This window comes from Lissotriton helveticus, chromosome 9 (genome assembly GCF_964261635.1).
Source record: "Lissotriton helveticus chromosome 9, aLisHel1.1, whole genome shotgun sequence".
In the NCBI taxonomy this organism is placed as follows: domain Eukaryota; kingdom Metazoa; phylum Chordata; class Amphibia; order Caudata; family Salamandridae; genus Lissotriton; species Lissotriton helveticus.
Window position 1 is genome coordinate 413,143,366 of NC_136070.1, and position 72,089 is coordinate 413,215,454.

Genomic DNA, 72,089 nt, shown 5'->3' on the forward strand with positions numbered 1-72,089 from the left:
GTGTTCAGTACCTCTATGTATTTTTTGGACGTATTCATTGCCCCATGCCACACAATGAATAGGTTGTCTATGTACCTATACCAGCACACCACTTCACCTCTGTCCTGCCCCACTGTGCAGCTCCTGGGCACCTGCTCCTCCCACCGGCCAATGAACAAGTTTGCATAGCTGAGGGCAAAGCAGGTACCCATCGCCGTCCCAGGCTTCTGTTTGTACAACTGCTCTTCGAACAGAAAAATGTTATTCTTGAGGCAGAATTCTATGAACTCAAGAATCATTTCATTATGTTTGGAAAAGCGCATTTGTCTTTGGTCCAAAAAGTGCCGGACCGCCTCCAGGCCGTGTCCGTGTTCAATACATGTATACAAACTGGTGATGTCCAGCACCATCAGCAGGTAGTCGGGATCCCATATTAATTCCTGGATCTTATTCAGAAAGTCCTTTGTATATATATATATATATATATATATATATATATATATATATGTTACCTACTGGACCTATTTTCCATAGGAAATCCGCAACATTCTATTTGGAATAACTTTGGCACCGGTTGACGAATCTTTGTGAAATTCTCAAAACGTATGGCCCGCTCCGGTCCGCTCCTAGTCTGTTAGAGAACATGAGCAGGTACATTGATTTTTTCTTACAGGATTTTGTGAGAGGCTTACCGTCTTTTATCTTGGATACCAGTGATCTGTTGAGAAAACTACAAGACTTTGTATGGAGCCCTAACTATGTTCTGGTATCCATGGATGTGACTTCATTGTATACCAGTATTATCCACACTGATGGTTTGAAGGCCACACAACATTTTCTTGACAAAAGAGACATTGGATTTCAAGAACATTCAAAAATGCTATTTGATATGATCACGATCTGCCTTGAGAACAATATATTTCTGTTCGCTAACCAACTTTTCTTGCAGACTCGGGGAGTGGCAATGGGGGCCTGCTTTTCTCCCAGTTACGCCTGTCTCCATATGGGGTACTGGGAGGAGCAGGTCCTGATGAAACAACACGCTGCTACCATGAATGCTAAGGTTACATTTTGGTTAAGATATATAGACGACCTATTATTTGTATGGGATTTATTTAAAGATTTCTAAAGCGCGTAGTCACCCAGGGGGTATCCCAGCGCTGAACCTATTACCACCAGTGGAAGATAGTCGGGAGTGGGAGGGATGGCTCAGGGAAAAAGTAGGGTTTTGAGGGCCTTCCTAAACCTTAGAAGGTTTGGTTCTGATCTGAGGCTCAGGGGGAGTGTGTTCCATTTTTTTCCCGTATTGACCGAAAAGCGACGGCCACCGAACCGGGCCTTCCTCACCTTGGGGATCGTGATGAAGTTCCCATGTTCGGAACGGAGCGCTCTTGTGGGTCTGTAAGGTGTGATCCAGTTCCCAAGGATAGGAGGGCCAGCATTGTGCAGTACCTTGTGGGCCAGACAGAGGGCCTTGAAGGTTACTCTTTCCCTAATAGGGAGCCAATGCAGCGTCCTCAGTGCGGGCTTGGCAGATGTTCTTGCCGGGGTGTTTGTCAGGAGTCGGGCTGCGGCATTTTGGGCTTTTTGAAGAGTTTGGAGCGTGGCTTCTGGAGATCCTAGGTATATGGCGTTACAGTAATCCAGCCTCGATAAAATTAGGCCTTGGATCAGCAGGAGACGCGATTGGAAAGGCAGTAGGGGAAGTACCTTCCTGCACGATTTCAATAGTCCGTAGCAGGTGCCGGCAGTCTTTCTTGCCTGTGTCCTAAAGGTGAGATCCGTCTCTAGCCATACTCCGAGACTCTTGACCTCAGTCTTGGGGGTGGGGGGTTCACCCATGCAGGCGGGCCAGATGTTCGGGGGGAGGCTCGTGGTGTTATGCCCTAGGAGCAGGATCTCTGTTTTGGAGCCGTTTAGTTTCAAGGCAGAGTCACCCATCCACTGATGTACACTGGTTAGACAGTCGTGGAGATTGGAGGGCTCTAGCTTGGGGTGGGAGAGCGTTACCACCAGCTGAGTGTCGTCAGCATAGCTAACTATAGATATTCCAAAGGGTGACACCAGTTCCTCCAGTGGGGCCATATACACGTTGAACAGCGTGGGGCTCAGGGATGAGCCCTGAGGCACGCCACACTGGAGGGGAATGGAGGGGGAGCGGCTTTCACCTTCCCATACTTGATGGCACTGAGGATGAGGTTGTTGAGTTCATAGAGACATTAAATGCCAACAATTCTAATATCCATTTTACTAGCACCCTTAGTAGATCGTCTATTGTTTTCTTAGATGTGGAGGTTTTTGTTCATGCAGGAAAGCTTCAGACCAAACTACATCGTAAACCTACAGCAGGGAACACACTGCTGCATGCAGACAGTCAGCATCCCGCGCATCTGATTCGTAGCATCCCCTATGGGGAGATGCGTCGAATTCGGAGAATATGCAGCAATGAGTATGATTGCCGGATGGCACAATCCCTCTGCAAGGCACGATTCATGGAACGTGGCTATAGACTAGAAACTATAGATAATGCTATTGTGAGGGCCAATAAGATCGATAGAACTACACTCCTGGGCTCAGGAAGTGTTCGACCCAAGATTCCAACAGATAGGGTGGGCGAGGAGACTAGACTAATTATGACATACAATAGCCAACATAAAAGTATTCATAAAATAGTCAAGGACAATTGGTTCCTAGTCTCCAGCGATCCAATTATTGGTTCCCAGATGCGCAAACAACCTTGCATTACTTATCGTAAAGCCCGGGCCATGCAGGATAGTCTTGTGTCTAGTAGCCCCGAGGTAGCTCCAGCTTCATGGCTCAGTGGAAGCAAAGGATTTTTGAGATGCTCTATTTGTAAAGCATGTAAACACGGTATCAGCAAAACAGAGGTTACTACTCCTCTTTCTCCCTTTCCTATTAAAATCAAACAGAAATTAAACTGCAAATCTGAGTTTGTAGTTTACGTCCTGGAATGCCCATGCGGGTTGAGGTATGTGGGAAGTACTCGACCGCAAGTGCACAAGCGAATACTACAGCATTTGCGAGCTATCACCCACGCAGATGTGACATACCCTGTAGCCAGGCATTTTGAAAGTAAACATGGAAAGGATGCATCCCTATTAAAGTACTTTGCGATAGATTGTGTTCCTCCCCAAAGGAGAGGTGGTGATAGGGAGTCTCTTTTGCGTAAATTGGAGACTCGCTACATAATATTATTAGATACCAAGGCACCGCAAGGTCTCAACACTGGGGAGGACTGCCACACTTATCTCTAAGTACTAGTTTTTACCTCATGCTATCCAGACTGTGTACAGCATCTCTTCCTTTGTCCACACTATGTATTCTTGTATGCAGTTTGAACCTTTTCTATTGTAATGTGACTCATGAAATTCTATTTGATTGTTAAACATGTCCCTGAAACTCTCCATGACCATTTTAAATTCACTAATTATTTATTATTTTATCACAATTTTGGGAGCACTTTTTTGCCATCACTATGTTTGCACTAGTAGCGATTTTTTGCACATGTATAGTACCTACAACTGGCCTTCAAAGTAATCAGCCCACTTGGGCATTATTGCATAAAATTAGGAGTTCATGACAACGGAACCTTAATTTACAATATGTTTTGTACAGAGTTTGGTGTTTTTAATGGTTATATTTTTATCTGTATATAACTATTTAACTGGCTTTTAACTTTTATATTATTTTAGAAGTTGGATATAGCCGTTGCCATGTTGACTCTTGTAACTATATGCCTAATTTTTGTAGATGGTACGTTCTGGTTAATGATATCTGTATATACCAACCAGTATTTATTATTATTGCTTTGGAAACGTGTGCAATTCGGACATTTATGTCGAAATGTAAAAGTTTTAACAACATGGAAACACAAATAGTATTTTTTCTATTTCCATTGCATGTGATGGCACTTTGCACTTTAAAAAGGGTAATCAGCCCTCTTGATGCTTGTCATGTGATCAAGGCTATCTCTAGCCGAAACGCGTCATGGCGGACTGGTGCTGGGCTAATATACAATAAAAACATTTGCACCTTCTTTGGGTCTCGCTGTTCCTGTTTGCTGTTTGGCAGTGATTGCTGTTGCTGTTTATTTCATCGCGAGAACACCACGTACCTCATATATATATATATATATATATATATGTTACCTACTGGACCTATTTTCCATAGGAAATCCGCAACATTCTATTTGGAATAACTTTGGCACCGGTTGACGAATCTTCGTGAAATTCTCAAAACGTATGGCCCGCTCCGGTCTGCTCCTATCCCGAAAGTCTCGGGGTGATTCGTCAAGAGGGGGCCGAGAAAAAAGGGGGGTACCAAAATGTATTTTCCCCGTGCAATTTCCCATAGGAACCTTTAATCGCAGCTACTGCCCAAACTGCTCAATGGGATTATACCAAATTTGGCAAAAAGGTAGTCCTTGGTTCAGAGTTGTGCCTTTTGGTTAAAATGTGTAAATCCGTTCGGCAGTACCTGAGAAAATCAAAAGTAAAATCATAAATATATCTATGGCCACGCAGGATCCACGCACCCTGCCGAGCATGAGCTGTATGCTAATTGGCTGTCAACACTCCAAATCAAGAAGTGTTGGCAGCCATCTTGTGCCTCGGTAGAACCTAGGTAGAACCGAGGCACAAGAAACCTTTTTTTTTAAATCGGCACGGATCCTGCTGATAAAAGAAAAAACAAAGCCTGGTTTCCAGCACTAATTAACCCCAGGGGGGCCAAGTCCCGGGGGCATGTGGAAAATAAAGTATAGGGGGGCATATTCCCCCACACTGCCCCAGGGACTGCCACCCCCTGGGCAAATTATGAATATTTGCGGGAGGGACAAGGCCTCCCGCAGCCCCCGGGACCAACACCCCCTGGGGCTTAATAGTTTAATATTGGGGGGGCTTCTACGTCCCCCCAAGCCCTGGGGACCACCACCCCCCGGGCTCGACTTTATTGATATTGCGTGGGGCACACAGCCCCCTTGCAGCCCCGGGGACTGACACCCCCGGGGCTTCTTTCATTAATAAATACCCTGTGTGGGGGGGCTCAATCACCCCCACTCACCTTGGGGACCGCCACCTCCCTGGTGCACTAAAGATTCAAATTGGGGGTCCATGACGGACCCCCCCAGCCCCGGGGACCACCACCCTCGGGGCATTGTAAAATATGGGAGGGGGTCACGCGGCCCCCCTTCTGGTGCCTTGTCATGGCCCTGGGGACCACCACCCTCCAGGGCTGGCTCCTGCAGTGTACCGGGGTGCCCACCCCCGGGACACTATAGTTTGCAATGACAGGGTGGGAGCCTAATGGCTCCCACTCTGTCATTGCAAACTGCATTGCTTCATTGAAGCGAGAGCAAGGAAACCTGTTCTTGCTTCATTGAAGCAAAGCAGATTGCTTTTCCAAATGGGGAGCAGCATGTTAGCTGCTCCCCATGAGGAAAAGCAATGCGGCTCACGCAGGATGTGGGGAGCCAGCTGGGATCATGGGGGGATTGGGGATCCCCCAATGGTCCCCAACAGAGAGGGCCAGGGCATTGGGTCCCCGGGGCTACCAGTGGACCGGGAGGGGGGCCACACGGCCCCCTCCCCAAAAGTGAACAAAAAACATAGAGAGGCTGTACCCGGGGCTATAAGTGGCCTGGGAGGGGGGCTACGCGGTCCTCCTCCCTAACAGTTTAGGAAATTAAAAAAAAGGAAAAGGCCATGCCCCGGGGGATGGGGTCCCCGGGGTCGATTAAGGCCTCAGGAGGGGAGCCAGGTGGCCCCCTTCCACATTTATTAAATACAAATAAAAAAATTAGGGGGAAGGCCCTGGGGTCCCCAGGACCAAAAAAATTGAAAAAGAAGGGGGGCTACTCAGTCCCCCTTCTTAAAAAAAAAAGAAAAGACCGGAATTGCCTGAGAGACCACGCCCCCTCCTTTCATCATTCTGAAAACGCACCCCCTGGCGCGTTTGCAGAGGGGGGGCGAATTCCCCTTGAATACTGGGGGTCCCTGGGGGCCAACTAGCCCACCAGTAACCTCCACGATGTGCCAGGGGGCTGCGTTGCAGAGAGGTGTTCTGAGGCCACGCCCCTTTTTACACCTCTCTGCAACGCAGCTCTGTGGTGCTTACTGGAGGTGGCTGGTGGGCTAGTTGCACCCCAGGGACCATCAGTTTTTAAGGGGAGTTAATCGCCCAACTTAAACCGCTCCATGGGGCGCATTTCCACAGTGGTGAAGGGAGGGGGCAGGGCCTGAGTTCACATGCGTGCAAACACACCCTGTGGCGCAGTTTAAGTTGGGGAGTTAATTCCTTGTCAATCCTGAGGGTCCCTGCGGGCCAACTAGCCAACCAGGTACCTCTAGTAAGCGCCACGGAGCTGCGTAAAAAGGGGCATGCCCTCTGAACACTTCTCTGCAAAGCAGCCCCCTGGCACATACTGGTGGTACCTGGTGGGCTAGTTGACCCCCAGGGACCCACAGTATTAAGGAGGAATTAATTCTCTGACTTTAAACGCGCCACAGGGTGTGTTTGCAGACATGTCACCTCAGGCCACTCCCTTTTCCTTCACCACTGTGCAAACGCTCCTGTTGGGTGTTTTAAGTTGAGGAATTAATTCTCTTTCAATACTGAGGTTCTCTGGGGGCAAATAGCCCAACAGGTATCTCCAGTGTGTGCCAGGGAGCTGCGTTGCAGACAAGTTTTCAGAGGCCACATCCCTCTCTACATCTCTCTGCAACGCAGCTCTGCGGCGCTTATTGGAGGGAGCTAGTGGGCTAGTGTGCAATTCGGACATTTATGTCGAAATGTAAAAGTTTTAACAACATGGAAACACAAATAGTATTTTTTCTATTTCCATTGCATGTGATGGCACTTTGCACTTTAAAAAGGGTGATCAGCCCTCTTGATGCTTGTCATGTGATCAAGGCTATCTCTAGCCGAAACGCGTCATGGCGGACTGGTGCTGGGCTAATATACAATAAAAACATTTGCACCTTCTTTGGGTCTCGCTGTTCCTGTTTGCTGTTTGGCAGTGATTGCTGTTGCTGTTTATTTCATCGCGAGAACACCACGTACCTCATATATATATATATATATATATATATATGTTACCTACTGGACCTATTTTCCATAGGAAATCCGCAACATTCTATTTGGAATAACTTTGGCACCGGTTGACGAATCTTCGTGAAATTCTCAAAACGTATGGCCTGCTCCGGTCCGCTCCTATCCCGAAAGTCTCGGGGTGATTCGTCAAGAGGGGGCCGAGAAAAAAGGGGAGTACCAAAATGTATTTTCCCCGTGCAATTTCCCATAGGAACCTTTAATCGCAGCTACTGCCCAAACTGCTCAATGGGATTATACCAAATTTGGCAAAAAGGTAGTCCTTGGTTCAGAGTTGTGCCTTTTGGTTAAAAGGTGTAAATCCGTTCGGCAGTACCTGAGAAAATCAAAAGTAAAATCATAGATATATCTATGGCCACGCAGGATCCACGCACCCTGCCGAGCATGAGCTGTATGCTAATTGGCTGTCAACACTCCAAATCAAGAAGTGTTGGCAGCCATCTTGTGCCTCGGTAGAACCTAGGTAGAACCGAGGCACAAGAAACCTTTTTTTTTAAATCGGCACGGATCCTGCTGATAAAAGAAAAAACAAAGCCTGGTTTCCAGCACTAATTAACCCCAGGGGGGCCAAGTCCCGGGGGCATGTGGAAAATAAAGTATAGGGGGGCATATTCCCCCACACTGCCCCAGGGACTGCCACCCCCTGGGCAAATTATGAATATTTGCGGGAGGGACAAGGCCTCCCGCAGCCCCCGGGACCAACACCCCCTGGGGCTTAATAGTTTAATATTGGGGGGGCCTCTACGTCCCCCCAAGCCCTGGGGACCACCACCCCCCGGGCTCGACTTTATTGATATTGCCTGGGGCACACAGCCCCCTTGCAGCCCCGGCGACTGACACCCCCGGGGCTTCTTTCATTAATAAATACCCTGTGTGGGGGGGCTCAATCACCCCCACTCACCTTGGGGACCGCCACCTCCCTGGTGCACTAAAGATTCAAATTGGGGGTCCATGACGGACCCCCCCAGCCCCGGGGACCACCACCCTCGGGGCATTGTAAAATATGGGAGGGGGTCACGCGGCCCCCCTTCTGGTGCCTTGTCATGGCCCTGGGGACCACCACCCTCCAGGGCTGGCTCCTGCAGTGTACCGGGGTGCCCACCCCCGGGACACTATAGTTTGCAATGACAGGGTGGGAGCCTAATGGCTCCCACTCTGTCATTGCAAACTGCATTGCTTCATTGAAGCGAGAGCAAGGAAACCTGTTCTTGCTTCATTGAAGCAAAGCAGATTGCTTTTCCAAATGGGGAGCAGCATGTTAGCTGCTCCCCATGAGGAAAAGCAATGCGGCTCACGCAGGATGTGGGGAGCCAGCTGGGATCATGGGGGGATTGGGGATCCCCCAATGGTCCCCAACAGAGAGGGCCAGGGCATTGGGTCCCCGGGGCTACCAGTGGACCGGGAGGGGGGCCACACGGCCCCCTCCCCAAAAGTGAACAAAAAACATAGAGAGGCTGTACCCGGGGCTATAAGTGGCCTGGGAGGGGGGCTACGCGGTCCTCCTCCCTAACAGTTTAGGAAATTAAAAAAAAGGAAAAGGCCATGCCCCGGGGGATGGGGTCCCCGGGGTCGATTAAGGCCTCAGGAGGGGAGCCAGGTGGCCCCCTTCCACATTTATTAAATACAAATAAAAAAATTAGGGGGAAGGCCCTGGGGTCCCCAGGGCCAAAAAAATTGAAAAAGAAGGGGGGCTACTCAGTCCCCCTTCTTAAAAAAAAAAGAAAAGACCGGAATTGCCTGAGAGACCACGCCCCCTCCTTTCATCATTCTGAAAACGCACCCCCTGGCGCGTTTGCAGAGGGGGGGCGAATTCCCCTTGAATACTGGGGGTCCCTGGGGGCCAACTAGCCCACCAGTAACCTCCACGATGTGCCAGGGGGCTGCGTTGCAGAGAGGTGTTCTGAGGCCACGCCCCTTTTTACACCTCTCTGCAACGCAGCTCTGTGGTGCTTACTGGAGGTGGCTGGTGGGCTAGTTGCACCCCAGGGACCATCAGTTTTTAAGGGGAGTTAATCCCCCAACTTAAACCGCTCCATGGGGCGCATTTCCACAGTGGTGAAGGGAGGGGGCAGGGCCTTAGTTCACATGCGTGCAAACACACCCTGTGGCGCAGTTTAAGTTGGGGAGTTAATTCCTTGTCAATCCTGAGGGTCCCTGCGGGCCAACTAGCCAACCAGGTACCTCTAGTAAGCGCCACGGAGCTGCGTAAAAAGGGGCATGCCCTCTGAACACTTCTCTGCAAAGCAGCCCCCTGGCACATACTGGTGGTACCTGGTGGGCTAGTTGACCCCCAGGGACCCACAGTATTAAGGAGGAATTAATTCTCTGACTTTAAACGCGCCACAGGGTGTGTTTGCAGACATGTCACCTCAGGCCACTCCCTTTTCCTTCACCACTGTGCAAACGCTCCTGTTGGGTGTTTTAAGTTGAGGAATTAATTCTCTTTCAATACTGAGGTTCTCTGGGGGCAAATAGCCCAACAGGTATCTCCAGTATGTGCCAGGGAGCTGCGTTGCAGACAAGTTTTCAGAGGCCACATCCCTCTCTACATCTCTCTGCAACGCAGCTCTGCGGCGCTTATTGGAGGGAGCTAGTGGGCTAGTTTGACCCTAGGGACCATTAGGTTTCAAGGGGACTTAATCTCTCAATTTAGAATGGCCACAGGGTGCGTTTAGATATTGGTGAAGGGAGGGGACAGGGCCTGAGGTGATGTGTGCAAACACGCCCTGTGGCTCGTTTTAAGTTGGGAAAAATTCCCCTTCAATCCTGAGGGACCATGGAAGGCCACGTAGCCCACCAGGTGCTTCCAGGAATTGCCACAGCGCTGCGTTGCAGACAGGTGGTGCAGGCCATGCCCCTTTTTACATCTCTCTGCTACGCAGCTCTGTGGCTCTTACTAGATGTACCTGGTGGGCTAGTTGGACTCTAGAGACCCTCAGGATTGAAGGGGAATTACTTCCCCAACTTAAAACACGCCACAGGGTGTGTTTGCACAGAGGGGAAGGGAGGGGATGGTGAAGGAAAGTGGCTCTATATATACTGGACCAAAGTAAAATCCGCCGAACTATGAATTCCGATTTACTCACCTGTTATCAGGAGAGACCTCAGTGCTACCTCTTTGAGCCCAGTACTGATCTTGAAAAGTAATTCTAACTGTACTTACCAGTAACTTGAATTTCCTTCCAAAGGATATCATTGCCTGCTATATAAAATAAATATAAATATATTTTAACTCCATCGCTGCTTGAGAGATTCCTCTCCTGTGCTGAGAATTATTGATTCCCATGGTTCATGACGAGCTCAGCTCGTCATGAGCACACAAGCAGTGTACTGCATGACGATCTGAGCTCGTCATGGGCATGGAAGGGGTTAAAAAAATCAAATAAAAAAAACAATGACAGAATTTCAATATTTTTCCAAACCTTTTTTTTCAATTAATATTAAAACTAGTTAATGTAATTTAAAAAAATATCTAAAAATAAATAGTTTTAAAAAAATTAGTAAATCAGTATAACAAAAATAAATATAACAATTAATATATTTAAAAATTGTCATTTACAAAACCTTTGAAATTCACCGAAAAAAACATAGGTTCCAGGCATGTTATAGTTAGGAATTAGCATTTAAAAAGCCTTTGAAATTCACTGAAGAAACCATAGGTTTCAGACATGTAATAGTTAGGAATTAGCATTTGAAAAACCTTAGAAAGTCACTGAAAAAACCATAGGTTTTAGGGGTGTTATAGTTAGCTGGACATGTCACTCGTACAAAACCATTGAAATTTCTCCGTTATAGTTAGTTGTACTTACTATAACTTGCGCGCCCGCAATCCACTTCTGATGATGTCATATATTGCATCATTCATGACATGGTCAGTGACATCACGATGACATCTCAAATGACATCACTGATGACATCATCCACGTGACACTCTGATACTACTCATCATACACTAGTATAACCTTTCAGCACTCATTATAAAATATGGAGTACCATATTTGGAACAATTGACACACCAATACAAGTATCTAAAAACCCACTCAGTGATTCCTACATCTACACACATCTAAACACTTACCTATAGATTCACTGACACATGCTAACAAAGATCAATAGAACACTATTAAAAATACTTACATCGACATTACACACCAGCACACATCCTATTCACTTATGCAGTCATCCTACTCACTTATGCAAACAATTGATCATACTTACATTTAGTAAGCTACACACTTATACAAACACCACTTTATTTAATTATATAGATAGTAACTCATACTTAGTGTGTTATAAAATCACTATTACACTATACAGTTTTCGATACAGTCACTTATAAAATCACTGAGTCTTATATATACTTATTTATATACAACAACTGTCACATACACTGCCTTTTATATTTCTACTTTGTTGGACATGTATCATTGAGAAATATATTTACTTATCACCACACCCATAAAGAGATTCACTCACCCAAACAACTGTTTCCACATACAGACTTAACCTCATATACCTAGTAAATCAACTATTTACCCATCTTTGGACAGTCACACACATCCCGCCCAACCACACACACATTCACTATCCCATACAAATACTCACTTAACTAATTAATAACTAATATAGACTTTCATATAGGTAGTAACCAACTTATGTAGTAGTTTACACAAAAAGAGATAGAGTGATACAGATATTCACACAGTTTAATCACTATCCCAATATTTAGTGAGACACTTTAAATTAGACACTTAGGCAGTCAATCATTCATTATCATCTTTATTTCGACAATATTGTCATAAAAGAAATCACATTACATTCAACAATAACATTTAGGGCACTTTAAATCAATTCATTGGCTTAAAACCCACCGTCCAATCTTATACATTGAGGTAAGACATCACAATGAAATAAAAAATCGATAAAAAAGTATTAAAACATAAACATCAAAGAGCCCTACCCTTGTGTAATTAGTAGTCAAGCTCCCCAAGACTATAAGCATGTGTCTACACACTCGCACTGAGTTGAACATTCAGATATTTCTGTCTCATAAACCACATTGCTGATAGAAATTTGGTTACAGCAAAAACAATTGGAGGGGAAAGATCAGTTTTTAGTATTCAAAATGATTCATAACACTGTCGAATCCCCAGGTTTTTACAGATTGGAACTATCCATTTTTTCCTTGGGATCTGATATCCTGGGCAACAAAATACAACATGCAATTCATTTTCTGACTCCGCAGAGCAGCCTGGACAGTTTTTTGGGGTAGGAGGGCACCATCTTCTCGTGAGGGTTCTAATTGGCAAGGAGCCATGTCTCCATTGGAGATAGAGTTTCCTGGAGCCAGGAGGGCTGATGTCATTCAGGGCAGACTCTAATTTATAATAATCTATGATCGTTAAGAATGCGTTGGTCAGAGTTCCTGATTGGGCGTTTGGTAGTCGTGCAGTTAGTTTGTTTTCAAAGTACAGATTAGCCAGCTGCTTACGTGATATATTAATGCATGCTTGCTCCGGGTTACTGCACATAAGAGGGAGGCTGAGCCTCTCAAATTCCTGTCTTATGTATTTCAACCAGGAGAGTTTCCATGCATTGGGCAGTCTTAGGACCTCCACAAGCTCTTGCCTGTAGAAATTAAGCTCTGGGGTAACCCAGAGTCGCCTCCAAAAGGTCAGAGGTTTAAGGCCCAGTTCCTCATTAAGAGGTCTTAGGCCCAGGCCAAGCCTTACAGGCAACAGTGGCGTGCTAGATGGAAGTGAAACCAACTGCCTGAGGAACTTATTCTCGGTGGCGACTATCGCGGGGGCACAATTGTGGCCCCACAATTTGCCACCGTGAACTACCGCCCCTCGAGCCTGCAATTTGTAGGTTTCTAGCGATGGTCCAATTGGCTTAACTGTAGCTTTGCTTAAAAGTTTAAGAATGCCCCCTGCCTTCTGAGTGAGCTTTCGTTGCGATTTTATTTGGTGTTGAGCCCAGGTCATGCTCTCATTGAGAGTAAGACCCAGGTACTCAAATGTCTGCACTCTTTCAAGCCGAACTCCTCCAATCACAGGACTTGGGCGCGTTTTTTTCGGGGGATTGAAAATCATGAATTTTGTTTTGGAAGTATTTATTTCCAAGCCCCGTTCGTGGCAGAAATCTACAAAGGCGTCCAAGACTCGCAGGATGCGCATAGGGGTCTTTGAAAGTAATAGGGTGTCATCTGCGAACATAATCGCGGAGACCCCAACTCCAGCTAGCTTTGGAGCGTCTCTGTTGGAGACCGCATTCAGGTGGGCGATTACCCCGTTGACAAAGAGGCAAAACAGGGGGGGCACCAAGACGCACCCCTGCCTCACCCCTCTGCCAACGGGGAAGCTAGATGACAAGTTGCCTTCTCTCCCACACCTGACCTGCGCAAAGTTCTCTGTGTGGAGTCGGATTATAATGTTCAGCAAAGGGGCAGGAATGCTCATATCTGAGAGCACACTCCACAATTTCCTACGTGGGACCAGGTCGAAAGCCGCACGTAGATTCACGAACACCGTGTAAAGTGAGCCGCCCTTGATTTTGACAGTTTTCCAAAAAAGCAAAGTTAGTCGGAAAATCTGGTCCGTGGTCGAGACATTCTTTTGAAAGCCTGCCTGATATGGGCTTAAGACATCAAACTCCACCATCCAGCCCTCAAGGCGGTCTAGAATCAGCCTCGCAAAAAGTTTCTGTGAGACATCTATTAGGCTGATCGGCCTGTAGTTGGCTGGGAGCAGAGGTGATCCCTTCTTGAAGATCGGGACTATCTCTGCTCCCAGCCAAGTACTAGGTACCGCCATGCCCCCTAAAATTCCATTAAAAATCAACGTTAAATATGGGGCCCATATCCCGGTTCATGTTTAAAAATATCTCCGGGGACCATATCCAGCCCCGGGGCTTTCCCAACAGGGAGTCTGGTAATAGCGTCCATAACCTCCCCTTCAGCAAACTCAAGGGCAGAAATAACTGGAACAGAGATAGACTCTGTGCCACATGTGGGCAGATTCCTCATAGAGCTATCCCCCTGGTATAGAGTGTGGAAGTGGTCTTCCCAGACCTCTGCAGCAATGTTGGGTGCTACTGCCAGCTCAGGTTCAGCCGAACCTGTAGTTGTAATTTGCCAGAACTTGCGGGCATCCTTCACTGCAAGGACTAATACTAGATTTGCCCAGTTCTCATTCCCCCGCTCAATCTTAGCGTGGTGAATTAATTGGCGGTATGCTGTCCTCCTGAGCTTTATGAGTGCCCTATCATCATTTTGTTTTAGTGCCTCAAGGAGTTCTCTTTTCGCCAGTCTGCAGGCACTATTAACCAGGTAGGCTTACTACCTGCCCTACTCCTTCTGAGATCTGGAGGGTTTAGGATTTCAGCCAGGCTAGTAAATAATGCCTTATTAAGTTCTGCAAGCCTGTGATAACTTTCATGTGCCGGATGTTGTTCTTTTAATACGCCTGCAACTTCTAGTACTGGGATAAGCCGAGCATAAAGCTCAGCCACCTGATCTGGGTGGGTAACCAGTTTGTCCCATCTTACCCTGTGTCTGTTGTTTGCGAGAAGGGCCCTATTAGCTGACCCAGGCTCAATTGTGGAACTGCCCTCAGTATCACTGGGAAGGGAAAAGTCAAGGATCGGTGGATTATGATCGCTCTCACCCCTGGGTGCGACTCTAAAATCTAGTACCCTGTCCAGGGCACTACATTCTACTAAAATATAATCAAGGCGTGCCTCCCTCCCTGGATTGTTGAAGGTGTTCATTGGAGGGATATCCGATTTCACCCTATCATTGCAGGCCTTGATTGAGTGGTTGAGAGTAAGTGTGGTTATTTGAACTACCAGGGGGGCCCATGACCTTACCGAGGGCCCAGCCACTTGGGGGATTTTCCAAACATCATCCTCCTCCTGGTTTACACCATCCAACAGACCCGCAAGTGGCTCAAAGTGTGAGTTAAAATCTCCCCCTATCACAAGGGTCACTCTCTCAGGAATGTCACCTAAAAAGGAGGCAAGCTCCTCGATGGCTCTGGACTCAGATATAACACTCACACTTAACCAGGGCGAGTCTGGTACCATTCCGCCACTCCAGAATCACACACTGAACATCATCTGATGCCGTGTTCATGACCTTAGCAGTGCAGCCTAAGTCGGCTCTTATCCAAATCGTTAACCCTCCCGACGCTCTGCCCTTTCCCCCCCACCGCGCGGGGATTGAGTATGAAGCATACCCTATTCGAAATTGCTCTTCTCGAGCCCACGTTTCCTGAAAGAGGCAAACGTCGGTCATGTCTATAAAAGAACCCCAGTCCACACAGGCCAGTTTATTGCCGAGGCCTGCCACGTTCCAGGATACTATTTTTATTGTTGTCGGACCACGGGCGCTGCCTTGAACTGGGGTGGAGATATCATTTACAGTAAAACCTGTCGGGTCGTGATTAGTACATGCTTGCTGCCTGCCCCGAGTATCTGTAGTGTCCACCCCTGCCCCCTGCCGGAGTACACTATCTAAATCTGTTTCCCAAGTGTTAGCCCGAATTGTGAGTTCAGACCGCTCATCTCTGCCCTGAGGATGTCCATCCCAATGTAGTCAGTCTACCTGGTTGAGGCTGCTATATCTGTTCGTATGGAAATAGTCAATAGGCCTAGAAATTTCATAAAAATTTGGCCTGAAGCCTCTGTTATGTCCTCTAGGGCCCACCCTGGTCCACCCATCATCAGACCCAGACTCCCAAGGTGGGTTTGCGGATGGGTAGAAAGAAGACAAGGAGAGTGGTTGAATTACTGTATCTCCCATACTACCCAGCCAGTTGTAAATGTGTGAAACAATAGCCGGGTTCCTGAAATTTACCAGGATGCAATCCCCCTTAATATTCTTTGGGGTGTATCCCACCCTTGGAACTCTTCGAACCATCAGGATTTCGGTGTTAATATTTGGGGGAAGGGGTCTGTGAGTATTCAACCAACTCGTCACCCTATTTTTCAGGCAGGCAAAATTTTCTATTGCAGAGTCTTTTAGCTCAGGGGCTCCAGTTAAGACCACTACATAATCAGCAGCCTCAGGGGGTAAGTTGACTATATTTTTCGAATTCGCTCTGCGTACATCTTGCACAGAGCGAGCACCCGGCCCCGTTGATGTCCTGATCAACCCATTAGAGTTCGCAGCAACTGCGGCCTCAGATAACTGTACTGGACTGGGAGGAGGGGTTTGCACCCGAACAGTTGCTGGTGTAGGGGCGGTAGGTAGAAGGGCATTAGTTACAACAGGGGGATTAGGGGGACAGATAATTCCTAGGTTAGGGAGGATGAGAGGAGGAGCAATAAGATGATTCTGCCGTTGGGAAGTTGCTACAGTAGGGGGGATAGGTGAAGAAACAACCCCCCATTTGCTTCAAACATTCTTTGATTGGCCCCATACTTTTCATAATGTCCACAATACCCCCAGTAGCCGTTTCCAGTGCTTGTAACCTACTCTCAATACAATCTAGTCGAGCCACCATGGGGTCCAGCAGAGATTTCAAGGTATTACTTAGAGTGCGGGTGAAATTGTCCTTCCCTCGGGTGTGCCCCTCCCCAAACCTGAAAGCAGTAGGCTGTACAACGGTTAGAGTTTGCGGGGGCAGACTGCAGGTGTCAATGTCTAATGGGGGGGAGGCCCGGTCCTCTAAGGGACCTGTAGTCACAATGGCATTAGGGCGAGAATCTAATTTAGGTTTTTTCCCACCCTTGTTCTGCCACCCACGTTTCCTTTTTGGAACAGCCCCTTCCCTCACCCTCGCAACTGAGGGGAGCTGGAGTCCTGGGCCCTTTCAGATAGCGAACCATTACCAGTCTGGGGCAGCACTATCCTCACGAATAGCCGGCAAAGAGTCACTAGGCAAAGGCGGACTAGACCTTAAGTCTTGCAGGACAGAAGATGTTGTTTGATCAATACTGTCTAAAAGGGCGTTATGTTGGTCCACGCCCTGGTCAGAGGTTTTCGCGTTCGTTATTAAACCCAAAGCGGATCTCCTGACACTTTCAATGCCCTGCGAGAGTCTTCTTTCTAGGACCGTTAGTTCATGTGACACCAATGAGTTAGCTCTAATAGGAAAGTTGTCCAAAGTACCTGCAACCATGGCAGAGGGGGCAGTGGCTTTACTTCTCGTTTCCCTTGTCGCCATTATCGTTGATTTGGGTGGATCTAAAGTTCCAGTTATAATCAGGCTACGAGGGAATCAAGGGGAGTCAACCGCGGACCAAGAGAATAGACCCGGTCTGGTCTTGCACGGTCTGTAACGGGCTAGAACTGGCCCACCCTTGGCCCGGCCCTTGGCCCGGGCTTCGCCCGGCGTACGCCCGCGTACGCCCGCGCGCTTCCCGCGTCGCGGTATGCCGGGCCAATGATATAGAAGAAGAGCGGTGGGGGCGGAAAGAGGACGGAGCGCTGCCAGTCCTCGCAGTCCCGCCGGTGCTCCAGTAAATGCCCCAACAAAGATTCACCAAGTCACTGCCTCCGAGCGGCTCCCGCGAAGCGGGGGCCGCGAGGCGCTATTTTAAGCCTTCAGGTGCGGTGGGGGCGGGAAGAGGACGGAGCGCTGCCGCACGGGCTGCCGGACCTCGCAGTCCCGCCGGTGCTCCAGTAAATGCCCCAACAAAGATTCACCAAGTCACTGCCTCCGAGCGGCTCCCACAAAGCGGGGGCCGCGAGTCGCTGTTTGGAGCCTTCAGGTGCGGTGGGGGCAGGAAGAGGACGGAGCGCTGCCGTATTATACATCCTCTCAGTCTTCAATGCAGATTGCTATATATATATATATATATAATACTTAATACTTACTTAAATATTACTTAAATACTTAAATATTGAACCAAACCACTTTCACTGGATGATGTCATCAGTGATGTTATCAGTGCTGTCATTTGAGATGTCATCAGTGATGTCATCAGTGATGTCACTGACCATGCAATAAATGATGTAATGTGTGACATCATCAGTGGTGGATTGCGGGTGCACGAGTTATAGTTAGTACAACTAACTATAACAGAGGAATTTCAATGGTTTTGTACGAGTGAAATGTCCAGCTAACTATAACACCCCTAAAACCTATGGTTTTTCAGTGAATTTCTAAGGTTTCTTAAATGCTAATTCCTAACTATAACATATCTGTAACCTCTGGTTTTTTCAGTGAATATGTATATATATTACCTACTGGCGGTCGCCAGTAGGTAGTTATAGTTAGGACCTAGCTATCATAGGAAATCCGCAACATTCTATTGGGAATAACTCTGGCGCCGGTTGAGGAATTTGCGTGTAATTTTCCAAAACTTTGGCCAGCTCCACTCCGCTCCTTCCCTGAAAGTTTCAGGGGGATTCGTGATGTGAGGGCTGAGAAAAAAGGGGGGTCCCAAAATGTGTTTTCCCCATATTAATTTCCATAGGATGTTCTGACACGTCTACAGCCCGAACCGCTAAACGGAATTACGCGAATCTTTGCAAAATTGTAGGGACTGGTACGCAGATGTGCCTTTGCTATATTTGGTGAACATTGCTCCAGTGGTTTTTTTGAAAATTAACTTCAAAAACACATATATATCTATAGGCGCGCTCCGAGCGCTTACCGGTACGCGTACCAGGGAGCGCACCCGGCGCGCTACGGGAGTGCGCAAGCGGAAAGCTGATTGGCTGTCGGATGTCTGTCAACATTCTAAACAGTCCGTAGAGTCCGCCATCTTGTGTCTCGGTAGAATTGAGACACAAGAGGTTAAAAAAAAGGGGGAAATGATTAAAAGGGGGCAGGGTAGACACCCCTTGACCCCCTAGGTTTTTTGAGGGGGGCCTAGAAGGACTCTGAAGGGCAAAACAACTTTTTTGTTTTTTTTTAAATTTTCGCGGGGTGAGCGCTGGGTGCGTTCCCAGGTGCGCTCTCCGGTAGGCGCACCCTGAGCGCACCACAGGGAAAAACAGTGCAAGAAAGTAGAGTAAAAAAAATATTTAGAGTGCTTAGAGGTAGGGTAGCTCCGAAAAGAGCTGTTGTGTTATGTGGGTGTTTTTGTACCTACAAGTAGGTACCAATGCAGAGTCTCAAATTCAAGAGGAAGACTCTATTCCCCTCATCTGTAAAATGTACACCATCTCTCCTATAGATGCCTTGCATGTTGTAACGCAAGTTGTTGTGGTAAATGGAACCCATACCATAGTCTCTGAGGAAAGCAGAAACAGATTTATTTACATGTTTCCTTGCTTTCTCAATCTGTGGACAAAATTGGTTGGACCAGTTCCATTTTTGCCTTTGGCATATATTAGAAAATACCAAGGCAGTTTTTGGAAAAAGTGACATCAATTGCCCAAAGATGTCCTTTAAAAGCATTTCCAGACCTACCCCAGTCAAAGTGCCTAGGTCATTTCCACCACAGTGCACAATTATAAGGTCAGGGTGTGGAAGATGCATAAAGGATTTTATCAATGGTATCAATTGGTGACTTCTTAATCCTCTCTGTCCAATCCACATAATGTCCACATTTGGTAAATCAAGATTGTAAGTACCTCTGTTGCTTGCAAATTCTTCACTCCAGAAGACATAGCTATGGCCCACAAACCAGACTTTTGGCATCTTGAGGGTAGATGTGCTTGTATTCATATGAGTTGTGGAAATGAAATGGCAGGTTCATTATGATAAAAAGTGGTTGAGATTCAGTGCCTTTTAAAAACCAGAAATGATTGGTGCTTTCTTAAAAATCTCCACTGAAAATTAGGGTGCATGCTTTTTTTTTTGAAAGAAGTCATTTCAATGGTTGAGAAAAAGTCATTTAAAGAAACATTGCACTTGAATAGCTAGTACATTGAGAGGTCAAACACCCTTGCTGGATTCTTTTGCAACAATCTATGATGAACTTCTGAACTGTGTGCTGGGTTAGGAGGGAGTTACCACGGTAACAGGATGAATGAGCACTGGGGGGATGGGTGAATGTTATGTGAGTTTCAAAGTGTTCAAATGTACAACCAATTAAAATGTGCAGTTTGGTTTTGAATTTGTGTGGGAAGAATTTTGATTGGTTATGTACAAGAATATGGGTCTGAAATGAGAAAGAATGTGTGCCATTATTCTGAGGCTCCAGTGAAATAAGCATTATTCAGAGATTCTGCTTAAGAAAATCTGTTGAGTGTGACTAACACTGTTCTACATCATTCAAAGCATTTTTAAAGGTGAGTAATGATTCTTTTAATAAAGGTAGAGTGCTGTATACACTATGGGGAAGATTAATAAGCATATTGTGCTTCTTTATTCTTGCATTTCGTGTCATGTTTTTTTGTAATGTTGTTTAAAAATAGAATGGTGCATATTGGAAATGTATTTTGAAAATGAGTTAGGTTTCTGTTTTGTTTCTGTAGTGGTCATTTAAATGAGGTGTGCTTTGTGTCAAAAACGATTTAGTATGCAAAATATTTTCTGGAAAAAAGTCTGCTTTTTACATTTTGGAGAAGCATTACACTGACTTTCTGTTTGAAATAATAGAAAACATTTTCACATTTTTCAATAATGTCACCTGTGCCTTGTAACAGTTTGCCTCAATTAGCTTAAAGAGTATTCTTTGCTTGTGTGTCACTTTACTCTGTGCCTGTGTGTAATCTGATATATGATTCATTTAATGAAGATACGCTGCTGTATGCAGTATAGGGAAGATTAAGAAGCATATTGATAATCTACCTAAGATGAAATGATTAAATTGGAAAAATATGCTTAGTTTATGTCTTTAAAAATATGGAAGTATATGTTTTTTGAAGACATGGTAGATTACATGTAACATCCTGATCATGTGCCTAAGATCACACTGATGGATGAATCAAGCTTCAGTCACAGTGTGATCTTAGGCACATGACCAGGATGTTACATGTAATGAGAAATTGATGTTATGTCTTGCTTATATATAGGTGGCCTGTTTTTGGTCATTCAGAGACAGTGAAAATATATGAGCAGAAACACACATACAGCTTGCAGAGACAGACATGGTAGATTATATGTAACATCCTGGTCAAGTGCCTAAGATCACACTGTGAGTCAAGCTTGGTTTTAAATGGATGTGGGTGAATAATATGCTTACTTGATGTCTTTAAAAATATGGAAGTACATCTTTTTTAGAGACATGAAGATTACATGTAACATCCTGGTCGTTGTGCCTAAGATCACACTGATGGGTGAATCAAGCTTCACTCACAGTGTGATCTTAGGCACATGACCAGGATGTTACATGTAATGAGAAATTAATGTTATGTCTTGCTTATATATAGGTGGCCTGTTTTTCGCCTGTAGAGGCAGTGAAATAATATGAGCAGAGACACACATACTGCTTGTAGAGACAGACATGGTAGATTATATGTAACATGCTGGTCATGTGCCTAAGATCACACTGTGAGGCATTTTTTTTACCAGGAAAAAGCATGAGTAACTTTGAAAAAATTACAGAAAATAGAACAATATAAATAAATCGTACAGGAGGTGAAACAGACTGATACAAGCTGAACGATTAATAAAGCATTAAATTAAACAGAATAAAGACCCAAATACATCACTAGATGCATAAAACATAGATTATAAGTACATAAATTTCAGATCAACCAATGCCACTAGGAATAAAGCCCGCTTTCCAATTGGTAATTGGACGCCAGAGAGCTTCTCCGCGCGCCCTAGCCTTTACTCCTCTTGTTTCAAATATAGCGGTTTCAAATCTATAAACCGCTAGGAAACGCGCTAGCCCCATCTGAAAACTAGGTGGGTCTGCTTCTTTCCAGCGGGCAGATAGAATTAGTCTTAATACTGATGTACCAATAAAGATTAGACTTTCTTCAGATTTAGTTAAATTTAAAGAATAATCATGCCCTAGTAAAAACAAAGTTTCTGATTCCGATATTTTATGACTAAAAATTTCTTCCCAAAAGGATAATAACATATTTTTGATCAGCATCAATTCAGGACAATAATAAAACATGTGAGTGAGGGTTGCTGGTCCTTGTGTGCATCTAGGGCATAAATCATTCTCACGTTTACCCGACAAAAATAGTTTAGCAGGAGTAAAATAAAGATCGAATACAGTTTTATACAGTTGCGCTTTAAGATTACTAGCCATAAGTAACTTCTGGCCCAATTCTAAAACTCTATCGATATCTACATTAGAATTGTTTAATTTTATAGCCCATTTATTTTCAGTTCTGTCGAGATCATCTTTTTGCTTACTCAAGAGAATATTATACAAAGTTCCAATCCTAGTGTTTATTCTAGGCATTGCGTCCAAATTTTCAATATTTTGAATAGAAATTAGGGACTCTTTAGCTTTCAGTGTAGCAAATACCTGTGCAAATTTTAAGAAATCACCATTTGGTAAATTAAATTTAGCTTTCAAATCAAAAAAGGTAGTATCAAAACCATTTACTAGAAACTCGCCAATTGTTCTAATTCCCAACTTGTCCCATTTCTTCGCAACCGAAGCAAAATCCTGACCTTGAATACAATTAGAGCGCCAGAGCGGCGTATATCGGTTGATTTTCCCGATATGAGTATATTTGGCCACTTTATTCCAAATTCTTCGTGCACTAGTCATTACTTCTCCCTTGAAATCCTTATAATTTCTTGCCTCGGTCTTCCGGAGAAGTAAGCCCTTAGCCTCCTGACCTACGAGGAGCTCGTATATTGAGGGTATTTCTTCGAAGCCTTCTGCGCTCTCTAAGCTATAGTCGCTAATCATGGGAGTAAGCTGTTTTAAAAAAGCTGCCCAATGATATAAAATTATATTGGGTACAGTAAGGCCGCCTCTGTCCAACGGGAGTGATAAAAGTTCAAGTGATCTCCGAGTCTTCCCATTTTGCCAAATGAATTTCGATATAAGTGAATTGATCAATACTAACACTTCTTGATCAATGGCTAGTGGGATGGCTCGGAATAAGTAGAGGCATCTAGGTAACGTGTTCATTTTTACATAATTGGTTCTTCCTATGATAGAGAGATGGAGGCTGTTAACCCTTTCGAAATCACTCTTAATTTTAGCCACTAACGGATCAAAATTGACTTTTGGTAATAGTTTGATATTTGTGCACAGAACAACACCCAAATACGTGGCCTTTTTAGCTCTTCGTTGATCCGGACAGATGGTATTATCAGTACACAGAATAATCGTTTTTCCTTTGTTGAGAGAATATCCCGAGCAGCGTCCGAATTCAGTAGTCAGTTTCTCTATTTAACGAATAGCCTCAATCGGGTTGGATGTAGTGACCGCGATATCATCGGCATAGGCCAATACTTTAGTTTCAAAGTGATGACTAATAACAGGTTTAATAATATTGTTTTCTAATAATTTCAAAATAAGGGGGTTAATATATAGAGAAAAAAGCAGGGGTGAGCAAGGACACCCCTGCCTAGTGCCTCTAGCGATGTTAATATGCCCTGATAGTGACCCTGCTGCTAAGATTTTTGCTTTGGGACGGAAATACATAGCTTTAATGGATTGGATAAATTTGGAGCCGAAATTATTGCATTTCATAACTTCCCAAAGAAATTCCCATGAAACGCAGTCAAAGGCCTTTTCAGCGTCAAGCAGGATCATCGACATTTGTCCCCCCGTGGCACCCTTGGCATCAATTAAGGCGATTGCCCTACGGGTGTGTTCCGTGGTTCCTTTGCCAGGTATAAAGCCATGTTGCCACGGGGAGACAAGATGCTTGACGACCCTGCTGAGTCTGAGTGCCAAGACCTTTGAATATAATTTGGAATCCAAATTAATCAAGGATATAGGACGATACGAGGTTAGCTGTTCGGGAGATTTTCCCTTCTTTGGAAAAACGATTATAGTAGCCTCATCCCAAGAAGTTGGTGGGATACCATTATATTGGATCCCAAGGAACAAATCACATAAAATAGGACACAATTGGTGTGCAAGAACCTTAAACAAATCAATCGGTAGTTTATCAGGGCCTGCTGCTTTACCAGATGATAATAATGATAAAGCAGCACCGACCTCTGCAAGTGTAATTTCTTTTTCAAGTTCTTCCTTGGTGGCATCGTCTAATAGCTTCATAGCCTCAAAGTTAGTAAGATAATTATCCATATCCTTTTCCATAACTGGGGTTTCTTCAGAGTAAAGATTTTGATAGTGCCTTTGAAATTGGTAATTTATATCTATCGCATGGGAAAAAGTCTGACCATTATCTACTATTGAGGAGAAATTGTTCTTGACATTTTTCTGGCGCGTAGAAAGTGCCAATTGTCTACCCACTTTCTCCCCACTTTCATAAACATGTTTCCTATGCGTTTGATATGTTTGGGCAGCTTTCTGGCTAGGTTTAGTATTTAGTTCGGATTTCAACACTGCTATCTGTATCATCAAGTGCGTGGCTTCTTGTTTATGTATAATCTTGACAGTGTGTTCTTCCTCCGCTTTAGCTAGGGCTGCGATTTTCAGTTCATATTCTTTTTTAAGGATTTTTTTATTTTTGTTTTGGAAGCTGATAGTCTCGCCCCTTAGTGCAGCTTTATAGGTATTCCACACAATATTCCTTGGCGCACTAAAGCGATTCATATTAAAAAATTCATCAGTCCAAGTTTTAATGTGATTGATGTATTCATTGTTAGAAAGTAGCTTCCTATCGAAGGACCAAGAGCTCTTTTCAGTAGGATTGATATCATAAGTAGTTAACAAAACTAGGGGATTATGATCCGAGATTATTTTGGGTGGTTTGTTTATATGTGAATAAGGTACTAAATCATGGGAAGTAAAGATGTAATCTATCCGAACATGCTTCTGATGAGGGTGGGAAAAGTATGTGTAGCCGTGATCAGCGGGATTGTTCTGTGTCCAAATATCAGTTAAACCCAAGCTATAAACCAGATTTTTGACAGCACGGTATACCCTTGGTTTCCTACCCATATATTTCTGTTTTGGCGTTTGTGCCGAGACCAAAGGTATAAGTGAGATGTTGAAATCGCCACAAAAAATTAACGGGCCCTGCCACGTAGCTAATTCTATTTCCAGGGTTTGGAATATTGCGGGGTCATCATGATTTGATCCATAAATGGAGCATATGGTAATTCCGTTAGCCAATTTGACAATTGCCCACCTTCCATGCGCGTCAGATAGGTGACGTATTCCCTGTCCAAGACTGGATTTTGCAAAAATAGCAACACCCCTTATAGTTGAAGAATGGGATGTTGTTATCAGCAGGTTGTATCCCTTGAGGTTTAATAGGGCTCTTTTACTCCAGGGAATGTGTGTCTCCTGGATGCACAAAATATCTACAGGATTTAGTTTCATTAATTCCCCTAGTCTAAGACGCTTATCTCTGGATAAGAGCCCTCCTACATTCCAGGATTGAATAGTAAGTTTACCCATTGTTAATATAGTAAGGTTGTCTAATAATTTTGTTCCAATAACAATTTTTGTCCTGTTGTACCTCCTCTCCTGATGTTTCAGAAATTATACATACTCTTGCTAGTAGACCTGGTTTATTTTTTATTTTTACCCCCCTTCCCCACACTCCCCCCTTTCCACTACCCCGAGAGTCCCTCCCCAAAACCCCCCCCAAAAACTACACCCTTTACCCCTCTCCCCCTTATGTAGGCATTCAGACTCCACCAGAGTCTGTGTGATGAAGTTGCTGCACCTCTACTGAGCTACCGCTTCAACAGCAACAATAAGTCAATATCAAAGAGTCCTCAAGCTTCCACTTAATATCCATCAGTACTGCTTCTTGAAGCTTGATTTTCTGAGAGTTCTCGGAGGAGTCTTTTTCAGCCGACATCACCCTTACCTCCATTTCTGTGACTCTTTCACCTATATGATTACAGGTCTTGGTGAGCTTCTTGACAACCCCTTGCATTTTACGCAGAGCTGCCTGGGACCTTCTGCTGTCAAGTGCAGTCTCTTCTCTGTGAGCTGCTATCGCTTGCAAGATAGTTTCAACTGCGGTGGGAGGTATCTCCGTGGTAGCAGGGGTAGCAGCATGGTAGTTATCAAGATGGCGTGAATTATCTTGCGTGACTCTAAGCGCTGCTCTAGACTTAGATTTAGCCTTAGCTTTGACGGTGTTGACATTATGCCTCCATTCCGCGTAGCTATCTTCTGAAGAGTAAGGGTGAGGTTCCGATGCCTCATCTTCCTCCTCTTCCTCCTCTGCCTCCGTGGATTCGTAGCTCTCTGACCATTCTCCTACAGCGTCAGCTCCAACCTCTCCGGTTTCATCAGAAAAGGAATAGAATTCACTAAGATCTTTCTCACCTTCCAGGATCTGAGCATTTTGAGTCAGGGTTACATTCGGTATTACCTCAGAAATAACTTCATTAATTACAGTCTGCTCAGGGTGGATGTGTGGAGATCTAGCCATTAGCTCTTCAGTAGAGGCTGTGTGCTGGGTCGGTGTTTTAGATATAGTTTGGTTTTTGATTAACGCTGTTCCCACAGTCAGTTTTGCAAGTTCAGTCTGTACTCCCAAGATATTTCCACCTGGGCCTGTAAATGACATATAAAAGTACATGTTTTTTAAAGACATGGTAGATTACATGTAACATCCTGGTCACGTGCCTAAGATCACACTGATGGGTGAATCAAGCTTCAGTCACGGTGTGTTCTTAGGCACATGACCAGGATGTTACATGTAATGAGAAATTAATGTTATGTTTTGCTTATATATAGGTGGCCTGTTTTTGGCCTGTAGAGACAGTGAAATAATATGAGCAGAGACACACATACTGCTTGTAGAGACAGACATGGTAGATTATATGTAACATGCTGGTCATGTGCCTAAGATCACACTGTGAGTCAAGCTTGATTATTAATGGATCTGGGTGAATAACATGCTCAGTTGATGTCTTTAAAAATATTAAAGTTCATGCTTTTTAAAGACATGGTAGATTACATGTAACATCCTGGTCATGTGCCTAAGATCACACTGATGGGTGAATCAAGTTTCACTCACAGTGTGATCTTAGGCATATGACCAGGATGTTATATGTAATGTTATGTTTTGCTTATATATAGGTGGCCTGTTTTTGGCCTGTAGAGACAGCGAAATAATATGAGCAGAGACACACATACTGCTTGTAGAGACAGACAAGGTATATTATATGTAACATGCTGGTCATGTGCCTAAGATCACACTGTGAGTCAAGTTTGATTTTAAATGGATCTGGGTGAATAACGTGATCAGTTGATGTCTTTAAAAATATGGAAGTACATGTTTTTTGAAGACATGGTAGATTACATGTAACATCCTGGTCGTTGTGCCTAAGATCACACTGATGGGTGAATCAAGCTTCACTCACAGTGTGATCTTAGGCACATGACCAGGATGTTACATTTAATGAGAAATTAATGTTATGTCTTGCTTATATATAGGTGGCCTGTTTTTGGCCTGTAGAGACAGTGAAATAATATGAGCAGAGACACACATACTGCTTGCAGAGACAGACATGGTAGATTATATGTAACATGCTGGTCATGTGCCTAAGATCACACTGTGAGTCAAGCTTGATTTTTAATGGATCTGGGTGAATAACCTGCTCAGTTGATGTCTTTAAAAATATGGAAGTACATGTTTTTTAAAGACATGGTAGATTACATGTAACATCCTGGTCATGTGCCTAAGATCACACTGATGGGTGAATCAAGTTTCACTCACAGTGTGATCTTAGGCATATGACCAGGATGTTATATGTAATGTTATGTTTTGCTTATATATAGGTGGCCTGTTTTTGGCCTGTAGAGACAGCGAAATAATATGAGCAGAGACACACATACTGCTTGTAGAGACAGACAAGGTATATTATATGTAACATGCTGGTCATGTGCCTAAGATCACACTGTGAGTCAAGTTTGATTTTAAATGGATCTGGGTGAATATCGTGATCAGTTGATGTCTTTAAAAATATGGAAGTACATGTTTTTTGAAGACATGGTAGATTACATGTAACATCCTGGTCGTTGTGCCTAAGATCACACTGATGGGTGAATCAAGCTTCACTCACAGTGTGATCTTAGGCACATGACCAGGATGTTACATTTAATGAGAAATTAATGTTATGTCTTGCTTATATATAGGTGGCCTGTTTTTGGCCTGTAGAGACAGTGAAATAATATGAGCAGAGACACACATACTGCTTGTAGAGACAGACATGGTAGATTATATGTAACATGCTGGTCATGTGCCTAAGATCACACTGTGAGTCAAGCTTGATTTTTAATGGATCTGGGTGAATAACATGCTCAGTTGATGTCTTTAAAAATATGGAAGTACATGTTTTTTAAAGACATGGTAGATTACATGTAACATCCTGGTCCTTGTGCCTAAGATCACACTGATGGGTAAATCAAGCTTTACTCACAGTGTGAGTCAAGTTTGATTATAAATGAATCTGGTGAATAATGTGATTAGTTGATGTGTTTAAAAATATGAAAGTACATGTTTTTTAAAGACATGGTAGATTATATGTAACATCCTGGTCATGTGCCTAAGATCACACTGATGGGTGAATCAAGCTTCACTCACAGTGTGATCTTAGGCACATGACCAGCATGTTACATATTTGGCCTATGAAGATATTTGGCTTATGAAGATTGCAGCACTTAATATAGCTTAGTTTGCTGTTCAAAATTACTTTCCGAGTGAGAGTAATGAAGATAATTAAAAACATGTAGTTCTTATAGAGATAGTACATGTATATCACATAGTGTGTGCTGTGAGTATTATAGAAAATATTTATGAAAAGTAAGCTAGAGGTGTAAATAAAACTATTGTTTCATAATGTAAAAGATGTTGGAGCTTTTCTTTCAGAAACTCGGGTAAATGAGAGATTAAGAATACTCTTGACTAATTTCCAAAGAAAAGGACTTCCCATATACTATTTGGCCTCGTGGAAAAGTAGATGGATCAAAAGTGAGTTTAGATATGTTTTTTCTAAATTTTACATTATTTAATAAAACATTGTATGGGTTTTTTAAACACAATCATTTTGATTGTGGTTTTTTTTGCCCGCTGTTATATGATGAGTAGTATTGAAGTCACTGTTTTAAGTGAAATTCAATACATTCTGAGAACGGGAAAAATAAACCATATAACATGTTGTACAAATTAATTTGTATTTTCTATTCTTAAATATATATTATTCTCCCCTTCTCTTATGCTCACTCACCTATTTCCACCCTCTAACACTCCTCTTAACTCACCCTCACTGGCCTTTTTTCACTCTCCCTTACCCCCTTCCATTATTCCACTTTCCTCACTTATCCTCATTCTCCACTCCTTCACGGCCCGTTCCCTCTCTCCCATCCACCACTTTCCAGGTGTCAGTTACTCTACTTCACTCCCCTTCCCCTTGTTTCCTTTCTTTGTTCCCTCAATAATTCCCCTTCTCTCACTCACCTTATTACACTTCACTCACTCCTTCTCTCACTTCCTCTGTCCTCTCACATTCTCACTCCCCTTCCCTCACTCCCTCTCTCTTAGCCTCACTCTCTCAATCCTCTCACGCTCTCACTCCTCTTCCGTCATGCTTATTCCCTAAAACTCACCCACACTCCCTTACTTACCTTTCTTTGCTCTCTCACTTAGTCCCTTTCTGCCACTCTTTCCTTCACTACCTCTATGTTCTTACTGCTTCACTTCCCTTGTCTCAAGCTCACTTGCTTTTATCCTCTCTTTATTTTCCCTTTTTCATCAACCTCACTGCCCTTCACTCACCTTCCCTCACCTTTGTTCCCTTACTCCAGTTCCTTCAGTTATCCTCAGTCATCATCTTTAACTACCCTTCCTCTTTCTCTCCTCACGCACTTACCTTTACCTAGTCCCTTTTTTTCACTTTTATTCCCTTTCTTCCCTTCCTTTGCTCCCTTAGTCATTCTCCTTCCTTTGCTCACCTTACTGCCCTCTACTCACTCTTTCTCTCACTCCCTCTGTTCTCTCATATTCTCACTTGTCTTCCTTCACTCCCTCTCTCTTACCTTCACTCCCATTGTCTCCTCACTGTCTTACAACCCTACATTCACCCTCACTCACCTTCCATGCCTCATTGTCATTACTCCACCGTTATTCACTCCTGCTTCTCTGTCACTCACTTCCCTTTCTTTACTCCCCTTTCTTCCTTTAGTTTTCCTAATGCACATTCCTTTAGTATCTTACTCACCTTCAGTTCTTTTCTCTCTCCTGCTCTTGTTCACTGTCACTGAATGTATCCATGTCATTATCCTTTTAGTAATTTGCTCTCTCTCTATTTCTTTTTAACTCTCTCTGACCTTCACCATGTCTTTGTTTTTCTTTCTGAGTCCTTCACTTCTACTTTATCTCTTACTAACCTTTTATGACTTTTAATCTCCAACTTTGTCTCTTGTATTGTAAAATATATATTATAAATATTCTAACTTATTTTTTTTGTCTTTCACAGATATAAATTTTAATGGAAATATGTAATTACGTTTACATTACTTATAAGGTAAGTTTGATGTACAAAATGTACTTTCCCTATACTCTTTTCCTTAACCTCACTACTCTTCTCTGATTCTCCCACACCTCTGTTCCTTTATTGCGCTTGCCTCACTTATTCTGAATCCCCACGTTTACTCCCCTTTTCCTCACTCCTCTCTCACACTCACCTTCTTTCAGACCTTCTCCTTTACTTTCCTTCCTCTCTCTTCTCTTACTTCATTCCTTTACTCTTTTCCCTTCCCTTACTCTCCTTACTCCACTTGACTAACTCCTTCTCTTACTCCCTCTGTCCTCTTACTTCTACACTCCCCTTCCCTCATTCTCTGTCTGTTAGCCTCATTCTCTCCGCCCTCTTAGTCTCTCACTCCTCTTCTGTCACGCTCACTCCCTATAACTCACCCATACTCCCACACTCACCTTCTTTCAGACCTTCTCCTTTACTTTCCTTCCTGTTTCTTCCCTTCTTTCGCTCCTTCACACTTTTCCATTCCCTTACTCTCCTTACTCCACTTCACTAACTCCTTCTCTTACTCCCTCAATCCTGTTAGTTCTACACTTTCCTTCCCTCATTCTCTCTCTGTTAGCCTCATTCTCTCTGTACCTTTAGTCTCTCACTCCTCTTCTGTCACACCCACTCCCTACAACTCAGCCATACTCCCACACTTACCTTCTTTCAAACCTTTTCCTTTACTTTCCTACCTCTCTCTTCCCTTCTTTCGCTCCTTCACACTTTTCCCTTCCCTTACTCTCCTTACTCCACTTCACTAACTCCTTCTCTTACTCCCTCTGTCTACTTACTTCTACACTCCCCTTCCCTCATTGTCTCTCTGTTAGCCTCATTCTCTCCGTCCCTTTAGTCTCTCACTCCTCTTCTAGCACGCTCACTCCCTATAACTCAGCCATACTCCCACACTCACCGTCTTTCAAACCTTCTCCTTTACTTTTCTTCCTGTTTCTTCCCTTCTTTCGCTCCTTCACTCTTTTCCCTTCCCTTACTCTCCTTACTCCACTTCACTAACTCCTTCTCTTACTCCCTCTGTCCTCTTACTTCTACACTCCCCTTCCCTCATTGTCTCCCTGTTAGCCTCATTCTCTCCGTCCCTTTAGTCTCTCACTCCTCTTCTAGCACGCTCACTCCCTATAACTCAGCCATACTCCCACACTCACCTTTTTTCAAACCTTCTCCCTTACTTTTCTTCCTGTCTCTTCCCTTCTTTCGCTCCTTCACTCTTTTCCCTTCCCCTACTCTCCTTACTCCAGTTCACTAACTCCTTCTCTTACTCCCTCTGTCCTCTTACTTCTACATTCCTCTTACCTCATTCTCTCTCTCTTAGCCTCATTCTCTCCGTCCCCTTTGTCTCTCACTCCTCTTCTGTCACGCTCACTCCCTATTACTCAGCCATACTCCCACAGTCACCTTCTTTCAGCCCTTCTCCTTTACTTTCCTTCCTTTCTCTTCCCATCCTTCGCTCCTTCACTCTTTTCCCCTCCCTTACTCTTCTTACTCCACTTCAGTAACTCCTTCTCTCAATCCGTCTGTCCTCTAACTTACTCACTCCCCTTCCCTCACTCTCTCTCTGTTACCCCTATTCTCTCCGTCATCTTAGTCTCTCACTCCTCTTCTGTTACACTCACTCCCTATAACTCAGCCATACTCCCTCACTTATCTTCCTTTCCTCCCTCAGTCAGTCCTCTACTCTCACTTTTTCCTTCACTTTCTCTGTCTCCTCACTCCCTTACTCTCCTTGTCTTACTCTCACTTGCCTTTATCCAGTCTCTATCACCACTCTTTCCTCAACATCACTGCTCTTTTCTTACCCTTCCACACCCCCGTTCCTTTACTCCATTTTCTTCACTTATCTTCATTCCCCTTGTTCACTCCCCTTCTCCTCACTCACTTCCCACACTCACCTTCTTTCAGTCCCCCTACTTCACTTCCCTTTCCCTCTTGTCCCTTTCTTTGCGTCTTCACTCATTTTCCTTTCCTTTCTCACTGCACTCCACTTCACTCACTCCTTTTGAATTTGTAAAGAATACAGATCTTTTTTGAGAATTGGAGGTAGTTCTAAAAAGAACTGTTTTTTTTCTTCTTTTTTGGGGTTTTTTCTGAACAAAAATAAAAGCAGGGAATGCAAAACTGCTCAACAGGAGCAAAAAAAAGGGGGAAAATTAGGGCTGGGGAGGGCAGCGGTGTTATTGCCTTCTGCGTGTAATGAGCTTGATGCTCTGCTCACCGTAGCAAAGCAGTTCATCGCATTGCTTACACTTGATAGTGATATCACTGAAAACAGGCTGAATGTTCGGTATCATTTCCAATTCCACTGCTCTTCCTCTCCCCGATGTTGTTGCTCCTCCAGTGGATGTTGAGGCACCATCCCTTGGGGGATTACGTGCCAGGTCTCTGACACTCTCCCGGGTATAGTTCTGGGGGTGCCTCCGTTGAACATGGCGAATCATTGTAGAGTTGCCAAAACTGTACTTCCTTCTAGGGTCTCCCCGTGAAAGCACAGTTTTGCAGATTTTGCACTCCACAGTTTGGAGCATTAACTTTTTTCAATCCTTCTGGTATGGAAAGAAAATTCCAGATAAAGTGCTCCTTCACCTTGGGCTGAGGAGGCTCTTCCTGGATGAAGTCATCTGAATCCTCACTGTTGCTGGGTTGTCTGGCAGCCATTCTTTTCACTAAATGGAAGAACAGAAAAGAACAGGTCTTGCTGTCTCCAAAGTGAAAGAAGAAGTGAAGGAAATGGGTGGGGTTTTCATTAGTTGTAAAAAAACTGTTAACAACCAATGAAAAGAGTTATTTTAAGGTCACATGACTTGACGCGCTTACGTTGCGCGCACCGGAGCGCTTCCGGGGGCGCTTACACAGCACGAACGTAGGCGCTTCCAGGGGCGCTTACGCGGCACGCCTAAATGACGTTTTGCTAGCTTTTCGGAAATGCATTTAAAGTTCAAATACGGTTATTTAAAATCAAAAATACTACTTTTATAAGTATGGTACTGAATGTCTTGCATTATTATTTAGTTTAAATACATATTTTTTTACGCATGCGGAAATAGCACTCTCGCTGCGCTCTCGGGTGAGCTTACCGGTGCGCGCACCCTGAGCGCTCCAAGTCAAAATGATAAAAAAAAACATGAAAAATACATTGAAAAAATTTATTTTGAAAAAAATAAAATTATTATTAATAGTTATAAAAAACAGCTAATAAAAAAAATAAACAGTTTAAAAATCGTAGGTTACAAACTCGATATACAAAGGAATTAGCTTTAAAAAAAACTTTGAAATTCACTGAAAAAAACATAGGTTTCACAATCGTTATAGTTAGGAATTAGCATTTAAAAAACCTTTTAAATTCACAGAAAAAAACATAGGTTTCACAATCGTTATAGTTAGGAATTAGCATTTAAAAAACCTTTGAAATTCAATTCCTACAATCCAATACACCTCCTCACACTCTAATCTGAATATATATATATATATATATATACACATTACATACTGGCAGTCGCCAGTGGGTAGTTATAGTTAGAATCTAGTTTCCATAGGAAAAGCATTTTTTGATTTACTAATAACTTTGGCGTTATTTGACAAATGTTCCTGAGATTCTCCAAAGCAAATGTCTATCAAGGTCAGGTCCTATCCTGAAAGTTTGGGGGTGATTTATCAAGTGGGGTCTGAGAGAAACGGGGGTCCAGAAATGCGTTTTCCCATGTTAATTTCTATAGTAAATTTTGCGACGAGCTACAGCCCAAACTGCTGAACGGAATTACCCCACCTTTGGCAGACAGGTAGAGCTTGGTTCAGAAAGTGACCCTTTTTTAAATGGTGTAAATCCATTCAGTAGTTTTTGAGACATTCAAAAAATAAGATTGCGAAAGTCAACTTCCCATGGGAAACTTTGTGCAAGGCTACAGCCAAAACTTCTAAACAGAATTACTCCAGACTAGGCAGAAAGGTAGTGCTTGGGTCAGAAAGAGACCTTTCCGAAAATTGTGTAAATCCATCTGGGTAGCGTCTAAGTAGCGTGCGCAAGCTTCACTGTGATTGGCTGCCAGCATGCCAAACCAGGAAGTGTTGGCAGCCATCTTGTGGCTTGGTAGACAGATTCCAACAAGTCTGAATGCCGCCTTTCGCCTCCTCCCCCAAGAAACTTGCAACGGCTGTACCCCAGGGCTCTACCCTTAGCCCCCTGCTTTTTAATATATATCTAACCCCGCTCATTTACCTCGCTGAACAACTGGGAGCAAAAATAATGGCCTACGCTGACGACACTCAACTCCTGTTCACGTGGCCCAAAAACAACCTGGATACATCTGGAGCCCAAACTTGCTTGTCATCTGTCTTTCGCTGGCTTGCCCTCGCACAATTAAAATGCAACGAAAGCAAATCTGAAATTCTGCTATATGGCTCCTTCCCAGATAACTTTGGCAACTCTCTTTGGCCGGCCGATTTACCTTGCCCCAAATCCATCGGAGGCCCTGCTAAAAATCTTGGAGTCTGGTTTAACAATGACCTCAGATTTGAGGATCATTTAAAAAAACTCACCGGGATCTGCTTTTCTACACTTAAAATTTTACGCAGGTTCTTTCCACTCCTCCCGAGAGCGGCCAAAGAGACCGTCATCCGTGCCCTTATATTATCCAGACTGGATTATGCAAATGGCCTCTTCTGCGGCCTTCCTGCCTATCTGATCCATCGCCTCCAAGTTATACAAAATGCCGCTGTACGGCTTTTGTTTAATATCCCAAAAAGTTCAAGTGTCTGTCAACCTCTCCGCACCCTACACTGGCTCCCGGTTGCCCACAGGATTTTATTTAAAATCCTTGTCCTCGCCTATCGAGCTGTCCACCAAGCTGGTCCAGTTTACCTGCGGAAAAGATTTTCCATATATGTTCCCAACCGCCCCCTCCGATCAGCTAATCTGCACCAAATGACTGTCCCAAAAGTCAAATACAGCAGGCTCGGCGGCCAATCCATCTCAGTCAGAGCGGCGAGAGCATGGAACACCCTCCCGCAGCAGTTAAGAACAGCTCCATCTATCATTCTGTTCAAGAAGGGATTGAAGACCCACCTCTTCAACATCACTGTATAGAGTCCCCCTCTGCCTTGCCTCTCACTCCCTTCGCGCCAGGATACTATTTTCTTAGTAACAGAGCGCGCTATAAAAGCCTATAATAATAATAATAGAAGCGAGTCACCAGAAAACTGAGAAACAGAATTATAAAACAAGAGAAGGGGGCAGGGTAGAAACATCCTGATTCATTAGGCCTGATCAGGGGGTCCCAGAAGGAACCCGAGGGCCCAAAAATAATTTTTTTAAAAACGGCAAAAATTTTCGCTGGGGTTGTAGGTTCTCGCATTTTATTTTAATGAGGCCCCTGGGTGTGCTAGGTCTTGGGGGTATTTGTTGAAAAAAAGAATAGCGGGGGCTCGCTGGGGCCCCCGCAGTACCAGGGTTTCACTCATGTGGGGAGAGGGGTGCAGTAGGCTGTGGAAATTATATGGGGAAAACAACAATGCGCTGTACTGTGGCTTTTCTTTAATATAATGTGGAATAATGTTTATTTATTATGCAGTGTTCTCTTTTGTTAAGGATAGAGTCACTTTGTAACAGGAAATGTATTAATATGTGGGAGAGCGTGTTCTGTATGTGTGCGCGGAACAAAATTAACGTTTACTTGGCTGAGGTGTTTCAACAACAAGCTTAATGTTCATTGGGAGCAAACCATCAAAATTAGAAGTGTTTCCTGCCATTCACTTCTCCTCCACAGAGTAGCAAGGACATCTAATTGGCTCACATGTTGTAAGGAGGACCTTCCTGAGGTCATTGTTGATTGGTTGCAAACTATTGAAAGCAGAAGTGTTGCTAGGTATTCCCGTCTCCTCCGCAGAGTATGAGGGACATGTGATTGGCTGACGTGTTCTAAGGAGGAGCTTCCAGAGCTTCATGTTGGTTGTTTGCGAACTATTGAAAGTAGAAGTGTTGCCAGCCATTTCACTTCCTCTCTGTGGAGTAGGAGGGACATCTGATTGGCTGTAATTGCAGTGAGGTGTACAAATCAGGGCAGAAAAATAACAGTGTCTTGCGGTCTTCTTTTATCAAGTTTGCGGGTGGGATACTTCCCAGGAGAACTATTTACTTATAATGTGGTGTTAACGTTTCTAAAGGGGAGGTGTGGTTGCGCAGCAAAAATTTCAGTCTAGGTTTGAAACTGTTTTTATTTAGCAATTACAAATAAACTTTCTTCGTAAACTGACGCTGTATATATCAAAGGGGGTGACTAATAAAAATGGAATTTCATAAAATATCAGTTAAGCATGGCGACACCCTCCTTTTTGCTGCTCTGGTTTGTAAAAGTGTTGCCCATATTCTTGATAATATAAGAGGGCATCAGTTACTTTTAGATAAAGTAGAAAAGAAGTGCTACAACAAAGACTCCCGTACTACAGCATCTGAGGCCAGAAGAACAAGTAAAAAACTGTTAAACACAAATCACTTCATATTACATAGAAATGTATGCATTTTAATTTTTCAAATTTGTATTCTGTAGAATTCGGGTACATTCTGTTTTAGTGCTTAGAGGTCGCATACTGTTCTGCTAACAAATCACTTACTCTTTAAAGAATACATAGCACAGTGCTATTATAATATACAGTACTGGTAATATATATTTGATATGGAGAAGGTGTATAGGAACCGCAACTGAGAATATAAATTAGAAAATAACATTCAGAAATGTAGGGTTTATCAAATATTTAAAGTAACAAAGTATGTATGAAAGTTATATTTTTTTATACTGCAATTTCATAAAATATGCTCACTGAAAAAATATCTGATCAAGTACGTTATAAAGTTTCGTAAGCTGTAATACAGATGGAGCCGACAAATTTCCAATTCTTCTTCTGTAACCATAGGACAATCTATTACAATATAACAAATGACACTATTGTTACAGAAAAAAGAAAAGGTAAATAATGTTATCCATAGAACAGAAGATCCATAACAAGATACTTTCGAGCGGTAATTATTTTCTGAGCTTCTTTTCTCTGGGAGGTCGAGAAGGCGCGGCGACAGATCATAAACTCCTCTGAGATCATTATACTGTGAAAATATAATATACACATTCACAGTATATAATCAAAAGGGGGGAACAGAGTAAAATCAAGGAGCCAGTGACGGTGCTTATATATCTTTACTCTTTGCGTCGATGGGTCATGAACTACTCTGACATCACAATGACTGTGAATATTATAATATACACATTGACAGTATATGATTTGCAGGGGAAAACAGAATAATAACTGGAAGGTGGTAACGTTAATTGTAAATGTTTAGGGTTTGCGCTGACGGGTCACCAACACCTCTGAGGTCAAGTACAGTGTCAATATCAATATCTACCATGCCATAATCAACAACTTACAACCCTGGAATATGTTTTGCTGACGCAAAACAAGAATCCGACGTTAGAAAAGGGAACCTGCATCACAGAATGGGCACGGAAAAATAACTTGCAAAATCGAAACTAATCATAGAACGGGTGTGATTTATATCGTTTTTGGTTATTGAGTAGTCTATGGAAGGAAGATGCGGCTCGCCCATTTAAATGTCACATTTTATAGTTTACAGGTGCACACGTTTTAACTGTTTAACTTGTGCACGTGTTGGGAAAAGTTACAAACTATGAAGCTGTCAAGGTTTTGATTTCCATGGTAACTCACATAAGGTGCTCCATATGTACATAAGTTGGAGAGTTTAAAACTGTTACCGGCAAAATGTGACATTTGCATTCTCATGATTAAAACTTCTAAATAGAAGACATAAACATGCATATTGTTCACAGTAGAAGAAAGAAAAGGTGCTAATATTTGTCATCAGTATGCTGTTAAATTTTTAAAATGCCAGCATTTGTACAGCGTAAAGCTACCCCCGGAAAGGTGTGCCGGCGCTTGGGACATTGGGAAGATTAGGCAAGGTGTTACCCACAGTGAGATAGTGGTTGGCTAAGATGCTGCTGGAGTCGGGAATCGAACTTTGAACGCTGTTGTTGAAAGTCAGGTATTGTAGGTGCTGCTTCATATTTTTACTATACTTATATGTTAATTACTGTTAATTAAGTTGAAAACATTGTTAGATTATAAGTAGGGCTCCTTGTTTTACAGCACTATAATCATCTAGTTACTAGTCATGTACTTATGAAATGGCCTAACTACAAATACAAGTACCTGCTAATATTATTAATAGTAGGTTTTAGGGAAGATATAGTTAGAAAGTAGAATTTAAAAACCTTTGAAATTCACTGAAAAAAACATAGGTTTCAGGCTTGTTATAGTTAGAAATTAGCATTTAAAAAACCTTTGAAATTCTCTGAAAAACAATAGGTTTCTGGGGTGTTACAGTTAGCTGGACATTTCACTTATAACAAACCATAGACATTTCACAGTTATAAAGAAAAGAAACAGGACCATACAGCACTCACAAGGCCTATTGAGTTAGATCTATTAATATAGAATGTCCTGGACTAGTATCGTGGATCTGTCAATCAAAAATCATATATTCTGGATTGGTTCTCACTCATCGATATGAAATATTCAAATATTAGCAGCAGACTCCAAATTATGGATCCAGACCAAGTATTAGACTTCCAATTCTTTATTTTCATAGACATAAAAAACTTTCCAGCTCCCAACGCCGACACGTGGTTCGTCTCATAGAGACTTTTTCAAGGCAAGAGTATTAGCTGTGGAGACGTGGTCTTGGGTATTCCGGTGAGACGACCCGTGTCTCTCAAAGATAAGTAAATTGGTTCCGTTAGTTACATCAACCACCTTGGTAGATTTCCGCAATTAGTGGAGGTCCGTTACGGTCGGCTTATTAGGAGAGACTAATCAGGGTCTTGGAATGTTGTCGTAACACAGAAGAACAACCTCCACTCAGAAATACTCCTTTACTTACAAAAACTGAGAATATTGAACTATTTTATCTAACATGAAGCTGATATCCAGCAGGTGACTTGTGGTAGCCGAATCTAACTACTTTATCTTCCTGGTGATTTAAAACGCATTTATTCAATTACAGTGCCCTATTTCCCTTGGAAACAAACATCATGTGACTATTTCCTGATAGACATAATAGAAAGACTTTAGTATACTTTCTAATACAAATTCTTTCCGGCCACCTAATTGCAAAAATATAATTATTACAATTATTGCCTGTATATTCTCACTGACCACTACAATTAAGCAATTAAAAAAAAATACTATAGTGGCACAGCACGTATTGTTCTTAAAATTGAATAAGAGGTTTGTATCACCAGTGTGTGCTCATCCTATAAGCTGAAAAGCTATGAAGTGTCATATTGTCAGTAGTTAACATCTCCACTAACAATAATTCATAATGAAAACACATAATCATTTGTACATAATATTCCTGATATAACTGTTTCCACAAGTGTGTATTTTATATAGCATTCTGACTAATATTACAACAACATATTGCCCATTGCCATTACCATTCAAGTCCAATAACTATTCCCAGACCAGCCGGATTTGTGACTATCCACCATGAACAAGGTCAACATGTATTTCTAGAACCGCATATGGTCGGCTCCCTTAGGATAAGTCCCTTTAATGATCATGTCTAATATACAAATTCATAATAAGTGTGCGTGGATACTCCGAAAGGATTTGGATGTGAAAAAAGAGAGAAGAAATAACTATAAATTACAAAATATAGTGAACACTCAATCCCCTAATGAGAATTACAACAATATATTAATTGTACACCAAAATCCCCTAAAATTGTTTCTCTCTCACACGATCAGCTCATATACAATATATTGAATCCAAAAATATTATTGGCATATGAACTTGAGATCGGCTACTTGTTGCTAACCACCAAAACTCATCTCTACAGAAGAGCCAAACTACCCATGTGACAGGTACTAGTCCAAATGCATATGGAGTCCTTCATCCTGGTTCAGACCACCTGGAAACTTCCCGTTAAGACGTACTATGTATTCCACGTTAGGCAAACAAAGAACTCTGAATTAAAAATGCCTTTTGCTTTTACTAGATCTTCTCTGGAGCGCTTCTTTAAAGTGGGGACACGTTGATGAACATATAACTGAACGGCAGTACCGCCATGAAGTCTGCACCACCCCAGTTGGGGGCCATGAAAGCCTGGAAATTCGGAACTGGTTGGGACAGCAGATCAGCACAAATTATGAAGCATCTATAATTTAGAGACCCACTGGAGGGTAACTTTAAAATGCATATTCAGTGTTGCAGCGCAGAGTCTACAAGAGACAGAACACTATCTGAAAGGTTCTACATATCCCAGCATGAACACTAGTTAACCCACCTGTGAACCCTACTAAAGGTCAATGCAAATGTGCTGAGAAGTTTTGCCTTTCAACATTTCTGCATGCACCCTGGCAGCCTGTTATCAAGGAGCTGTGCTCCGAAAAGAGTAAGGCGAACAAGGAACTTTGAATTAAAAATGCCTTTTGCTTTTACTGGATCTGCTGTGGAGTGCGTCTTTGAAATGGGAACACATTAATAAACATGTAACTGAACAGTAGTCCAGCCATGAAGACTGCACCACCCCGAGTTGGGGCCATGAAAGTCTGGAGATCTGGACCTGGTTGGGGTAGCAGATTGTTGTGTAGTTCCTTTAAACCTATATAGGATCTGGTGGTTTAGACAACATAGACGGTGGCATTGGTGTCCAGACTGATTCCAGACACACCTACCGGGTATGTTCACCTGAATACCAGCTAGCTCACAGTGCCACTGCAAACTCCTCTTACCAAGTAGAGATGAGTTCTTGGCAACTATCAAACATGACAACTCTAGCCCATTAGGGATCATGAAAACAGTACAGTGTACTTTTCGCTCAGTCACTCGTACTCCCTTTGTTTCAGAGAGATACACAGAATAAACGACGGGGACATTTTCAATTTTTATTTTTTGAACAAGTGTCATTCTAGTGTAACTTAGGTGTACTGAAACAACCATAAGAAAGAAACAGATGTAAATTATTATAAGCACCAGCAGAGTAAAAGGATGGTAGATTCCTGCCATCGTGCGAAAACAATGAATACAGGCAGGTATATAAATACATGCCAGTAATAATGCGTACTCCTATGAAGCAACACTAACTAGATATACCTATGTGTACATAGCATATATGTAGGTGCCGAGCCAAGAATCCTCCTAGGCGGAATCCAATGCCATTACCTGAAGTGAGAGCCTGTAGGGCCTCATCTTGCTCTCGAGATGGACACCCTGCAAGGTATGTCAGACCACTGTGAGCTGGAGTGAATACTGTTTTGCCTTTAGCAACCAGTAATATAGTGCCTGTACTTCCCCTTGTAACATTGTTGAATTTACATAACCCTAATTGACATATTTAACTTAACTATACCTTACCATGTCCTTCGTAAATGGTAAAAGGCATACCCAGGGCCTGTAAGTTAAATTCCACTAATGAGAACTGTGCCATCCACTCCAGTGGCAGTGTAAACAAACATGTCCGGAGGCCTACCATTGTATTCTAACTTGAGAAGTTTAAAAATTGCAATTAATCTTATCAAAGTAAACTATTTTGACAGCCCTCATAATTCCTTCTAAATATTAACATGTCACCCCTAAGTATCCTGTGTAGCCAATAAGTTAGGATGCCTGGTATATAAAAGTAGCACTTGTAGCAAGGTAATGTTAAACATATTCCTACACCAAATGCCATTTCCACTGTAGCAAAGCTGGCTGTTCCTGAGCGAATCACTGGGATCCATGATTACATTTAATAATGCTATCTTTGGCTAGGAAACACCTTGAAACATCATTCATGCACTCTAATATTTTTTAAAAACCTAATTCACTGGTGAAGTCAGATTGTTAATAAATATTAAGGGAACAGTTGTTTTAGAAAGCTGACATTTCCCTGCCTGGTGTTTCTGTTTCTCTGACAGTATGACAATTTGGCAGTGCTAAGAAACTTAATTCACTTCAATGCAGATGACAGATGATACCTGGACAGACCTCTTCTTTTGTTCCCCCAGTCGGTCAGGCACTAATCCCAGTGTATGGGGAGCTGTCAACAGAACTGGTTTGAAGTGACCACATAGGAGGGTTTGCTCATTTCCCTGGCCACATTTCTGGGGTGAGCACACAGGCTCTACAAAGAGGGAGAAGGGTTTTACCATCTTGGATTTAGGCAGAGGGGTACTGTGGGATTGTTTTAGTAGGGCACACAAGAAATGTTGCAAAAATGGATAGTGTACCTCCTGGGAATCCTCTGCCCATTAGTTAGGGAAGATCCAGCAGTCCCTCTCACCCACAAGCTCGTTCAAGGCATAAATGTCTCATCCCCAGCACCATCCTCAAAACACAACTAGACCTGAGGTAGATAAAAAGAGGAATGAACGTGCTTTCTTAGACACAAGAGAAACCTTTAAGGACTGGAACTGGTGCTTCTTGTACATAGGGCAAAGAATGAACTCCATACTATAAGTCATTAAGCTGACCTCCTGTTCAAATTACAGGGACACAACAAGCTAAAAGAGACCGTTCCCGAAGATTACCATCTGACTAATTCCAACTGGAACTGACCTGGACCCTACTGATAGCCTCTGATCATGTGAATCCTGACCCTAAGTTCTATTATTGAGGTCCTGGAACCCTTGTCCTTGTCTGACTGAACTTATCCTACCACCCCTGAAAACCTGGGACTTAGAGACATTTTCACTCCAAAGATGTCCGGAGGACCAGGACAAAATTGGCAAGCAGATCAAACGAAAGTGAATTGCTGCTGGGCTAAAGATTCAGGTTTCCCTGCTCAGAGCATTTTTGTGACAGCAAATCTTCTGCAGTGGACCTCAGTTGGAAGGTTTTCAGCTTCATGGAGCCCTCTTGACTAAAGTCTGCGGCCTTGCCTCACTGAAGTAATCTGATCTCCAAAAAAGTTAGTGTGCTGGAAGAAAACTTGACCTAGTGAAGGCAGTGAAACTATCCAGTTGGCAAGGGTCCTTTCCTGGGTGCAAAATTCAATGTTCTGCTGCTCTGGGCTTTCCCTGCCAAAAACAATGGCTTCACTGCAAATTCTTCCAATAACTATCCTACCTTGTGGAAACATTTTTGACTTGCTCCTGCTGCCTTGCCCCAGTGAAGACACTGGGCTTCCATTTTTGAGTCTAAGGGCCTGATTTATATTTTGGTAGGTGGCCATTTATCTAGCAGGGCGAGAGAGTAAATTACTCCACTGCACTGACTGAGGTGTCGCCCATCACATTTTTAAATCTTTGATGGCTAAGCAGGCATTTCAAGCACTGACAGGAACCGCTGTCATGGTGGTTCCTCTGAACGCATTGTGAGTTTGCCATATGGCTCTGCAATCATGATGGAGCCGTAAATCAAACTAACAATTTTTTATTTTATTTTAAGAAAGAAAATCTCAAAGCGAGATGTCTTCCAGGTGGTAACAGGAATTGAAAACGGCTTTATGTCTGCCCATCTAAATAAGGTGACTGACCTGTAGCCAAAACTTTGATGGACCGTACACTGTCGGATTGTCAGAGGAGTTCAACACTTCAAACTAAGGTCTGCCTAAATTTAAATCTGGTGGGTGGACTAATATGGTGGTGGGGAGGACACTGTGCTGTTGCTATTACTTTCCTTTCCACCAACATATAAACGAGGCCCAAAGTCCCGAGGTAAATCATCCAACTAGGTTGAACCTGGTCCCTGTGTGCAACACGCTCTCTATCATGGTTGGCCTCAAATAGTGCCTAGGTACTGGTCTGCCGCTCTACTGCGATCAGTTAACCGTAGTTGTCATTTCATGCTTTTTAGACACTATTTTTATTTAAAACTATTTTTTTTATTTATAATTTTAAAAGTTCATATTACTGGTTCCCCTTGTTGGATTTTTGAATTATTTGTGGCAGTTTATTTATTAATTTTCTTTAATTCAGCTATTGATTTCTCTTGTGTTGTGTTTTGACTTGTTTACGGTTTTGGTACTGCATGAGCTCCTGTATTGAAACATTTTGAAGTAGAATGTCATGTATGTGTCAAACTGATTGGGCATTACGTCAGCTTGATTCTAACAAGTGACTAATGTTCTAACAAAATGTGTTAGTCACCTTACTTTTCACCTTTTTCTAGTTACTGTGTGCCCTGTTAGCTTTGTATTGAGGACCTCCATAAGCCTGCATTGTATCTGTTTATTGCATACTGTCCCATTTTATATTTCGTCATTGCCTCAGCTGAGGCATGAGTGTGCTGTGTTTTTATCGCAACATCTATGCCCCTGATAATATTTGATGGTTCTTCCTCTCCTGTTTTCTCCTTCTCGTTCTCAAGTTCACCTACAATGTTATTGTGACCTCTATAATCACTTCTTCATTCACCACCAAAAGCTCTGCATGCAGCGTTGCATCTAAGAAAGGAAACACACTGAAAAATAGCCAAACTGAAATAATGAAGTGTTGCAATGCTGTTTTCAGTCTAAGATTGAATGCAATATGTTAGCTTAACATTAAAACATTTACCTTCTACTCCTTTGAGCTATTTATGTCTTGCAAACCTTCAGTGGATTCAGTATCCATCCTCCCCAGCACATTTTCTTGTATAGGTGTGACTTCTATAACAAGAGAAGATCCTCAAACAGCCCCGCAGGTGTGATCCTTGGGTTTTTTTTTATTTATTTTTTTAAATCTTTTTATTGTTTTTTTTAATTGGAAAGTAACATAAACTGGATTCAACAAGCCTTGCATCACGACACAATATCATAATTGTTAAAAAAAAACATGATATCCGCGACAGATTACTAATCTTGTATGCATTTGCATTAGCTTAGCAATTAGTTACATATTATATGAGTCATACGTACATTCTCAACTGCACTCTATACATTCCTCGCGTACACCCTCCACCCGTCTCAATGTCCACTCTAGTTCCTTATTGTGATATTGTGAGACCCAGGGGTTTTCAATACTTCTCTTTACTGTCTCTGCCTCATCGGATCATGCCTGCAAGTATGTTTGCAAGGGTTCCCAAATGTCCCTAGGACGGGACGTAGGTTGCATCAATTCTGCATATATAGTTAGCTGCTACTGGTAGAATATAAGGTCATTTAGCCAATCTTAAAATTTGGGTGCCCATCCTTTTCCCCATCTGCAGGCCACCCTGCGTTTAGCCAGAGGTAAGCCTAGAGAGACGTACCTTCTGACTGATCCTTTCTGTATCCCAATAGTGTTGATGAGCGGGGTGTTAGTTATATGGGTCTCCATCATCTGACTCAGGGCTTCAAGTATCCCAGTATTACTTAATGGGGGCACATTCCCAGGCTAAATGTAAAAAGTTGGCTCCCTCCTTCCCACATCTGTTGCAGTTATTGTTCTCCCTTAGACGGAAACAGAGTAAGTTTGCAAGAGTATAATAGAGGCAGTGGAGGTATTTAAAGTGTATGATGCGAGGTCTACTACTGGCTGATACCCCTCCCATTTGCTGACAGCAGAATGTCCATTGATCTTCACTAAGTGGAGTTTCCAGGTGTTCTTTCCACCTAGATTGTGCTGTCTGGGAAATGTGTGGGCTATCTGTCTGGGTGGGCCGGTACAGCAGGGATACCACATGTGCAGGAGTGGATGTTTGGAGTAAAGCATGCAGTGGGGCCAGAGTTGGAGGTTTGGCTGGAAACTCGGGAGTGGCAGTCCTAACGTCATGCCGGAGCCTTACATACATAAAGAACTGCATGGAGGTAGACTGACATTCTGTTCAAAAATGATTCTCGTGTGCAAAAAGTCACCTCTTCGTACAGTGCTCCCAAGGTCTGAGCTTCGAATTTGCAGAGCATTTGTCAGCATCTCCTCTCTTGCGTGACTTGGATATAAATCTAAGCAACCTTGTAATGGCAGCAGGGGAGAATATATCATGTCTACTTTCAGTCGATTGGCTTTGCCTCTCCATGCTCTATTTGTGCATTCAATTGTAGTTGGGTCTTTGCAGTTAGGGTTGGTCGGTGCACTTAAATATGTCATGTGTGGAGTTGGTACCATATGCCAATGATCTACTGCAAGATGTGGCATGTACGGTGGCTGGTGCATCCAGTATGCAATGAAATGTGCCTAAGCGCACCAGAGGTACAGCTCCATGACTGGCACCTCAAACCTGCCCTTGGCAAAGGGTTAGGGAGGTATCTCCCACTTTAGTCAGGGCTGTTTGCCCCCCAGGTTAGCCAGATAAGTTGAGATTTAAGGGTTTTAAAAAAGTGTTTGCTGGGCGCATAGGGGATGTTGATAAAAAGATATAGTAGCTTAGGGAGTACTGCCATTTTGATCAATGATACCCGTACTGCTAGCGAGAGAGGCATAGCGATCCATCTAGGGATAGAATCCGTCAGTGTGTCAAGTGCCGTGCCATAATTGACTCTCATAAGTTCTGCCTTCTCTCTAGTTACTACTATCCCATGGTATTTTATTTCGCAATCCCATCAGGTTAAAGGGTAGTCTGAATCATGTCTCTTAACCACATCTGTGAGGGGGAAGATCTGGGACTCGCTCCAATTGATATTGACTCCTGAATACATTCCAAATTGCAAAAATGACTCAGTATTGGGTTGAGGCTAATCTCAAGGTCATGCAAATACAGTGTAAGGTCATCGGTGTATAATTAAATTGGTATTTGCCTTTCAAGATATTGGAGAGTCTATTCTCGATGGTGATGCCAGAGTTTGGCCCCCAATTGCTCCATGGCCAAGGCAAAAAGGAGGGGGGAGAGTGGGCATCCCTGTCTCGTCCCTCTTGTGATGTGAAAGCTGGAGGAACACCTCCCATGTATGAGCACCTTAGCCTGTGGTTTAGTATACAGCAGCTGAATACAGGCTCGGAAAGGGGGCGGAAAGCCCATGCGCCTCAAGACGCCCACCAGGTAGTCTAATTCCAGGGAGTCGAATGCCTTGGTGGCATCCAGAAAGACCGTGGCTACGTCTGGATCAATGTCTTGCATAAGGGCACAAAGAGTGCGTAGGTTGTGCAAAGTCGCTGTGCCAGACACAAAGCCCAATTGGTATGCCAATACCAAAGCATTCATCAGGGGACTTATTTGATTTGCAAGTATTTTGGCTAAAATGTTGGCATTGTAGTTTATGAGCAAGAGCGGTCTGTATGAATCGCTGCTGTCACCTGGTTTCCCTGGTTTTAATATGAATATGATGAGTGCTACATGCATTCTTTGCGGGAGGACGCCTGTCTCATGTGCCTCTTTGCAAACGTTCCTTAGGATATGGATGAGGGAGTCACTGTACATTTTATAGAATTCTGCAGTAAGCCCATGCAGGCCAGGGGCTCAGCCAGACTGTAGCTGCATGATTGGAGTGCGTATCTCAGCATCCTCAAAGTCTGCCAATATAAATTCTCTTTGGGTATCCCCCAACCATCCCAATGCTTTGTCTTTGAAGTATGGTTCGAACTCTGACGGTTTCATTCTGTGCGTTGTATAAAGGATGTTGTAAAATGTGTGAAATGTTTTTAGTATGTCTGGGGTGTCTCAGTTTGGTTGTCCATCTACGCCTATAATTTCCAAGATGGTGCTGGAAAATCTTGGTTTTCGGGTCAGCTCTGACAGAGCCTTCCCTGGTTTTTCCCCTCCCCGTATTGCTGGGCATGATGATATTTCCCCCGGAATTTGCATTCCCTATCCACTGTCTCCTGATATTCTGTCAGCACCTCCCTGAGCCTTTTCTGCAGTTCAGAGCTGGGTTCAGATTGCATCTAGGTCTCTAGTTGTTTGAGTTCAGTCTCTAGCTTCCAAAGCATATTTCGGATGTCCTTCAGAATTCCTCCCCACGTTGCAATACATACTCCCTGAATGGTTACTGTAAATGCTTCCCAAACTGTGGAGAATAAGGGCACTGTCTTAATGTTGTGTGGGAAGAATTCTGTTATTTCTTGTTCCACTTCCGTTCAGAATGGGATATCTAGCCGTGCATTAGCCAGCAGTTTCCAAGATTAGTAGGGTGTCACTCTACAAGGTGAGTGAGGGTCATCAATACAAGTGACTGGTCAGAGTATGTGCGCAGTAAATGTTGCAATTTAGTTAGGCATGTTTTTAACCCTCTGGACAGTAATCACCCATCTATATGTGACCATGAGGAATGCGCTCTAGAGTAGCATTCTGTGCGATGTATAAAGGATGTTGTAAAATGTGTGAAATGTTTTTAGTATGTCTGGGGTGTCTCAGTTTGGTTGTCCATCTACGCCTATAATTTCCAAGATGGTGCTGGAAAAATCTTGGTTTTCGGGTCAGCTCTGACAGAGCCTTCCCTGGTTTTTCCCCTCCCCGTATTGCTGGGCATGATATTTCCCCCGGAATTTGCATTCCCTATCCACTGTCTCCTGATATTCTGTCAGCACCTCCCTGAGCCTTTTCTGCAGTTCAGAGCTGGGTTCAGATTGCATCTAGGTCTCTAGTTGTTTGAGTTCAGTCTCTAGCTTCCAAAGCATATTTCGAATGTCCTTCAGAGTTCCTCCCCCCTTTGCAATACATACTCCCTGAATGGTTACTGTAAATGCTTCCCAAACTGTGGAGAATAAGGGCACTGTCTTAATGTTGTGTGGGAAGAAATCTGTTATTTCTTGTTCCACTTCCGTTTAGAATGGGATATCTAGCCGGGCATTAGCCAGCAGTTTCCAAGATTAGTAGGGTGTCACTGTACAAGGTGAGGTGAGGGTCACCAATACAAGTGAGTGGTCAGAGTATGTGCTCAGTAAATGTTGCAATTTCGTTAGGCATGTTTTTAACCCTCTGGACAGTAATCACCCATCTATATGTGACCATGAGGAATGCGCTCTAGAGTAGCACGTGCCCTCTCTTTCAGCTGGGTGTAAGTCAATCATCGCAATTTCAGGTGTTGCTAACAACCCTTCCCCCCCACCAACATCAGCAGCGAAAACCTGCTGTGGTAGTTTCCCTCCCTCTCCCCTCCCTTAAACATTCTAACTTGGTCCTCGTCGGAATCTTGTGGCACATTAACATTAGAGATGTTATTTCTAGTCATAGTGGGGGTGTCCTACTGGGGTAGCGCAGGATTGCACCATGGTGCTCAGGGCATTGTTCTGAGTCCCTTATATCCGATTAGTCCAATGAAAGATCAGGGAGTGACGTTGGTAGCCTTTCATTCTTTTGTGGCATCCTTAGTCTACATGGGATATCTCTAAGTGGATCAGTGGCTTCGGACTCAATGTACGGTAAGAGGTTGCTGCAAGTTTACTTCAATTGTATATTGTCTTGCTCTTTCTCTGATAAGCTGACAGTCATTGATTCCCTATCATCTCATTCTTTTTCTGAGAGAACAGCTGTGGATCTGAATGGGCTAGAGGCAGCTTCATGTCGGGGTAATCTTCGGGCCGTTGTTTTGAAGAAGTCAACCACGTGCTGTGGATTTGTAAAGATACCCTGTTTGCCCTGATGTGTAATGCGGCGGCGTGCTGGGAAGAGCATGGTGGGAATGATGTTTGCCTGCTGGAGCTTCTTTTTAATCTATAGTAATTTCTTGTGGGCCCCTTAGACCACCATAGTAAAGTCCGGATAGAACACCAGTTCTGTGCCTTCACAGGAGAGAGTTTGTTTTTCTCTTGCTAATCTCAAGGCAGTGTCACGATCTCGATAATTGAGCAGTCTGGCAACTATCGGTTGGCAGGGAGCTCTGAGTGGCCATCGATTGGCCAACGAACGGTGAGTTCTCTCTACTACTAGCATCGCCAAAACGGCAGTCCTCTCGAACACTGTTGTGAGAAAACGTTCTACATAATCCTCCATTTTGCCCATATTGGTGGATTCAGGTATCCCAAGAATTCGTAGATTATTGCAGCGCAATCTCGATTCCAGGTCTTCATTTTTGCTGCAATAACTTTTAAGGAGCGTTCCATGTTTAGTAACTGTTCCTTGCGGCTAGTAGAATTGTCCTCGAGGTCAGAGATGCGCTGTTATGCTTCTTTGATATGCGCATCGCGCTGGTCAATCTTGTGCGTAATATTGTCCGTGCGTGTGCACATATTGTCCATTTTGGCCTCAATGGAAGTAAGGCTATTTTTCATAGAGAGCAAAAGCTCTTTAAGGTCCTCTGTAGAGGTCTGGTTGTCTGTACTTGACCCTTCTGTCATTGTGTGCTCAGGTTCTTCTTGTGTTCGGATGGATTTTCGAGTGTCAAATTGTATTTTGGTTTGTTTCCCATCTGCTTTCTCCATGTTGCCGTGTCTTTGTGTCTTGGCTTGCTATTAGTTCCTTATGGCCGGGAGGGAAGGATTGGAAGCCTTAGTCCAATGGGAGTATTTCTTATCAATCAATCAGGACATTTGTTAAGTGTGCTACATACCCGTGAGGGTCTCAAGGCACGGGGGGGGCTGCTGGTACTGATCTAAGAGCCAGGTCTTGAGAAGTCGTCTGAAGGTCAGGAGGTCTTGGGTCTGCCGTAGGTTGATGGGGAAGGTGTTCCAGGTCTTGACGCCGAGGTGGGAGAAGGATCTGCCGCAGTTGCTCTTCGGATGCGCAGCACTGTGGCGAGGGCAAAGCCAGCTGAGCGGAGCTTGCGGGTAGGGGCGTAGAAGCTGAGTTGTTTGTTGAGGTACGCTGGGCCGGCGTTGTGGAGGGCCTTGTGTGCGTGGATGAGGAGCTTGAAAGTTATCCTCTTGTTGACAGGAGCCAGTGTAGGTCTCTCAGTTGGGGTGTGATGTGGCTGCGGCAGTGGATGTCGAGGATCTGTCGTGCCGAGGCGTTCTGGATGCGTTGCAGCTGTCTCAGGAGCTTGCTTGATGTTCCTGTGTAGAGGGCATTTCCCTAGTCCAGCCTACTGGAGACGAGGGCCTGGGTTACTGTTCTTCTCGTTCCGGTGGGGATCCACTTGAAAATCCTGCGGAGCATTCGTAGGGTGTTGAAGCAGGATGAGGAGACGGCGTTTACCTGCTTGGTCATGGAGAGGGTGGAGTCGAGGATGACCCCCAAGTTGCGTGCGTGGTCAGTGGATGTTGGGGCTTTTCCCAGTGATGACGGCCACCAGGAGTCGTCCCAGGCTGAAGGGGTGGAGCCGAGGATGAGGACCGCCGTCTTGTCCGAGTTCAGCTTCAGTTGGCTGTTCCTCATCCATTCGGCGACGGCCTTCATTCCTTCGTGGAGGTTGGTTTTGGCGGTGCCAGGGTCTTTGGTGAGGTAGATGATCAGTTGGGTGTCGTCGGCTCAGGAGATGATGTTGAGGTTGTGCTGATGGGCGACGTAGGTGAGGTGAGCCATGTAAATGTGGAACAGCGTTGGGCTGAGGGAGAAGCGCTGGGGTACGCCACAGATGATCTCGGTGGCGGTGGAGATGAAGGTGGGGAGGCGGACGCTCTGCGTTCTGCCGGAGAGGAAGTATGTGGTCCAGTCCAGGGCCTTCTCTTGGATCCCGGCATCGTGTAGGCGTGCTCGTAGTGTCTGGTGGCAGACCGTGTCGAAGGCGGCTGACAGGTCCAGGAGTATGAGGGCTGCTGTTTCTCCATTAACGAGCAGGGTCCTGATGTCAACGGTGGCGGCGATGAGGGTTGTTTCGGTGCAGTGGTTGCTGTGGAAACCAGACTGGGATGGGTCCGGGATTTTGTTGTCTTCCAGGTAGCGGGTCAGTTGCTTGTTGACGATTTTCTCTGTGACCTTCACCGGGAACTGGAGCAGGGAGATGGGACAGAAGTTCATGAGGTCCTTGGGGTCCGCCTTGGGTTTCTTTAGTAAGGCGTTGACCTCGGCGTGCTTCCAGCTCTCTGGGAAGGTTGCTGTCTCGAAGGGAGGTGTTGATGATTTTCTGGAGATGGGGCTTATATGTTTATTTTTTTAATTCTGACTCTGTACAATTATTGTGGCTTCTATGAACCTTGCTTTTGTTTTCCTGTGGACCTTGTGTTAGTCTTCTGTATATTCTCCGCTCCTTTCAATAGTCTATAGTCGTGTAGCGCTTATGACTTTGTCTTATTTCTGCAAAAACAGCTATTCCTTTGGTCCCTGTTAGATCTGGGATAAGGGGATTACACTCCTAAATAAACCCTGCTCACCCCCATGGTAGCTTGGCACGAGCAGACAGGCTTATCTCAGCGGCAGTGTGCTAAGCATTTGTAAATATACACAGTAATACAGTGAAAACACTACAGATGGACGCAACACAGGTTTATAAAAAGAAGTAATCTTTATATAGACTTAACACAAGTCCACAAATGACAAAAATCCACAATACTGTACTTAAGATTGCTTAAAGATGATAAAAGTTGCTTAGTTCAAGTTGATGATGAATGCGACAAAGTTCTCAACAAATTACCTGGATGCGTAACGCAAAATGAACAAAAGGCTCGCAAAAGTGCAGATGTGTCGGTTCCGTGATCTGGGGGAAATGATGGGTCATGCCCCAATGCTTGCGCAGAGCAGGGGATGCGTTGTGATCTTTACCGGTGCGGGGATGATGCATAGATTCTCTGTTTGCGGTCCGGTTGCGATGCGCAAGATGACGCCTTGATACGATGAGATGATCCAGGTGCGATAAGAGAAGATGGCGCCCTTGATGCGACGATGCGATGGCGATGCATAGACGCCCTGGCAGCCTTGCGACGACTCTGTACTTTGGAGCTGCAACACACTCCTCCGGTTTTGCGATGGCGAATCTCTCGATGGCGTCACTCTTCTCCAGTGATACGATAGCAGTCATCTTTGACGAAGACACGCTTCCTGGGAGATGCGGCGGTGGCACGCTTCTCCAGCAATGCGACGATTTCAGCTGCGGCGGCGTCACGCTTCCAGCTCCCAGCGACACGCAGGCTTTGGCAAACAGATATCCCAGCAAGGAAACTCTGAGGGGAGCTGGAGATGAAGTCTTTTGTCCCTGAGACTTCAGCATGAGGCAAGCACAAGTTCAAGCCCTTGGAGAATATTCTGTAAAATGATGAATGTCCTTAAAAAGTTCCTTCTCCTTTCCCTAGGCAATAAAGAAACCACTACAGGCCAACCCAGCAAACAGTACACTGACAGAGGGGCAGTCCAACTCCTGCAGCTTCCTAGGTTCTTCTCCTTGGCAAAAGGTTCCTTGTTTCCAGAAGTGATCTCAAGTTCTTGGGACTGGGTCCCAATATTTATACCCCAAAAACCTTTGTTCTCTGAAGGCAGAGAGGCCTCTGCCTAGTCCGAACCAGTTCCTGAGCACTTTGTTTACATGACTCCTTCCTTCCACAGGGCAGGGCAGAGACATCAGACGCCCCACAGGAGGTGGAGCCAGCACAGGGGAGGGAAGATACAGCTCTGGAGCACTTTGTTGACAAGATTCCTCCTCTCCTTTCACACTGCAGGGCAGAGACATCAGACACACCACAGGAGGTGGAGCCAGCATTGTAGAGGAAAGGCCCAGCCTTATTCACGTCCCAGGTGCAACTCTTCCCTCCCATCTAGATGCAGATCTCTCTATTCACCACAGTGCTGCCTCAGCCTGTCTCCTGGAATCCACCAGCCCTGTCACTCAAAACTCCAGACAAGGAAAACACAATCTAGCAGAGGCAGGCCTGGAAAGTTAGGCAAGAAAATACCTACTTTCTGAAAGTGGTATTTTTAAACACAGAATGTTAACACCAACTTTACTAAAATATGTATTTTATCAGGCATACTAATTTCGAATTTCCACCATATTCCCTGAGTCAGTTAGGATTATAAGATGTAATAATCTAACTGCCCATTCTGGTCTATGGAGAACAGGTAGCCTTACAACAAACGGAAATGGCTATAATTCACTATTAGGACATGCTACACACACCAGGGCATGTCCTACCTTATACTTACAATGCACCCTGCCCATGGGCCTACCATAAGAGTATCTGATATGAAGCAAAGGGAAGGTTTAGGGACTGGCAAGTGGGTGCACTTGCCAAATCGACATGGCATTTGATTTACAAGCCCTAGGTACACATGGTACACTGTACTATGGTCTGACAAGTAAATCAAATAACCCAATCATGGAATCACCAATCAGTACATCAATTTAACATAGGGAGCACTTGCACTGTGGCACTGAATAGCAGTGGCACAGTGCCCAAAGCATATAACCAGCAACAACATATCAAAACAGAGGAAGCAATCAGAAAAAAATGGAAGGGAGACTCACGCCAATGATGCCAGGTGTAACAGTCCCCATTCTAGCATACTGCAGGCTGGGCTGCTTTCAACAGTCTTCTTCCACAGACCACGTGACTGTAGATACTTTGTGAGTTCAAAGTGCCCTGGCCCAAAGCTAATGGCACTGTGTCTGGCCGTTAGGACCTTCGAGTTGCTTCCCCCAGGGGAGTCTGGGAGCCCCCCTCCTTCCTTGGCGATTGTCTGCAACTTATTGTATCTTGCTCGGTCCTTGCGGATCCTCCGTTGCGCGGGCAGCTCGTAGTGATATTCTAATCGTTTTGTTATTTGCACTAGGTTCTTGTCGGTGCAATGGCTGCTGTGTAATGGTCTTAACCGTGCGCGCAGCCCATGTATTATATACCTGTTGAACGCCCTACTGGGAGTGCTTCTTAGTCCCTGTGCATCGGTGTATGGGCCTGCTGCATAGTCTGCCCTTGGTGCGCAGCTCATTTTAGTCTTCCCCTTTTTCAATATGCATACTCTGGTCAAGGCCCGCTCCAGCTGCTATCTTTTCCTTCAGTATTTATAGGCCACACTCTTGACAGAAGGGTAGATTTGTGCCCTCCAACCCACATAATGAGAGGGATCCGGGATTATTGCTCGTCCTGCTCGTCAGGCGCTGTGTTGGGTCTTTTCCGGGGCTTCTCTAGTAGCATCAGCAGGGAAAGGGGGGGTGCCAATCTTTGTACCACTGCTGCCCACGGCCTTTTACTTACATTTTGGCTTTCTCTGGCCCCTCTAGTCTCCCCGTTTGATTCTTTGCCTGTCTGCCGGATCTCTTCCACGCTCTGGGATCGTTTATCTCTCCATAGCGCTGCATCCTTGCGGCACTCGCTGTTTCTTGAAGCAGCCTCTCTCCATCTCTCGCTGTGTCTCCGGCAGTCAGTCTTGGGTTGCCTCCGCTATCTTAGGTCTGCTCCGGAGCTCCATGCATCGGGCCGGATTTCATCATGCAGAAGTCGTTTTTCTTTGCTCCGGTGACTTCTTGTGGTGCCACCAATGTTCCGACGCCTGTACCAGTCACAATTTTCGATTTATCTCTGCATTCATTCAGGATTTTGATGCTTTTTGGCCATGAACCGAAAGAGCCTCATGCAAGTGCAGCCATCTTGCTTGGCACACTCTAGCGCCCCCGTGATCCTTTGCTTTGCCCATTTTGTCTTTAATGTAGAACTTACTTGTTCCATGTATTCCTTTAATCCTCCTTGTTTCTGTACATCCTTCCCAATGCATTCACTTTCTCCAGGGTATTGATCCAAAGTTTCTGTTTACAAAAAGAGATATTTTATAAGCTTTGGCACTAAAAAGATGAGGCTCAAATTGTACTATCTGCTCAACAAGCACCTACACCTTAAGCCCAGAGAATTTTAATTTAAACTTACTGTCATCTATGGGATTTGCCCTTTTTTTTAAAAGGAAAACTAGTGAACTATTTTCATAGTAATCAACAAATATTTTAAGTCGATATTATTCAGTGTAACAGTTGGTGCACACAGGTCAATGCCATATCAGTCCCCACAAGAAGTGCATCTCGTCATTCTAAACCCTCTGACATCACAGTAGGTAGTGGCAGAAGGTTCACCGGTTTGGCGGGGCATAGGGTAAAAATGGCTTCTGCTTAAATTCCTCTGCAATCCTGGTGCACAGTCCTTTGTCCCATGAGCTTGGTGACTCGTTCTTCACGCTACAGACCAGGTGGTCAGCCCTTGAAAAAGTGACTTTGCATGTTGGCATGTTCGGAGGTCTGCTTTCAAATGTTAGGGGCCCGTGGCCATGATTTACTGCACTGGAGAAGAAAGAAGGAAAATACTTTTGTTTCCCCTCGGAGTCATACTCCTGACATTCCTGCAGCCCAAACAAGGTAAAGGAAACTTACCAAGAATCATGATTTATGTAATCACACCTGAGGAGATTCTGACTTCACCCCTGCCCAAGGCTATGTTTGCTGACATGATTTTGTAATTGCTCAGTTAGAAAACTTTATAGGTTTATATTTACTAGCCCCTTGCGCTGCCGCTGCCGGTACGTCACTTTTCCTCATCCATATTAAATGTGAGGTACCAGCGGCGCAAGGGTCAATAAGCCCCTATGAACACAAAACCACATTATGATCATTAGCGATAGAAAAGAACATTTGATGCTAGGAATTCGAGACACCAGTATGAGAGGCAAAGCTCTATGAACTGGCAACTAATAAATCGAAGTAGCAGACATGTGTAACAACCCGAATTTCGTACACGTTCGGGTCTCAAACATGTCGTAAATCCTTAGCCTCGCCTAAATCTAAACGAGATCCATGTGTTGAGCCATTAAAACAACTAATGTAAAAAAAAGGTTCAATTCAAAACTTCACCCAGGTTCTTGCAGGCGGTGAAACCTAATATTGGACCGACACACGTAGTAAATTCACGTTACAGAAAACACGTAAACTAATGGAAGTAATATGATTTTGGGGAATCTGGGGGCATATTATCAAGGGGCTTTATCTCCGCTTTTTTGGCTTTAAAAGCCAAGAAAGCGGAGATAAAATTATCTCCCTATTACCAAGCTGTCGCTAACACCAGTTAGCGACAGCTAATAGGAGATAGTGACCATCTTGGGCCCCGCTTTGCATGTCAGTGATATTTATCACTAATGACATGCAAAGTGGGTGTGCCAAGATGTTAGCGACTGAAAACAGTCGCTAACATCGCTATCTCCTATTACCAACTTTTGGAGATATTCGCGCTAAGCGCGAATATCTCCAAAAGCTAACACTTGCCCAGGAGCAGTTCTTAGCCATTTTATCCAATGGGAGGTGGATAACATGGCTAAGAGCATTTGCTCGATAATGCATGAATATCGCTGACTTTTCAGCGATATTCATGCATTGCGGCCGTTTTTTATCGCATTTGCGATAAACCTTGCTAATAGCAAGGTTTATCTGCGATAAAAATCGCCGATTTGCGGCGATAAGTTTTGTCTCTAAACAAGTTAGAGACAAAAATTATCTCTATTGGTCGGTAATATGCCCCCTGGTTTTCCAGAGACGCTGTTTGTCCTCACTTACATAGTTTGCAGACACAAAGTAAAGTCCGAGTGCTTTTATTTATGAGAAATAATATGGTGACCTGCTCTCCATGAAGTACCGAGAAATGTTATTGTGAAGATTGTACAGATATGCTTTTCAGATAAATATCAGTTTGATTAGGTTTTTGGTTAAAATTATTACAAGTAATTTTGGGACATATTACCAGGCAATAGCAATAATTATCGCTATTGCTTGGTTAGAGACAAACTTTTACCGTTGAGCTATGGCGATTTTTATCGCAGATAAACCTTGGTATTACCAAGGTTTATCGCAAATGCTATAAAAAACGGCCGCAATGCCTGAATATCGCTGAAAAGTCAGCGATATTCATGCATTACCGAGCTAATGCTCTTAGCCATGTTATCCACCTCCCATTGGATAACATGGTTAAGAACTGCTCAGGGCAGGTGTTAGCTTTTGGAGATATTCGCGCTTAGCGCGAACATCTCCAAAAGTTGGTAATAGGAGATAGCGATGTTAGCGACTGTTTCCAGTCGCTAACGTCTTGTCACACCCACTTTGCATGTCATTAGTGGTAAATATCACTGACATGCAAAGTGGGGCCCAAGATGGTCGCTATCTCCTACTAGCTGTCGCTAACTGGTGTCAGCGACAGCTAGGTAATAGGGAGATCATTTTATCTCCGCTTTCTTGGCTTTTAAAGCCAAAAAAGCAGAGATAAACCCCGTTGATAATATGCCCTTTTGTGTCTTAGTTATTTAGATTGTGTTAGTTTGATCTGTGGCATAGCCAGTCACTTAGATATAAATGATGGCCATAGATACCATAACATTGTTATAAATTCCCAATAATTGTGTTATGAACTAATAATTTTTGTTGAAACTATCAGTTTTTCAGCGCAAAGGAAGGCTCTCGAAAAGTTACTTGCTGTGCAACCTTTCCAGTCCTCGGTCAGACACAAAAGTGGAGAATTCCTTTAAAAGATTCAAAATCCTGAACAACAACACATTTCTAAGATGTATTCATGAAAATGTATTCAACCAACTGATAGTTACCACAACAGAAAATATTTCATACTGGAATGGAATGTGAATTCGGTGCAGAAGTTGGTGTTTAAGTGTAATCATAATAACCGCTGATGTTTACAATAGCTATGAATCCAAAATCTGCGAAAAAAAACATTTGGTATTAGTTTTTGTCCCTTGTAAATGGGCAACGTATGTTCCAAATCATACTTAGTTTGCGCCAATGGTTGCAGGTGGTAGTCACCAGAATTTATTAATAGAGACCAGGACTAGACCTTAGCAGAGCGAGAGAAAGAAAAGCAGGCACGGGAGAAAGGAGAAAGAGGAAAGTAGGAAAATAATGAAAAGTAAAAAGTATGGATGTAAAAGTACCTTCAAAGAGAAAAAAACTAAAGGAAATGTAACACGGTGGAAGAAAGAGGCAAGGGGTTGAACCAAGAAAGACTAGGAAGAGTTAGTACTTCTCATCTATGACATTCTGTGGAACCAGCAGTCTGGCCCCTCGAAAAACTTTGAGCACCTGCAACTTTGTTTCTTACTCTAAATTAAGCACCTGCTCCAAAACCCACAAAGCCTAAAATACTACAAATTTCTAAAGATGTTTTGCAAGGCTTTGCTACTTTGTTTGCCGCCTAGAAACATTGGGCCCGATTCACAAAAGTAAACTGAGACGAAAGTTTAACTTTATGACTTTTGGGGGGATATTCTCAAGAATGGGCGATAATTATCATCACGCCTAGGTTAATGCAATTTTACATAACACCGTCTATCAAGGAAACTAAAGCTGTGTCAACAGCATATTCTCAACATGCCGGCAACAGGCGATAGTTTCCCGATAACGCGTCAAATGTCCGCGTTAAAATTACTGGGACACCGATAAAAAAGGAAACCCGAAAGTGAAAAGAGTTGCGATGGGCCCAACAGCGATAAAAACATCAGCGATAAGCAGTAGCAGGCTTGCTATTCCCACGTCAGGTGGGAAAAATCACCATAAAAGCTGCAAAAAAAACAAAAAACAACAAAACCCAAACTACTGAGAAGCACCATGGAGGCAGCTGAAGCAACTACAGAGGCCAACCAGAAACCAACAAACCCCCCCGGAGGACCAGCCAGGGACCTCGGGGAAGGAGAACAAGAACCTGCGATTCAGTCTGCAGGAAAGCAAGATCCTGATTACGGAGGTGGTAGAACACCACCAACAACTGTTCATTACCTCCACTGTGTCATTGGCAACTAAAAATGCAATATGGAAGTCCATCTTGGCCAAGGTGAATGCAGTCGGAGTGAAGAGAAGGGAAGTGGACGACTGCAAGAAGCACTGGAATGATGTGAAGCGCAAAACCAAGCTTAAATTCACTAACAACCGGAAAGCCGCAATGCAGACTGGAGGTGGGAGTCCAGTACCACAGCAGGAGCTGGATGAGATGGGGGAAATGGTGACCACAGTCATCAGTGGGGAGACGGTGGCAGGAGTTGGGGGACCGGACACTGCTCAACATCACCTGACCCAACAGCAACAGGGTGAGCAACTACCAGGATTCAGAAAACAATTGCCCAGCACTCCATTTAACAGTACGAGAAATATATAAGGAGACAAATTCTCAAGAACAGAAAAAGCAGTTCATGATATGGTTCCTTTATTCAAGATTCTTCTTTCTTTTTAAAAAACACACGATGTAGTCATAAAAACACGAAGTAGCCAACGTGTTTCATCCTTATGGACTTCTTCAGGGCTACAAACAAATACATATAAACACAATTTAGACATTATATACAACACCATATTAAATACATAATATTTACATTTGTACAAAAATATACATTATTTTAAAATACAAAATTAATGAGAGGACCCACCCTGTGGTGTCTCTCAACTGAGCCGTATTAATATCAGTAATATATAATCCGAATCTCTCTTTGAGAGGCAATATTGGTTGCCTACTGGAAGACTAATATATTCCTATTCACAAATGCATGTTATGATAAATTTCGACCTGCTGATTCAAAAAGCAATATTAAACTATATTTTCAATATGAGCACAACAGAGAACGTGAAGAAAAAGAGAAAAGAGAGAGAGGGTCAGAGAAACACATGTCACAACTTTACAGGAGCATTTCTATTATTTTTAAATCAACCCTTTAGAAGAGACATTATCAGATGTGATGACCTAAAACAGCACGGTATCCTAAAAACTCGAATTCAGGAACACGTCAGGGCAATAAAAAATAGAGACAGTAGATACCCAGTCTCTACCCATATTCATGAAATACATCCAGAAAAAACAGGAATATGGTTTCATGCAATTGAACACATAAAGGTTCCGGAAAGGGGTGGGGACAGAGTGAGAATGTTAAGGCAAACTGAAGCGAGGTGGATTTGTCGCCTTAGAGCTATCAACTCAGGTTTGAACATCAATAATGAAATGTATCACTTTCTATAAATGAAAGAATGTCATATTTTGCTCATGCTGTTACATAAGTCGTCTTTATTTTCTCATCACTGTCTTTGTGAAATGAGATCTTGAATGAATTGTCATTTTTATTTATTTTATGTCAGAGGTTTTATGATTGTCTGCCTTATAAGTTGCCCTGGGAGATTCTCTATAGGTATATGTTGTCCTCCATCACAAGTTTTGAAACTTCACATTGAGGTTGCTATGGCCCTCTCGCTATTTTGGACCTTGATATGCCTTGACCATAATTAAGACACAGACTGCGCCAGTAAGATTGAGGAACTAAAATCTGAATTAGGCCTTGCGAGCAAACTAAAGACACATAGTAGTAGTTAGAAATTAGCGTGATGTACCTACTTAGTTCAGTGAGAATGTTTGAGCATTAATACACTCGCACACGTAATAACTTAGGGATTGATATACACCTTATTTTACTTTTCGTCCTCTAATGGGCAATATAGATTAACCCGACCAGCGACATTTTGTGGCCTAGTCTGCTCGTAGCCTTAGTGGAAACCTACCATTACATTTAGCAAGAGCCGTTCTCTCGAGAAATAGTCTGACAAATGTAGCAAGCTGCTGCTTCTGCATTAGGCCTGTCAAGGTTGAAGGTGGGGGTAGGCTGCATAAGCACATTTCAGGAGGCGCTGTGCGGACTCTCCTAACGCTGGCAGAAGGGAGTCACCCACCTCGGCCTTGCTATAACGAGCTGAGCTAAACTGAGAATGCTTTGTGTCCCATATATGGTCTTTCCTTTGCAACAACCTGTACCAACTTTTATTTTTCCTTCTTAGGTAACGGTTTCGAAATGTAACAGTATATATGTGGTCTCTTGATAATGTGCCAGCAGTCTTCTCGAAGGACCTCGTGGGGTTAGGTCGCGAGAGGCTCCTCTGGCAGAGTTGTTGTTTAATAAACGATTGAACCTTCTACACTGCCAACTGAATGATTATTGGTAATTAGTATTGGGGGGCTATTAGTAAGTATAGCTCTATCTGGTTTTATTTATTTTTTGGTACTTCAGTTGGCGACTCCGCCGGGACTCCGCGTTGGGGTCGTCCCTCCGTAATCGGAAAAGAACGGGACATTGGGAATGGTAATCTTGGTCGAGGGGGAGGACTGACCAAAGGTTTGAGGGTTACTCCGCTCTCCCGATCAAGAGAGCCTAAGCTGCTAGTGACCTCATGCCAGAGTCCTACGGGTGTAACCCAGAAGCAGACCGTGTTGGTCTTCAGGAGTTGGCAGTGGAGAAACTTGCAATCGAACCTGAGTGCACCAGGTGAGTGATTCGTCTTGTTTTGTGTTGGATATCCTCTTGCTTTTGGTTTGGAGTATTTGGTGGTCGGAGTCCACGGAGAACTTGAAGGGGGTCTGACAGGGCAGTACTGAGACTGCACGGGCGGACGCTCCTGTTTGGAGTAAACTTGGTGAATAATAGAGATATGATCCAGACGCCTAGGTGTGACTTGTGAAAGAGTTCACATCCGGCCGGACTGCTCTCGGAAATGCTGACGGTCACGATTGGGTAGCCCTTGGACAGATCTGGAGCAACGCTTTAAGAAGCGAGCTGAGCCAGAATAGACCGGGAGGTGAACCAGGAAGGCTGCCGGATGGTCTGTAGGTGGGTCTGTGGTTCGAGAACCTGTGTGGCTATCTCTAGGTCGTCTAAGGACAAGGCTACTTGATTTTTGGGCTTTTTGTCGATACTGAGTTCTCCGTAGGCAGGAGTCGACGGGCTCTGCCTTTTGTTTAGTACAAAGCTGGTTTGTCCTTTATGTTGTCTGAAGATTGTTGTATGTTCATTGTATGTGTATAATTGAAGTTATTTTTGAACATGGCCATGTGTTTGAGAGTGTTGTAAATAACCTGTTTTCTTTCAGCTGAAACAATTAGACTACAGAAAAATAATGCCGTGCTTCAGTAAGCTATGTTTCGGCTGTATTTGCCGGAAAGGTACTAGGCTGGATGAAAGCCAACCGGCCCCTCCAGAAGGGAGCCACAGTCATGACATGTACTGTAAGCATGGGATTGCACCGGTTTTGTTTAACACCTTATGGCATAAATATACCAAAGATAATGTAGAATTACAGTGGCCGTTAACGGGGTCTTTTGATGAAAAGAAGATCCAATATTTACAAGACCGTCTGTTTGCTAAACGCAGCAGACAGGCCATGTTTGATTCACTCAACACATGGCAGAAAGAAGCAAAGCGAAGACGTATCAGAGCAGAGAAATTAATAAAGATAAAACAGGGACAGACTATTATTCAGAAAGCCATCGCCTGTGATAAAAATCAGACTGAGCAGAATATTGATTGTTTGATAGACAGTTCAGGTTACAGGTAGACAAAAGTTATGTAACTCGAAAAGAAGCTGAGGATGAGATAGAGGATTTATTGGATGTTCGACCTCCTCCACCGTATGCACCACAATGTATATATCCCACTGTACCCCTCCAGACGGCCACTGCTCCCTTAGCCTCGGCCCCAGAAGTAGCTGCGTCCCTAGCGCCCGCAGGTACATTTTGTGCCACACCTACCTCACTAAGAGACATGGCTACACTAATTCCTGATGTACGGCAACCTCTGGGGAATTCTCAAGTAATACTGGCATCACCGAGTCCCATATGGACCTCACAATCGGCTGGTGCGACACCCAAACCAGGGATCGTACTCTGTTGGGGGATCCAAGTGGGCTGAATGCAAGGCGACTATTGACAAGAGCAGCTTTGAGATATGGTGAAAGGGAGGCAATAGCGGAACAGGCAGTTAAATGGGTGCGAAAAGATGTGTATACTGTGACTGACTTATGGAGTACCATAAAGGATTTTGAACCTGTTATGCAGCAGCATGCTTTGCATCAAATGTCTCGTTACCTTATTGAGATTTGGGAGAAATGTTTTCAAGATGGGTTGGCTCCTAAGATATTGTATGATATTCTGGATTGGAGTCACAAGTTCGATTTAAGCCCGGAAGAAGTATATAAGAACGTGGAGACATTGGTAAAATATCGAGGAAGAATGTTTTTGAAATGTCCTAATTGGGATTCTCAACATCCCATAAGGGAAGTGCATCCCATTTTTCATCCTGAAATGCCAGAGCTACGCAATGATCAGAATGTAGTTACGAGAGACAGAGTAGAGGCTCGATTTCAGGAGCAATAGGTGTACACTCCATGGAAAAGAAGTGAAGTCCTGGCTCTCAAATCGCAGCTCCCTGACCCCCGTAAGAATCCCACAGCTTACTATAAGGAATTAACTGAAGCTGCGGCCTCAGCCGTAATGACCTTAGCTGATGTCGAGTTGTTTTTTGGGTTGTTGGTTCCTGTAGATATATGGCGACAGGTTCATGACACCGATCATGCAGCGGAGTTAGGGGGGACCTGGAACCAGTTGAAAGACTGGGATCAGGATCATAAACCGGGGACAAGCCAAGAAATAAAATCACTACCCTCCCAGCAAAAATAACCGCTTATATGCACACCTTGATTCCTCTGCAAAAAGTTGACTGGGATAAACTGACCGCCTGTAAACAGAAGAAAGACGAAAGTGTTTCCGATTTCTTCACTAGATTTGAAGGTACTTTTATTGACTTTAGCGGACAGGACCTTGCTACAGAGGGGGGGATCCGGTTGTTTGTAAATCGTTTTGTGACTAATTTGCTACCAGAAGTCTCTACCCAGCTACAAGCCGCCGAGAGCACCTCGACTACATCCACCCCTTCTGTTATATTGAGCATGGCCCAGTACTACGAGCATAGGGAAAATGAGAGTAAGGATAAAATAGAAAAGAAGGCTAAGGACCTCAAGACTCGGGTGTTATTACAACAAGTTGTTAGAGGACGAGGAGGAGGAAGAGGCGTCCGAGGGCCCGTGTCAAGAGGGGTGGGGACAGGAAGGGGTGGAGGCCCAGCCCCGTCGTTGGGGATAAATCAGTGTGCGTCCTGTAAACAGGAAGGACATTGGAGAGCCCAGTGTCCTCTATTGTTAGCGCAGAACGGAGCTGTTCGAGGGTGGGGACGTGGTCGAGGTGGTATGCGTAGAGAAGAAGCAGCGCAAGGAAAATACGAACAAAATCATTTCGATAATCCTCAAGGTAGGCAATACTTTAACGAGGACTACGCATTCGGGGACCAAGATGGGTATGCTTATGCATAGGACAGCCAAGGACAGAGTGGGGGCCAAGTGTCGATACCAGTCAATCAACAAGGACCCTATGTGAAGGGGAAATTGATGGGGACTTACGAGAATTTTCTAATTGACACAGGAGCAATGAATAGTTCTGTTGCTCGATCATTGGTCCCAGGGGCTGCTCTGTCCGGGCAAAATAATGTTTCAGTGGGATTTTCAGGAGTTCCGGTGGTAAGCCCCATCTCTAGACCACTCCCATTCACTATCGGTCCAGTTACTATTGACTCCCCCTTCCTGTTGACTTTGCATTGTGGTGAAAATCTATTGGGTTTAGATATGTTAAAGAAACTGAATGCCAAAATTCACTGCTCCACGGATGGTGTTTACTTGACAATACAACCCCCTAATGTAGATATGAAACAATACTTTGCTAAAAATGAACCTCTTCCACCTGAATTTGACACTGTCCCCTCTACGTTGTGGGCAACAGGGGATGCGGATGTCGGTAAGCTAGACATCCCTCCCGTCCATATCACACTGAAACCTGGCGTAAAGCTGCCACGGATACCTCAATATAAGATTTCACCGGCTGGTGAGCAAGCTTTACTTTCCATTATACAGGACTTAATTGATAAAGGTGTAGTCGAGGAAACAGCTGCAAATGTCTGTAACAGCCCTATTCTCCCGATTTTGGAAAAGGCTTCTGATTCTAGGAATTCAGAGAAGGTCGATACATATCGTTTTGTGATCGACCTGCGGGAGGTTAATAAGATTGTAGTGCCTCAGTTTCCAGTGGTGTCTGACATAACTACCATACTTACCATGATCCCTCCAACTGCAAAATATTTTTCAGTTATCGATCTGAAGAATGCTTTCTTCAGTATCCCACTCCACCCCGATAGCCGTCAGATCTTCAGCTTCTCGTTATCTGGCCGAAGCTTTAGATTTTGCCGCGCACCTCAAGGCTATACTGAAAGTTCCAGCATCTACAGCCAAGCCCTTAAGGCATTTCTGGATGATTTGCTCCTGCCTGCAGGTAGTATGCTTTTGCAATATGAGACGATTTGTTAATAGCGTCCAATACTGAGGAGGGTTGTAAGGATGCCATTGTTAAATTATTTCACCACCTAGCAGCGAAAGGTAATAAGGTATCACTGTCTAAGTTTCAATATTGTCGACAGGAGGTGACCTACCTAGGTCATCTACTATCGAAGGAGGGAAGGCGTTTGACTCCTGAACGGATTACTACTATCTCTAACATGTCTGTGCCTTGCACCCAGCGTGAAGTTTGTGCTTTTCTTGGCATTACCTCCTAGTGTCATCAATGGATTCCTAATTTTTCTCTTCTTGCTAAACCTTTGTTACATTTAACTACTAAAGATGTGCATGAACCTCTCCCTCGGACTGATGAATGTCAGTCTTCTTTTGCCTCTCTGAAATCTGCTCTTTGTTCTGCACCCGTCTTGAGTACTCCTGATTACCGTAAACCTTCTGTACTATATGTGCATGAGGTCGACGGTTGCTCGCTTTCGGTGTTAACACATGGATCTGGTCGCAAGCAAAGACCTTGTGCTTACTTCTCGGCCACATTGGATAATGTGGCCAGTGCACTTCCCAGCTGTCTGAGGGCCACAGCGGCTGTGGCAGTGGCCATCCGGCAGTCGGAGGGGCTTGTTCTAAATTCCAGTCTAACCGTGATGGTGCCGCATGCTGTGGACGTATTGCTAAATAAAACAAAAACACAGCATCTTACAAGTGCACGCCTCACGGGTTACGAATTGACCCTGTGTGCCCCGCATGTTACAATTAGGCGATGTGCCACTTTAAACTCTTCCACATTGCTACCCCTCCCTTCAGGGGAAACTAGAAATGATGTCCATGATTGTATTTTTCGGACAGAAGAAGAAACGAAGGGAAGAATTGACCTCACAGACATTCCTCTATCTGACCCCCAAGGAGAATTGCATGTGGACGGTTCTTGTTTCAAGTTAACAGATGGCACAACAACAGCTGCATATGCAATCACAATGCTAAAAACAGTAGTTGAGACTTCTCGAGTTCCATATTGATCAGCTCAAGCTGCTGAGCTGGTGGCATTATTACGAGCCTGTGAATTGAGCGAGGGGTTAGAGGTTAACATATATACTGACATCCAATACGCCTTCAGCGTGGCCCATAGTGCCGGGCGGCTGTGGAGAGAATGGGGTTTTCTCACCTCTCATGGTCAGAAGATACAGAATGGTCCCTTGGTGTTGCGACTGCTTACAGCCCTAACATTACCCAAGAAAGTAGCGATCATAAAATGCAGTGCGCATAAGGCAGTAGTGGATGAAGTGGGCGAGGGTAATGCTTTTGCGGACCAAGTCGCTAAACAGAGAGCTCAGTCCACATTTTTCTCTATGTTTGTAACCTCTTCTGCAAGATGGGTGGTGGAATCTGATTTGTTTAATAATACCGTAGAAAGTGTACAAGAGATACAGAAAGAGGCTACCCCAGTTGAGTTGGCTCGATGGGAACAGGAGGTGGGAAGGTTGGATGAAAATAACTGTTGGGTGGATTTGACTGAAAAACAACGATGGCTGTTGCCCAATGCTCTGGTACAGGCCGTTGTAACTATGGCTCATGTCCCAGCTCATATTGGGGCTAAAGGCATTTGTGCTTTATTGGACCCAGTGTGAAATAATTCCAATATTCAGAAGACGGAAGTCCATTTAGTCCAATACTGTACGGTTTGTTTGCAACATAATACAGGGAAAGGGGAAGCTGTCTTGAGTGGGAATTTCGCACCCCGACCTTACCGTTTAAGATGCTCCAGATGGATTATATCCACATGGAGCGCGTCAACAATTTGAAATATGTGTTGGTGGTAGTTTGTGCTTTTAGCAAATGGGTTGAGGCTTACCCCACTAAGGAGAAAACTGCTTTGGCTACAGCGAAAGCTCTCATTAAGGAGTTTATCCCTAGATATCGATTGCCCCGTTTGATTTGGTCGGACAACGGGGGACATTTCCATGAGGCACTTGTTAAATATATCTTTAACGGGCTTCAAATACGACAGACATTTCATGCAGCTCGACATCCCCAATCAGCAGGATTAGTTGAGAAATATAATGGACTATTGAAATTAAAGATGGCAAAAATCCAAGAGAGTACTAGTCTGAAATGGCCTGACACCCTACCATTGGCCCTCATGTATTTACGGGTCACCCCTCATTCACGCTCTGGCCTTTCACCCTATGAAGTAATTTTTGGGCGGCCCGTTAATGTATGGGGAGTACCTAGACCGAGATCATTTACCCATGTTGAATATCCTATGTCAATAGATTACCTGTACACTTTGACTAAAGATCTCCGTTCTATTCATCAGCAGGTAGCATCTGTGTTGCAGCCCCTGCCAGAGGGCCCCGGACATCGATTGGAACCTGGTCAATGGGTACTGGTGAAGAAATACGAGCGAGACACCAGCCTGGCTCCGAGGTGGTCTAAGCCATACCAGATCCTCCTGGCTACGCGAACGGCAGTGGAGGTGGATGGGAAGAGACACTGGATACACGTGTCTCACGTGAAAAAGCTGCCCCTCCCGCTTGCCTTTTAATATTAAAGGGCTCACCCATGTTAACAGTATTACCAATATAATGTATTCTGTCTGACCACAACATGAAAAATGAGAGATTACCATGTTTAAATATTTAAACATGCATCAACACTCCTCGATTATCATCAGCTTTAAAATGGTTAGTAATTGTGTCGCTATAGAACATGACCTTGGACATAATGAGGGTGACACTAAAGTGAAGTATTGTTTTTGGAATGTATATTAAGATTATGAGGCTATATAAAGCTTTACATGTTCCTTGACTCGGTATATTAAATTATTTGCTTATTGCCAGCATCATCATATTACTTTTAATATACATTGCGGGCAGTCCATAATGGCTGCGGTAACTGTACTGTTTTTCCGAGTATTTCCGTATGTTTTCCCGAGTATTCACATATGTTTTTAAATTTGAAACAACGTGTAGGTCAGGCAGGTTATAGCGAAGCATATGGAGTATTCTGTCAATATATAATTTAGGATTTCGACTACATATTTGTTTTTCCATCTGCTGTTCAAATAATGATCACATACAAGGAGAATATTTGAAGGTTTTAGACAATTAAAAGATGGCGGCGGTTGTCGGTATTGAAGGGATAGGGGCCCGCGCAGAGCATAATGACGCACAGATGTACCTCCGGGTGGGCTATTTAAATGCCGTTCGTTTTGTAAAACTTTTGTAAGTAAGATTCCGCCGTGACGCAGAGACGACGATACGCTACCCGAATTGGTGCTGACACACAAGTAAGTATAGGGAGCTCGGGCCTTGACATATATATTCCTACTTGAAAAAATCGGGTAACCCATTTTCTTGTTTAAATGTATATTTGAGCTTTTCTCCCTTTGCGCACCATGTTATTATCTTGACGCTTTCACGTTTCTCAGGCTGAGGGTTGCGGCATTATGGGAGCAATGATCGTATTTTGATCAAATGAAAATCTAATTTTATCGCACCAGGTTAGGCAGTCTATAGTGAGGCATATCGAACATTCTGGGGATAAATAATTTAGGATTCTCATCATATATTCGTTTTTCTACCCACTTTTTAGATAAAGATCGTATATGAGGCTAATACTTCAAGTTTTAGACTATTAAAAGGTGGCGGCGGTTTTCGGCTTTGGAGGAATAGTGGCTTGCACGGAGTATAATGAAGTACAGGTGTACCTCCGAGCGGTCTATTTAAATGCTGTTCGTTCTGCAAAACTTGCTTAAGTAAGATTCCGCTTTGACGCAGAAATGCTGATACGCTGCTTGAATAGGTACGGGGTTAAAATATAATATTTGGATTTATGACGCGCATGGTCGGGTTTACATGTCCCTCTATGTAGAGATCTGTGTGATTTTGAGTGTAGTTTTTAAAGTCTTGTTATAATGATTGAAAATGAATAATGATAGGTAAAATGACCAGGCTTTATTGCAGGTTCTCAAATGATCGTCACTGCTTTAAAGCATTGTGGTATTTAATTATTTTCAAGTTTCTGAATACACAAAACACAGCATTGATAACATTGTTGGGACTGACTATTGAAGACACCACTGCTTGAGCAACGTTTCTGATTTACTTTAACCTTATTGAGGTATGTGCATATATATATATATATATATATATAAATGAATGCATTTTTTTTTGTATATGTCTTAGAAAATGACTGACATTTACATATTTCATCTTATTGATATCTATATTTTAGGCAACTTTTGGAAGTTATTTATACGTTCAACATTGATTTCTGGAAACTGTTCTATCTAGAGACTTACAAGGATTACTTATATGAACATATTGAGAAGCAAATTTCTATAGTGCAATAAAGTCACAGATTTATAGATGGAAGTCATTATATATCACCAATAGAGATATCTCCTGGGGTACCCCAAATTCCATTTTGTTAATGTTAGAAGCATTTATCTTGGGGAGTTTCTGAGCCAGTGCTGTTGTTGCAGGTCATCACACCTGATAATATCTCTTCTAAATTGTTCTGCACAAGTGATGATTTAAAAATAATAGAAATGCTACTGTAAAGTTGTGACTTGTGTTTCTCTGACCCTCTCTCTCTCTTCTCTTTTTCTTCACGCTCTCTCTTGTGCTCATTTTGAAAATATAGTTTAATATTGCTTTTTGAATCAGCAGGTCGAAATTTATCATAACATGCATTTGTGAATAGGAATATATTAGTCTACCGGTAGGCCACCAATATTGCCTCTCAAAGAGTATCGGTTTATATATTACTGATATTAATGCGGCTCAGTTGAGAGACACCACAAGGCGGGTCCTCTCATTAATTTTGTATTTTAAAATAATGTATATTTTTGTACAAATGTAAATATTATGTATTTAATATGGTGTTGTATATAATGTCTAAATTGTGTTTATATGTATTTGTTTGTAGCCCTGAAGAAGTCCGTGAGCACGAATCGCGTTGGCTACTTCGTGTTTTTATGACTACATTCTGTGTTTTTTTAAAAAGAAAGAAGAATCTTGAATAAAAGAACCATATCATGACATGCTTTTTCTGTTCTTGAGAATTTGTCTCCTTATATATTTCTCGTACTGTTAAATGGAGTGCTGGACTATTGTTTTTTTAAATATTGTTGTGTGGATTGCTCCATTTTGAGACGGAAGGGTATTGCGTCTCAGGTCCTGGGCACTCAAATCAATTATTATAACTAATTTTGGGATAGGTGCAGTCGTTCTTGCCCCATAACCTGTGTGCATTTGTTTATTATTGAGCAACAACCAGAGACTGGGGGGACAGGGGGAAATGGGCACAATGGCACACATGCACAATTAAGTATAGCACAGTGCACACCCACAATGACTCTGGATCATGCCCCTGATCTCCTTGGCATACTGCAGCACACATAGAAAGAGCGAGTAGGCTCCCTTCGACAATGTGCCCAGAGGGGGCCCTCCCCACACATCACTAATCCCACAACAAACCCATGCACATGTGCTGAACCCAAAAAAGCTGCAAGTCCATGAGCCACACTGACAATGCAAGTGACACTGCATGACGATTAGCATGGATGCGGTCCAATTATCATGACATGGTGCACGCCACGACACTGAGGTTGCTGAGTGTGGACCACATCCGTAAAGGAGCAGGTCACACCCTGGCAAAACTACGTACCC